This window comes from Diabrotica virgifera, chromosome 8 (assembly GCF_917563875.1).
Source record: "Diabrotica virgifera virgifera chromosome 8, PGI_DIABVI_V3a".
Lineage (NCBI taxonomy): Eukaryota > Metazoa > Arthropoda > Insecta > Coleoptera > Chrysomelidae > Diabrotica > Diabrotica virgifera.
Window position 1 is genome coordinate 225677911 of NC_065450.1, and position 70431 is coordinate 225748341.

At 33.1% G+C, this 70431-nt stretch overlaps 3 protein-coding genes across 4 annotated transcripts; all 3 read right to left on the reverse strand.

Annotated features, from left to right (window-relative positions):
* Positions 1–11: 11 nt before the first annotated feature.
* On the reverse strand, positions 12–3878 carry LOC114336752 (chymotrypsin inhibitor Ani s 6-like). Its single transcript, XM_028287127.2, has 2 exons — positions 3762–3878; positions 12–369 (listed from the first exon to the last, which is right to left on the reverse strand). Exons 1-2 carry the CDS (start codon positions 3823–3825, stop codon positions 167–169), a joined length of 267 nt encoding a protein of 88 aa, XP_028142928.1. The 5' UTR covers positions 3826–3878; the 3' UTR covers positions 12–166.
* A 3492-nt stretch (positions 3879–7370) lies between these two features.
* On the reverse strand, positions 7371–23217 carry LOC114337102 (inducible metalloproteinase inhibitor protein). 2 transcript variants are annotated; one of them, XM_028287490.2, is made up of 3 exons: positions 23104–23217; positions 16936–17151; positions 7371–7729 (listed from the first exon to the last, which is right to left on the reverse strand). In XM_028287490.2, exons 1-3 carry the CDS (start codon positions 23165–23167, stop codon positions 7527–7529), a joined length of 483 nt encoding a protein of 160 aa, XP_028143291.1. In that variant the 5' UTR covers positions 23168–23217; the 3' UTR covers positions 7371–7526. The 2 variants fall into 2 exon arrangements, with proteins under 2 accessions (XP_028143291.1, XP_028143300.1); XM_028287499.2 differs by lacking the exon at positions 7371–7729 and adding an exon at positions 13581–14446 and having other exon boundaries at positions 23104–23216.
* A 12068-nt stretch (positions 23218–35285) lies between these two features.
* On the reverse strand, positions 35286–36896 carry LOC114336761 (chymotrypsin inhibitor Ani s 6-like). Its single transcript, XM_028287139.2, has 2 exons — positions 36759–36896; positions 35286–35561 (listed from the first exon to the last, which is right to left on the reverse strand). Exons 1-2 carry the CDS (start codon positions 36820–36822, stop codon positions 35362–35364), a joined length of 264 nt encoding a protein of 87 aa, XP_028142940.1. The 5' UTR covers positions 36823–36896; the 3' UTR covers positions 35286–35361.
* Between the last annotated feature and the right edge of the window lie 33535 nt (positions 36897–70431).

Consider the following 70431-nt stretch of genomic DNA (forward strand, 5'->3'; position numbering starts at 1 on the left):
AATTATAAAGATTTGTACATAAAAATGATTTTATTGAGACTTGTTTTATATGAGATAAAAATTAATAAAGTTACATAGTTAAAAAAATACTAACAATGCAATTTTAAACAGTCATATTTTAAATGTCAAATTGATGATAAATATTTTATTCTGGTGGTTTTTGTCTTTAATATCCTCTCCTGGGGCAACTTCTTATTGGTACACACTTCTTGGTTTTAGCGTCTCTCAAGAAGCCAGGCTTACATACACAAAACGGAAGACAAACTTGAACACAAACCAAATCTGGACACTTTGGATTTGGAACTTGGCATGTGCGCTCAGGACAAGGACAAGGAACGCAACCGTCTTCCTCGTTCGGACCACAATTACCTAAAAAAAAAGAAATGAAAATGTTTTGAGTAAACTATCATCATCATCATTATCATCATCATCATCATTAATCAGCCACTCGCGTTCACTGCTGGATATATGTCTCCCTCAGTTATTTTTAGTGTTCTCTACACTGGGCTGCTTAAAGGCAGTTGCCTGCTATCCTTTTTAAACGCTTTTATTTACTTCAATAGTTTGCAAGCAAATCTTTAGACGTTAATTTTACTGCCTTTTCCTTGATGCAAATGAATGAAGATTTGCAGACATATGCCTTCGCGGGAACAATACACGAATAGTCAATAAAAAAATTATGCTTATTAATTGTTTAAATAAAAAAAAAAGATTTTAATGGAAAATGTTTAAATTCTCTTGTTTTTTACAATGTAGAAACTTCTTAAAACTTTTACGGATTGTAGCTAATTATATGAACTATGCATAATTTCACTTTTTACCTTAATTGTTTACATTATGTTTCATAAATACACAATGAAGTTTCAAATTTTGAACGCTCATATTTGTTTATATAAAAATCGGCGTTTATTCGTGTCAAATTTCAATACGATATGAAACAAAACTTCAACCAAAACTCGAATTCAAAAAAATCGTGTTTTTATCGTAGTTTTAGAAAAACCATCGGTAGAGACGTTTTGTGCTACAGTTAACATTAGAATTCGTTTTAGCGTATTAATTAAACGCTTTTCTTGAATGCTACGTTAGCAAAAATGCTAGGTCTGGAAGTTAACACAGAAAAAACAAAAATAATGATACAGACGAGAAGAAATATAGTCACACAAAATATTATACATCAAGATGATATTGAGACGGTTGGAAAGTTTGCATACCTGGGAGTTGAACTATATGCCGACGGATCAGAAGATGGAGAAATACGAAAGAGAATAACGCAGGCAAACAGAGCTTATTTTGCCCTCTCCTATTTACACTCATCGACACAAAATTTCGCCACCAAAAGTTTTTGATTAATTTTGAGAATTTATAACTTTATTATTTGTGCTCCGATTTTCAAGATTCTTGCAACAGTTTGTATTGTATTGATATCGTTTGGTATTATTCCGGTAACAAAAAAGTTTGCTTGAATGGCATTATACAGGGGTGAATAGAAGCGTTGTATTTTCTCCTATCTTTAAAAAATGCTGTGGCAAAATGGAATAGCTGATTTTGTTTCTAGTCCTGTCGCCAGGGGGGGTACAACGGCCTCCTTAATTCAGATGGACTTACCCAAGTTTTTTTTATATATTTTGACCCGCAGAATACGAATTTTTTGGGTAACAGTTGATCCGGATGTCGATAAGATTGTTATAGACAAAGAACTTGAGGAATTACATAACAGCGATTTCTCGCAAAACAAAACATCTTTTTGTATTTTTTGGGTCATTTTAAGCAAAAAATATTTCTACAAGTTTTTTCGTAGAATGCATAGTTTTCGAGATAACCGCGGTTGAACTTTCAAAAATCGAAAATTTGTAATTTTTGAAACCGAATAACTTTTGATTAAAAAATAAAGTAGCAATTCTGCTTACCGCATTTGAAAGTTTAAGTCAAATCATATCGGTTTTGATTATCTGCATAGCTAGAAATTTATTATTTTATTGTTAATCAAAGCTCTAAACACCTAGTATGTGAGTGATGTTTTCAATGATTTCTCATTTAAAATCGAACGAGTAGGTAGAGTAGCTACGAGTGCAAGCGAGGCAATTTCTACGTAGCATGCGTTAAAACGCATGTATTAGGCACGGGAAACACTATGTGTTTATAGATTAGTTTAACAATAAAAAAATTAATTTTTAGCAATGCAAATAATCAAAACCGATATAATTTGACTTAAACTTTCAAATGCGGTAAGCAGAATTGCTACTTTATTTTTTAATCAAAAGTTATTCGGGTTCAAAAATTGCAATTTTTCTATTTTTTGAAAGTTCAACCGCGGTTATCTCGAAAACTATGCATTCTACGAAAAAACTTGTAGGAATATTTTTTGCTTAAAATTACCCAAAAAATACAAAAAGATGTTTTGTTTTGCGAGAAATCGCTGTTATGTAATTCCTCAAGTTCTTTGTCTATAACAATCTTATCGACATCCGGATCAACTGTTACCCAAAAAATTCGTATTCTACGGGTCAAAATATATAAAAAAAACTTGGGTAAGTCCATCTGAATTAAGGAGGCCGTTGTACCCCCCCTGGCGACAGGACTATTCATAGTCCTGTCAAAATATCCCGGAGCCATCATTAAAATTTTGTTTTTTGAATTATCCGAATATCTCTTTTCATGTAAGAGCTGTACCATTTTTTGTATATAAAAATACTGATTAATTTATAAAATAGAGGTTGGATTGATAAGATTAGAATGGCCCAAACCAGCCCTCCAATTTTTCCACAGAATTTTTTAAAGATAGGAGAAAAAACAACGCTTTCATTCACCCCCGTATAATGCCATCTAAGCAAAAGTTTTTCATTACCAGAATAATAACAAAAGACATCAATACATGTACCTTCAAATTTATGCAAGAATCTTGAAAATCGGAGTACAAATAGTAAAGTTATAGATTGTCAAACTTAATCAAAAATTTTGGGTGGCGGAATTTTGTGCCGGTGAGTGTATTTCGGTCTAAAAATGTTCACCGAAATACAAAGATGAGAATCTATAAAACCTTAATTCCACCAATAGCATGCTATGGCAGTGAAGCATGGGTCCTGAAAGAAACATCCAAAAACAAACTCGACACATTCGAAAGGAAAGTACTGAGGAGAATACTAGGACCTGTGAGGGAAAACGGAATATTCAGAAGTCGATACAACAACGAGCTTTATCAACTTTATAAGGAAACACCCCTGTCAGACTTCATTAGAATACAAAGACTGCAATGGGCCGGACATGTGATAAGAATGGGAGAGGATAGACTGCCAAAAAGAGCACTGAATGCTAGAATACAGGGAAAGAGACCGGTTGAAAAACCAAGAAAGCGCTGGGAAGACACAGTAAACAGTGACGCACAAGCCCTTTTAGGAGTCCGTGTATGGAGAAGAGCAGCAACAGACAAGCAAGGATGGAGGCAAAAAATAAAGGAGGCCAATACTCAATTTGGGATGTAGTGCCGTAGAAGAAGAAGAATGAAACATTCAGGCAGGTATAACCTTCTACTCTACACCTCGTAATACAAGGCAAGATCTCCGGGAGAAAGGGCCCAGGCCGAAGAAGAACATCCTGGCCTCGAAATCTCCGGAAGTGGTATCAAGAGATATCCGCTAATCAGTTTGGAGCTGCTGTAAACAAAGTTATTATTGCCAATATGATCGCTAAATTTCGATAATAGGATACGGTACTGAAAGAAGAAAGAAGGTCGAATATAATGTATAAAAGTGATTTAGTCATACCTTTTTGTCCATACGCTAAAGCGACTAAAACGCAGAATGTCAAAAATAGTGTTCCAAGCTTCATTTTTAAAAAACTGTTTAGTTTGTTTTGCCTGCTCCTGTTGTATTTATAGTAAATAATTTTATGTATTTTATATTCATATACAGTAACCTAGAAATAACAAAATATATATAAAAATGTATCAGCTTGATAACTTTTTCGTGGAAACAACAATAAATTGTTTTGCAGCATACTAAATTAATTTCATTGTCTGAAATGTTAACGGGTAAATACCGCTAATTATATTTTTTAAATAGTTCTTATATTTTGAACACAAAGTCAAAAATGTGAAATTGGACATATACTTAGATTCAACATCGATTAATACTTAATACTGAATAGTTCTTTACTTAATACAGCTTTGGGAAAAACAAATAGTAAGGCGTAGGCGCAAAAATTCGCATAAACCAATGTGTCTGCATTTATGTTTTTCGAATCCTGAGAAAACTAATAAATATTTTTGAAAAATTTAAACTCATAATGAAAGATTACATTATGACCGAGGGCCGAAAGTCCCTTAGGATAACCAAACAGTTCCTTTTGAATTAGATATGTAAAATAAAAGTCACACTAAATTTTCCCTTTTTTGAAGTTATACTTCTTTAGGCGCGATTGAGATTGAGGGTGAATTTATATTGATCTGCGCACATGCGCACACCGACAGTATGGTATTAGTCGTTATACGGGCGTTGATTGGGTGTTGAAATGATCTGTCAATAATAAATAATTTTATAATAAATAATCAGAAACAAAAAAGTTTATAATTGTAGTGACTTTTAAATAGTTTTTAAAGCAACAGGTACGTAATAATTGTAAATGTATCATAGGTACCTACCTATTTGAACCTACCAAAATACATAGTATGTAATACTTGTATTTACATAATTTTATTACCATCAAAATTTCTATCAATATTCACCTAATATATTGTTTTCTTACTCTATGTTTTGTTGTATTTTTTCAATTCTAAATCATTTCAATTCAAAATCAAAATAATTTGATTTATGTAATTCAAAAATGTCAAAAGTTTAATCCGTTTAGTTAGTCGATCTTCGCACATAATGACACGTTATCTCCGTGGCGAAGTGTTTAATGCGAATGAACCCCAATACAACGCCAATACCAACCGTGCTGATAAGTTGGTTCGAATCCCAATAGAAACTTTTATTTTTTTTATACATTTTATGATTGTAAGTATATTTATTATATAATTTTATTTTCAGAAAATACGTATTTAGTTAAAAAATTTCCGACAATTAATGTTCAGAAATCATTTGTGGCATTTTTAATGTGTTTGTGTGTGTTTTATTCTTTTATTATTTTAATTTTTGACACTGTTTTAATAAAAATGTTTGAGAAGTAGTAAGTATAAATTAGTTTAATATTTAAATAAGATATAAATAAAAAGTATATTAATTTCGTTTATAATCATATAATCATATAATAGAAGTATTACTTCTTACGTGCGTACAAAGTACACGCACATTCTTTTTTTTTTTCACCCCTGTAACTTATTAAAATAAAGATTATAGAAGTTCTCAGGGACTTTCGGCTCTCGTTTATTATTAATAATTAATAATTGTTAAAAATTACCTGGCAGGTCTATACAAGTTAATTTGGGTATGACAGCGTGCATAAAGACAAACCTATGTTTCAGTTTCAGTACTGTTTATTTCGGGCTATACTGTACTTTCGTACTTCTTATTTTGCACACTAAAATATTCGTTGTCGCGATAATCCAAAACAGTCGTATATTCGTGGAATACACCATATTTTAATGTTCTAAAAAAATTAAATTTTGTAATTTTATGCCAACTATTTAGCTTTTAAATGGGGTGCAAAAATCGAAAAAATCGCGATCACTAAATTGTTAATAATTAAAAAACGGACGCGAACTCTAAGCAGGAAACAGGTAGGTTTCCTTCCTATTCTTCTTCTTCTTCTTTTGCCCTTTAATTCGTCCAATTCTGAACATAGGCTTCCCCCAGTTTCCTCCATTCGCTTCTGTTTAGTGCTTTCTGTTTCCAGTGCGTTCCTCCTATCTTTTTAATATCGTCTCCCCATCTCATCTGGGGTCGTCCTCTTGCTCTCTTTCCTGTCCATGGTCTCCATTGTTGTATCGTGCTATTCCACCTATTGTCCGTTTGTCTAGAGTTATGACCTGCGAAGCTCCATTTTAGCCTGGTTATATGTTGACCTGCGTCTTTGACTTTTGTTCTATTTCTGACCCAGTTGTTTTGCTTTTTGTCTGTCAATTTTACTCCTAACATTGCTCTCTCCATGGCTCTTTGTGTCTTTATTATTTTATCCATGTTTGCCTTGGTCAAGGTCCATGTTTGGCATGCGTATGTGAGAATTGGGAGTATGCACTGGTCAAACACTCTTGTTTTTAAGTATTGTTGTATTTTTTTATTCTTTAGGACCCATTTTAATTTTCCAAATCCTGCCCAGGCTAATCTGACCCTTCTTTTTACCTCCGCTGTTTGGTTTTCCTTATTTATTTTACAAATTTCCTTACAAATATATATAATCATTAACCGCTTCTATTGTGGTGTCGTTTAGTATTACGTTTCTATTGTCTTGTGTGTTTGTCATTGTTTTTGTTTTGGAAAAATTCATTTTTAGACCTATTTGTTCGGATTCATTTGCTAGTTCGGTTAGCATGGTTTGTAGTTCTTCAAAACTTGATGCTATGACTACTACATCGTCTGCATATCTTAGGTGGTTTAGTTTCTTTCCATTTATGTTTATTCCCATGTTTGTCCATTCCATTGTTTTGAAAACATCTTCCAGTGCTAATGTAAATAGTTTAGGAGAAATAACATCTCCCTGTCGCACTCCTCTGTTAATTGGTATGGGTTTTGTGGTTTCTTCCAATTGTACTGTCAAAATGACAATGACAGTACAATTCCTTCCTATATGTATACAATAACTAAAAAAGTAGTCAGCTACCTGGATCTTTGAGTGTCCGAACATCGTCTATTTCTAGCTTATTACCCTGGAGTATCTGTGGCTCTGTGCATACCGCTACATGGTCGACAAAATAACCCTTATAAGTGTCGATCAGAACTGATTACGTTATGTGCCTTTCTGTTTCTAAAGTTTTGTTAACTGTTATGTTTTATTGTTAATGTAGTTTTGTTTCAGTTAAAGCACATGTTAATAGTAAAACCACCTATTTTCTTTATTTCTGGAATATATCAGGGACATTCAAAAAGAAAAATATTCACAAACCATAAGACTACAAACTACAATACGATTTCGATATATACCCACACTGCGTATCTTGTCCTCTCTACAGGGTCTTTCAAACTTAACAAAGTTTGAGTAAACCTTTGCCCAATTGTGTAAATAATAAAGAAAAATTTAAAATAACAAGTAATTGAGCTTCGTCCAAAAACCCTCCTCCTTCGGAGTCGGGCTCTTTCGCCAAAATATAAAAATGAACTCTAGTAGTTTTTAGTCAATACGCTTTCAAGCAAACTTATCGATAATTTTGATGCACTTGTGTAATTACCCCCGATAAGTTATACTAAGTGATATGATAAGTGCATAAATAAAAAGGTATATACATAAGAATAATTTTATTGAGACTTCTTTTCGTTGAATTATAAAATAATAATGTCTGTTAAATAGTTAAAAAATAATAACAAAGCCATTTTACATAGTGATATATTTTAAAAACCAAGTAGGTGATAAATATTTTATCCTGGTGGTTTCTGTCTTTAATCTCCTCTCTTAGGACAACTACTTCTCGGTACACACTGCTTGGTTGTGGTGTCTCTCAAGTAGCCAGGGTCACATGCACAAACCCGAACACAAGCTATAGGACATACATACTTTGGACACTTTGGATTTGGAACTTGGCATGTCCTCTCAGGGCAAGGACAAGGACCGCATCCGTAGTGCTCGTTCGGACCACATCCACCTAAAATAAATAAATGAAAATGTGTTATTAGTGAACTGTCGTTATTCAAAGGACACCGCAATTATAGTTCTTATGTAAAACCGGTCCCGGTTAAATTTAATGATAGTTCTCAGTGCGTAGATTAAAAAGTCAATGCGACCTAGGTCTGAAAAACTATTATTCTGAAGTTACAAACTTCGGAAGTTTTTGGATTCAGGTGCTCAGTGTACGTCAAGCACACTAATTCACAGTCAAGTCAACGAAAATATCTATTATGCTGGGGCCACACTGTCACAGTAAGGTCTAATGCCGTTAGTTATCGGATTATTTGACATTAAAGAGATGTGTAGCCACGACTTAGCGCGCTAATTTGTTATTGTCATTATTAATCCCGTTAAACGTTTGGCGATAGATCAAGTGGCGGTTTCTTTCGACACAGCAAAGGAGTTACTTCGTACTTATCGCGTTGTTTTGGCTACACTAGCATTGTTTCAGTTATACGCAATAAGTTCTAGCTTGCAGTGCAGCAGTGTAATTTGTTTTGTGAAATACATAGGTAGGTACTATTCTACGAAAATGGAGTGGTGTAATAAAAATGAAGTGGTGTAAAATAATAGATTCATAAAATAATAATTAGTAGGTACTCATAAAATATAACAGCATAGCAGCTTCGACTTCAGTTCTGAAATTAGTTTATTAAAAACGCGTTTTCTACTGAATACGCGCTAAAATAAGTGTGGCCAGTCACTTTAATGCGCAGTTTAGCCCAACATTTTTGGTGTATAAATTAATACGATAATGAACGTTAAACGTTAACATTGGTGTGGCCCCAGCATTATCGAAAAAACAGAGACTCATTTCCCTCATACATATTTGCCCGCTGAATATGATTCAAAAAGAGATGCATTGTGTTTTAAGTCTTAAGAAAACCGCCGAAAACTGAAGAAGACCTATAATTTTACGTGGCATTCATATTGCTGTGGAGGAAGGGGTATGGGAAGAAGGAGAGTGTCGTGGTTGAAACATTTAAGGGACTAGCCGAGATGCAGTTCAATAGAACTCTTCAGAGCACCGATAGACAATGGCGTAACCAGGATAATCCTAAGGGGGGGGGTTACAACTTCAAAATGGCTTGATTTTTCAACAACACATATTGGTGTTAAGCATATAGAGCTCAAAGTAGAACCCAATGGGGGGTTATAACCCCCAAAACCACCCCCTGATTACGCCTATGCCGGTAGATAGTGATGATGTAATCCACTCTCCGATTTGGAGGAGGCACTTAAAGAAAAGCATTGCATAAAAGTGATATTCATACCTACCTATTTGTCCAAATGCAAACGTGAACAAACACACTGTCAAAAAGAGTGTAACAAACATCATTTTTTTAACTGATAATAAATTGGTTTTTCCAGCCGCTGTTATATTTATACTTAGTAAATAATTTTATATTTAATATTCATATACAGTAACCCAGAAATAAAAGAATTGTAAAAATGTATCAGCTTGATAATGTTTTTCGTGGAATCAACAAAAAATTGTTTTGCAGCATACTAAATTAATTTCATGAAATGATAACTGGTAAATACCTCTAATTATAATTTTTAAATAGTTTTTACATTTTAAACACTAAGTCAATAATGCATATTTTATTATCGTTATCGTAATCAGTAATTTAATGCGAAGTGGATAGCATTATAGTCCAGGGCGGATCTGTTTTGAGATGGACGTTGAGAGGTGACTCAAATTTTTTTGCAGAAATTGCTTGAAAATAAATCAAATAATAATATTTGAGTTATCCTCCCTCTCAAAAAGGTCCGGAACATTGTTTAAATAATCAAAATGTCAAAAATTGAAGGAAAAATTCGATTTTTTTCTTCGTTTTTTGATTATAACTTTAAAAGTATTCATTTTCGAGAAAAGTTGTACTGACATAAAAGTTGCCTATTTAAATTTCCTACAATATAAAATTGGTTAAAAATTTAAAAAATAGTCACACTAGTTGCAAAATAGCGATAATTGCGAAAAAACCATACAAAAACAAGTATTCACATTTTACGTTTTTCAACCATTTATGCTACACTTAGGACCTTTATATTTCAACCAGAAAAACTTTATGATACAGTAAAACAATACTGTAAATTTCTTTAAGATCGGTTTAATAGATTTTGCAAAATAAATTTTGCAATCCAGCTTTCGCAAAAAAAATTAATTTTTTCAAAATGTTACAGGACTGAAAATAAAGCAGATAGCAAGTTAAAATTTTTCATGCTTATAGAAGTGTACTGTACCTTTCATTTGCAATTTTCAAAATTAAAATCAATTAATGACCGCGGCGTCAGAAAATTTTTGAAATAAACAATAATTTTTGGTGCTACGCGCAGGACAGCTGTGTTCGATTCACACAAGTTGATTTCCACCAAAATTTCTTCCCATCTTTATCTAATATATTATTTTCTTACTCTATATTTTGTTGTATTTTAATATTTTAATTCCACAAAAATCAAACTAATTTTATTATTGTTTGTGAAATATTGTTCAAAAAATTGCATATGTTTAAAAATAATAAACTTTTATTATTTTAGTTAAAATATATTAACAAAGAAAGTTTTTTCTAATAAAAGTGTTATTTGAAAGGATAGAGTATGTGTTTTTATTTTGCAATAAACAAATTTATTTATTTATATCGAAATGTAATAAAAATTAAAATGTATCAATCGTTATCAAAGGTCATTGGAATGCCCAATCAGAGCAAATTATCCGCTGTCCTGCGCGTAGCACCAATAATTAATGTTTATTTACAAAAATTCCTGACGCCGTGGTGTTAATCGATTTTAATTTTGCAAAATTGCGAATGAAAGGTACAGTACACTTCTATACGCAAAAAAATTTTCAACTTGCTATCTGCTTTATTTTCAGTCCTGTAACATTTTGAAAAAATGAATTTTTTTTACGAAAGCTGGATTTCAAAATTTATTTTGCAAAATCTATTGAACCGATCTTAATGAAATTTACTGTACTGTTTTACTGTATCATAAAGTTTTTCAGGGTGAAATATGAAGGTCCTAAGTGTAGCATAAATGGTTGAAAAACGTAAAATACTAATACTTGTTTTTGTATGTTTTTTTCACAATTATTGCTATTTTGCAACAAGGGTGACTATTTTTTAAATTTTTAACCAATTCTATATTGTAGCAAATTTATTAACGCAACTTTTATGTTGGTACAACTTTTCTCGGAAATGAATATTTTTAAAGTTATAATTAAAAAGCCAAGAAAAAAATCGAATTTTTCCTTAATTTTTTGACATTTTGATTATTTAAACAATGTTCCGGACCTTTTTGAGAGGGAGGATAACTCAAATATTATTATTTGATTTATTTTCAAGCAATTTCTGCAAAAAAATTTGAGTCACCTCTCAACGTCCAAATGTACTAATATTTTTACAGATGCGCCCTGGTCTATTAATCTAATAACTTATTCCTCATTTTTTTATGGTTTTAAAAACTGGTCATCATCATTTCTTCGTATTCTTCTTCTAAAATCCGGCAAGACTCGTTAGGCCGTCCGCACATGGAGGGACGCTCGAAGTAATCGACTAGATTCTAATCGCGTAGATCTCTCCCCACCACTCAAGTTCCTTCGTTGTGGCATTGAGCTCCGTAGACGAGGCGTTTAGGATTGCAAATCGCCTCGTCTTGTACGACTCTCGTCCCTTGCGATCGGTAGCGCACCAGAAAGTTCGAGTGAGACGCACGTTTCCAAGTTTATTTCATTTGTTTCTTTCGTTTTTATTGGTCTGATGACTGTTTTGTAAATTCTGCCTTTCATTTCATTTCCGATGTTTTTATTTCTTCATATTGTGTCATTCAGGCAACTTGCGGCTTTGTTTGCTCTATTCACTTGATCTTTCACTTCTAATTCGAGCTTTCCGTAGCTAGATAGTTGATGCCTAGTCCTAGTTATTTAAACTCCATTACTTTGTTCTGTTATCTGACCCTCCAGCTCTAATTTACATCTTATTGAATTGTTTCTGTAGAAACAATGAAGTTGACTTTATTAAGTATCAAGACATTTACTCAACACACATACACCACACATTACACTACCTGATGGCGAAATCAACCGTATCATGCCAATGGCCACTAGTTGTTTTATGTTTAATTAAAAAAACAGACCACACATTTTGTTTATTAGATTTTCTTCTTCTTCGTCTTCGTTTTATGTAGACATGACTATATCTGTTTTTGTAATGACAATGTGCCTCCAGTAAGTTGTTATTCCATCTTTTTCGTGGTCTTCCCACTGATCGTCTTCCTATTGGGGAACCGTCTCTCGCCGTCCTTACTACTCTATTTGTTGTCATTCGGCTTATGTGGTCGTTCCATTCTACTCTTCTGCTTTTCACCCAGTTAGTAATGTTGTCCACCTTGCATCTCCTTCGTATATCTGCACTTCTAGCTCTATCCCACAGCGTCTTACCATCGATTTTTCGCAGTGTTTTCATCTCTGCTGTTTCTAGCATTATTTTTGTCCTTTCTGTATCAGGTCGTGTTTCTGTCTCGTATAATATTATTAGTCTGATGATAGTTTTGTAAATTCTACCTTTCACTTCTTTTCCGATATTTTTATTTCGCCATATTTTTTCATTCAGGCAACCTGCGGCTCTGTTTGCTCTATTCACTTGACCTTCCACTTCTGTTTCGAGCTTTCGGTAGCTAGATAGTGTGATGGCTAGATATTTAAACTCCATGACTTGTTCTATTATTTGACCCTCCAGCTCTAAGTTACACCTTAATAGATCTGCTGTTACAACCAGGCATTAGTCTTTTTTGGGGAAATTAACCTGTTAAATTTTCTGGCGACTATGTTGAATTGGTGCAGCATACGTTGTAAATCATCTTCACTTTGAGAGATTAGTATTGCGTCGGCTGCATAGCAGATTATTATTTTAAGTTGTTTTTCTCCCATTTTGTATCCTTTTTTTGTTCTTGCTTTTTTTATTATTTCGTCCATGATGATATTGAACAACAGAGGACTCAGGGAATCTCCCTGTCTTATCTCATTCTCAGCTTCAATTGGAACTATAAAAAGGGAGTAAACCCTGTAGTTGGCTGTATACCTTCAATATAACATGAAGTAAACACTTCTGTTGTATGTAGGCATATATGAATTTACTAAAAAATCCTTAAAATTTATCCACGAAGGAGTGGAAGTACAAAACGTTTTCTGTCAGACTGACCATCATCAGTGTAAACGTCCAGTGTACAAGTAATTGAAACTAGCCACTTCAATAGGTATAAAAACCTCTAAAATACATTATTGTTACATTCTATAATAAAAAGTGGTCGACATTAAGTCGATGTCTTAAGATTTAAAGATCACATGTGAATGTATTTCATCCTTGGTCGAAAGTTGCACAAGGTAAGTACTTGTGTTCAGGTGAGAGGTTACGAACCAACTGGCTCAATTGGGTCAGTTAGTTCTTCATCTACTTTTACTTTTATTGTATTGTATTTATTAGATTTTAAAGTTCTTAACTTTAAAGACTAGACCTACTTACGGTAGGCAATTTATTTCTATTGTCTCCATTAAGGTTTCCTTAGCCATTTACTCTGAATACAAGTTAAAGAGTAGGGGAGAGAGTATAGGTACAGCCTTGCTTCACACCTCTTTTGATACATATTTTTCCAGTATTTCTTGTTCAAGTCTTATAATTGCTAATTGATGCCAGTATAGATTTACAATTAAATATTAGCATTTAACGCTGCGATCCAACTTTAAACTATTTGTAGCATTTTTTATATCCAATATTTTGATTTATATTTCTGCATCGCCCTATTAGTCCTTGGACAAAGCAATTAAACAAGGATTCTCTCGCATTAAATATTTATATTAAAAAATATATGCATAAATAATCTCATACTCAAAACGCCATTTTAATTTAGACGTACCAATATAAAATATAGTATTAACAATAACCATTAGGAAATATATCAATTTAAAGGACACCACACATATCTTATGGAAAATGTAATGCCACTCAAATGTTATAAAATTTACATCAAGAGATTCGTCTGGAAATTACAATCATTTCATATCATTGCGCTAACTCTGAATGTTGATTATAATAACGGCGTAAATTGTAATTAAAGTTTATGTAAATCACATTTTGAAGTCCATAAAACGGTCATAATCATAAATATTATTAGTCTAGTCGCTATCGAAAATAAATTAAGCCAGCGTGAGCTAAGGCAATTAGAGGAACTATCCTGAGTTAATATCTGCAGAAAGATTTATGAACTGCCGATTCAAAAAATCTGTTTTTTCACTCTAACTCACGTACCGACTCATTTGATTTTGTATTTAATTATATCAATTTATACCATCATTAATCAAGATTCAGAGTTGGCGCAATTATATGAATTGATTGTAATTTGGAGACAAATCTGTTCATGTAAATGTAATTGCATTTGAGTGATATTACATTTTCCGTAAGACGTGTGCGGTGTCGTTCTTTTGGATACAATTATATTTCTTATGCTGCTGAAGGACAATTATCTTGAGGTACACACGTTCCAGTTGAATTATCCCTTAAGTATCCTTGTTTACACACACAAAACGGACGACAGTCTTCAGAGCAAATCATGTCTTTACGACAAGATGGTTTAGGATTTTGACAAGTGGCCTCGTGACATAGACATGGAATGCATCTTTTTTCTTCTCCTGGTTTGCATGCTGAAAAGTTAAATAAAATAAGAAGTAATCGTATATTTTTCATATTGAGATTTGTAATGTCTTCTAATGCAAATTAACTGCTTTTATTAGATTCCGTTCCTCCTTATTTCTAGTTCGGTACGTCATAGATTTTTTGCTTTAGTTGTAAATTTAACGAATATAAATAAACTAATAACTGTTGCGTTCAAGAACAAAAATATCCATTTGTTTTGTACACTAAGGAATATCTCAGAGAAGGGGCATATCGCCAGTTTAGTCACTGTGTCAAGAACTTATGCTATCAGTATCAGTATCAGGAATTAAGAAGCAGAAAAATAAACCAAGACAAAATCGCCAAAAAGTAACAACGGCTCGCCTCGATCGTTTTCTTGTCCTAGCAGCTAGAAGAGACTCAACCATATCCCACCTGCAGCCCCAAAGGTAGCGTTGGGGAGCTACAGGTGTAAGTGTTTCAGTTGAAACAATAAGAAAGAGGATTTGTGCCCAATTACTATACAGCAGGAGAGTTACGGGTTCCGAATTTTCCAGGCAACACAAAATTGATCGCCTAAATTGGTGTCTTCAACGCCAAAACTGTAACATTCTAAATAAGCAAAATATGCAATTTTCAGACGAAACTAGGGTTTGTGTATAATCAGACAAGAATAAAAAACCGCTAAACGCCTTAAAAATGAGTGGCGCATACAATATTCCAGCTACAAAAGATCTGATATGAATATTACGTGGCGCGAAAATGTATTTTCATTTTAATGTAAAACAAAATTCTAGTTTTATTTTAAAAGATTTTCCATTATATTTGCTAAATTTGAAGTAAACGCGCCACAAAAGAGTAACTTTGATACAGTTTGAATTTTGAAACTCTTTTGTAGCGCGTTTACTTCAAATTTAGCAAATATTATGGAAAAATATTTTAAAATAAAACTAGAATTTTGTTTTAGCTTTTGTAGCTGGGATATTGAATGCGCCACTCATTTTTAAGGCGTTTAGCGGATTTTTATTCTTGTATCAGGAGTTTTTCAGAGTTATTTATAAATTAAATGTATGAAGTTGAATGCAATGTTCCTCTATTACTCGTTAAGCTTTATAAATGGTTACCTTTGTTGCATTATCTCCCAAATGATCTAGTGTCCATCGAATGTACACTAGATTTTTTTCTATTCGAAATAGATCGCAAAAAAAATATTGAGATGACCGGTAAATGAAGTCGGATTGCCCGTTGCCAGATCAAATTTAGCGTCGTAATCACTACAACTGCATAAACCATTTCGGGAATAATCGTTAATTGGATTATACTTTTGTAGCTTAATAACTTCTGAAAGGCTCAACCGATTTTGATCAGTAGACATGAGTTTGAAACGTATTTACCAGTAGTATCTGATGGATCTAAGGTCAAGTATGATAACTGAAGCTATTACAGGAATTATTGAGCTTGTAAAACCGTTTGTCCCGTAGGAAATAGATTTGATCATAATTATGAAGCCTCTAACTTAAAAATTCGAATTTCCGGATATGAAGTATACACCGTTAGATTCGTCTAGAGTCCTTCTACAAACGCTCAGTTATTGGCGCAATTCGTAGGTTGAAATTTTGAGTAATTGTCGAAAAACCAAAATTTTTTCAAAGTATAGTTTTTCAGTTTTTCGGCTATATTGAGCCGTGTGTATGTCTGATCCTGACGGCTTGGACACCATTTGTAAGCTTAACTCAACGCTATTGATTTGGTGTATTTGCGGTTCTCCTGTCTCTTCTTGATCCGAAGATATATACCTAGCTGGCTTATGGGTGGTCAAAAGTTACAAACTACACCGGTTCTGAATCGGCCCTGATCCCCTCTTCAAACACAGAAAAAAATTCAAAACTTTCAAACGCACATACCACAAACATTTTCCCTTTTTTTAAATAAAAATTGAGTCATACTTCTGAGCTCTGTAACTTTTGAATTGTTTAACCGATTTTTAAAATTAGACTTGCGTTGGAAAGATAATGATCAGTAATATTAGAAGCCGCAAAGGTCGGACTTAAATTTTTTAAGTTTTTGGGAGTTTTGGGGACGAGGACGAAAAACAGACCCTAAATAGAGAGGGCCGTAAAATCCACACCCTTGGACCAAAATGGATGGTTGACATGTAAATGGGTGAGTCTTTTCCTGAACTTTAAGATGGGACTTCGCCCATCTTTCAATTCAGTCAGATTTGGAAAATCGAGAATTTCGTGTATATAGTGTCGCGTGTAGGGGGGTGTTGGTATGCGCCACTGGCGAGAACTGCTGTTCTCTGGTAATGACCGACGGATTCAGGTACTACAGAGGGCAATAAAGACGAGCAAGAACGAAAAGTGCCACATTTTTTTACATTATGATTGGTAAAAAAACTCCTTTAATATTCATCCAACCAACTTTAAAAGCTCGCAGGTATGTTGACTTGGTTCTAGAGTCTGTAATTAAGCTCTGTAGAGGTACAATGTAAGATATAAATAATTGTATTACGAACCTGGAGGGCAGTCTTCTTTCTTGACGCATTTTTGAGTATTTTCATCTAAAATTAGTCCCTGTTTGGCATCGCAAACACAAGCGTGAAGGCAAAGACCTCCGCAAGAAATCAAAGTCTCACGAGTTGCATTTGGATTTTGACAAGTTGGCACTGTTGTACATGGGTTTGTACAAACTAAAGTCTGATCTTTTCGACAAGAAGGTGTAGTAGTCCTATCTAAAAGTAAAAAATATAACATAACTTTAATTTATGTTTCTAACCTAGTAGAAGACTGTTAATATGTCTTAAAACGAATAGGTTGCATAAAGAGTAAACTAGACGTCAACGCCTTAATAGGCTATTGATTATGTATTTTAGAAAGGAACTACAACGTTAACGGGGATTTATTGTTTCATATAGTCAATGGACCTCTAAATATGAAAAACCCGTGGAGTGCTACCATTTAAAGGGGTGCGTTTTTGAGAAAGGGATGAATTAATCCCTAGGCACAGGGCAAATTAGGGTGAGTTCTATGCACTTTTGGTGCAATCACGTCTACAGGAAAATTGTTCCAGATTAATTTACTATCGAAACATCATATTTTAAAGTCAAAAATTTTATTTTTTTACAAAAATATTTTCAAATGAATAGCAAGAAAAAACACGAAAGATAGCAATTCTGTTTTTTGCCCCATAACTTTTTTCTATGGAGATATAGGTATAGGCATTGCTTCGCAGAAAAATAACTTCTATCCTTCCTCTTTAAAACGGCGTTTAGTAGAAGTCTCTATGGTTTATCGTTTCTAACATATTGGCCCATTTTCCTTGTTACTTCTCAAACATTGTTGTGTAACTTTTTTCTACGTAGCTTTAGTTATGTAAAATGTTACATTTAATAGCAAGAAAAGTCAATTACCTTTAAAATCCCTAACAACACAAAACATTCTAGGAATGTACTATCAAAGTTCTATTAATGTTTGAATGTACTGGACATTCAAGGAACATTCGGTAAATATCTGATTAAGTTATTCGTGGAATGTTACCACAAGACATTCTATGAACATACTACCAATGTCCTATATTTTAAGAGAGGCCATTTACTATTCAATTTGCATTCATTTTCAAATTTGCTGCGCGTGTATATGTATTTAGGCAATCCAAACCACGTGACTTCTGGTTCTGGTTGGCATGGCATACAGGTTACAGAGGTTATGTTTGTAATTTGTAATATCATTTCATTTCATCATTTCACTGTTTATCGTCATATTTTGGATTCATTTGGATTTCGTTTGCTGTATTTTGTGAACTTTATAAACTTTACCACACTGCAAAGTGATTATTTAAGGAAATTATTATTGGAGACACCAGATGTTTGAAGAAAGGTAGGGCAAACAATTTTTATCAATGTTCATTTTTCTCTGATATTTATCAATATTGATGAATTTTGCAAGCAATAACATTATATCTTTTATTGTTTTAGATATTTATTGAAGCTGAAAATAATTGGGGATTTAGATCCATATACAATTCAGTCAGAATTGGATTTTACCATAAAGTGCATTCCACCAAATTACTATTATAGATATTATAGATGAAAGCATACAAAAGCCTTCAGGCACATAAATATTTTACAGCTGGATTTGTTTTTAAAGTTGGAGTAAAGTTGGAAGTCACAAGCAACAACTTCGTAAGTACTTACAAGAATATTGAGGAAATCCAGCTCCTGGATACTACTGGGCAAACTAGAAGATTGAAGAGGACAAAGCCTTTTGAACTAGTTTGAGTGATAGTGAAAAGCAGAGCATAATGCTTGTGTGCATGTGTATGTTAGAATAGTGCGGTTAGAAAAGCAGAGCATAGTGCTTGTGTGCCTGTTAGATTAGATAAGAGACGCTATGGGTAAGCTCTTCATTTTAAGGAACAGTAGTAATTTAGGTTAAATTAAAATTACTCATTGGTCAGAGTTATGACCAGATTGTAATTCTAATGAACAATTCAATACAGTGAATCGTCATCGTAGTGATGATTATGGAAAAAAATATATGACAAGATTTTGTGCAATAAAAATGTTTATATTTATCAAGGATGTATTATTTGGTATGGGTACATATACAGACGGAAAAATGAAAGAATACCCATGAATGAACATATAAAACACGCTGTATTTTCCTGTCACCGTGTCACAAAGAAAATTGTCCAGTGCAAGTAACAATAATTATTACATGTACTTGTGCTGACCAGTTTTTTGTGTGACACGGTGACAGGAAAATACAGCGTGTTTTATATGTTCGTTCATGGGTATTCTTTCATTTTTCCTACTGTACTTCTGGTATATCGTCGGTGATGTGACAATACCTCCTATCCGCTTTTTCATGAATTTTGTAGGAGATGAAAAACTTGTTTGGGCCACCTCGTGTTTTCATATATTTTTTGATTTGTTTTGTAGTAAATTCAACTATCTATTTACTACAAAACAAGTAAAAACTTACGTATGAAAACAGAAGGTGACCGTAAAAAATGTTTTTCGTCTCCTGCAAAACTCATGAAAAAACATATAGGAGGTATTGTCACATCACTGACGATATATTTCAGAGAATGTCTAAAAAATATACTTTGAATGTCCTAAGAACATTCATGGAATGTTTCAACAAGACATTCAGTCTAAACAATATACTGTGAATGTTCAAAGAACATTCGTAGACATTCATGGAATGTTCCAACAAGACATTTAAGGAATGTTTAAAATGCTGACACAGCACTTTCCTGGGACTTTCCAGGGACGTTCGTGTGCTTTTGGGGACATTCCAGGAATGTTTTCAATGTCCTGTGTGTACCTTCTAGGAACATTCCTGGAATGTTTTGTGTTATTAGGGATGGTCTATTATAGAAATCTCTATGACTATTTTTAAGCAAGATATGGTTGTTTTCAAAGTATTATACTTTTAAGGATTTTTGATATATTTTATGATTATTTTTAAATTTCTCATTATAACTTTTTATTGTATCTTTGGGGATATACATTGTACAATAAACAAGAAAGCTTATTTTCTCAACTTTAAAATGGCGTATTGTGAAAAATTCTGGGACTATTTTTAAACAAGATATGCTTTTCAAAATGTGACATATAAACATGCAATAGGTCCACTAAATTGGAACCATATTATGGAAAACTTCTTTATTATTAACTTTATCAAAAAAAAATTATTCCTTAAAAAATGCTCTGCATATTCCAAAATATAAGATGCAATCATCACATATAAATTTTTATCAATAGTGTACGAGGTATTTTAAAAAATGTGAATTTCGCTCAAGAGTAAAGTAACTATATATTTCACAATATCGAAAAGTGTTATTAAGAAAAGTTATTTGGAATTAAAAATTATGTTATAAAATGCAATTATAATCTTCTAATTGAAAAAAATAAAAATAATTTGAAATTTTTTTATCCTACGGATATCTTGTTTAAAAATAGTCCTAGAATGTTTTGCAATACACCATTTTAAAGTAAAGAAAATAAGCTTTCTTTTATTCCAAAACGTATATACCTAAATGTACAAAAAAAAACAGGCATAATGAGAAATTTAAAAAATAATCATTAATATTATCAAAAATTATTATAAGTATAAAACCTTGAAAAAGCATAACTTGTTTAAAAAGAGCCGTATAGTCTTATACAATAGACCATTGTATATACCTAGAGATGCGTAGAAAAAAGTTACAGAACATTGTTTGCGAAATAATGGGGAAAATGGCCCAAAAATACTGTGAGTGGCGAACTTTGAAATATCTTATTTCGGAAACTATAAATCCTAGAAACTTTTACTAAACTTCGTTTTAAAGAGGAAGAATGGACGTTAGTTTCGCTGAAGCAATGCCTATACCTATTTCTCCGTGGAAAAAAGTTATGGGGCAAAAAAACAAAATTGCTTTCTTTCATGTTTTTTTTCTTGCTTTTCTTTGGAATATATTTTGTAAAAAAACATATTTTGACTTTAAAATGTTATATTTAGATAGTAAATTTAACCTGGAACAATTTTCCTCTAGACGAGTTTCTACCAAAATTGCATAGAACTCACCCTAATTCACCCTGTGCCTGGGGACTAATTCACCCCTTTCTCAAAAACGCACCCATTTAAATTGTAGCACTCCGCAGTTATTTCAAATCTAGAGGTCCATTGGCCATATGAGACAATAAAATCCCGTTAACGTTGTAGTTCCTTTTAGAAACATAATATATTTTGAACATAATCAATAGCCTATAAATATAATAGCAACTTATGCACCTGATACTAATAGTTATGTTGTATGTTAAAATGAAATTGCAGAATATACCACAAAAATTAAAGAGAAGATCTGCAGGACGACACAACAGAGTATTTATACCAAAAAATAAAAATGCAGAAACACAGCTCACCCAAACCAATGAAGTTGAGGAAATATGGGCAAAAAATAAAGCAAACATCTTAAAGTCAGCTAAAAAGCTCGGGATGCAAGAAACATAAATAAAAGCAAGGGCCTCCTTCGCAAAGCGAAAAATGTACAGAGGTAAAAGAAAAATACTATATGGAAAATAAAAAAGCTTATTTGAAGTAGATGTCAAACAAGACATAACAAGCGTACAAAGATTACAAGAGAATAAGAAGTGAAATACATACATTTGTAAGAAGAATTAACAAAAGGAATTGGGAAAACTTCTCAAAAGAACTGGAGCATGATTTTTATTGTTTACAAAAATAAATACGGCGCTTTATAAGAGGCCAAAAATTGGAGGTGAAGGAATTAGTAGATCCGAAACACATAGAAAAGGATGAATGAATTGACTGTCTAAAGAAGTTATACACAGAGGAGCAATAAATGGTGTTGGAACCACAAACACCAAAGTTATCACAAACGAAGAAGTTCACATAAGCTAGCATGAAGTAGAAAAAAAACTTGAAAATTTAAAGAAGCATCTGAGATTTGGATAAAAAATAGACCTAGCAAAAACATGTAAATATGTAACAAACCAATCTGTTGATATAACACAAATAAGAAAATGAGTATGGCCATCAAATTGAGGTTCGTCGAATGTTATGTTTGGTCACAACTATTATATGGGGTAGAAGCTTGGACTCTAAAAGCCCAATCCGTAAAAAAATTGCAGGCATTCGAAATGTGGCTATGTAGGCTTATTCTGAACATTCTTTGGACTGTAAAAGTCTCAAAGGAAGAAGTGATAAGAAGAATTGGGCATGGCAGAAAGCTGATGAACACAATTAAAATAAGAAGAACATCGCATACCTACGGGCCAAATACTTCGAAACGATAAATACTCTCTGCTACACGTCATCATGCAAGGAAGAGTAGAGGGGCAAAAAGACTTGGGAAGAGAGAAGAAATCTTGGCTGAGGAATATCAGAGATTGGACTAACCTCAGTGTTGAACAAATATTTCACTTTGAAGATAGAGAAGCATTTAAATAAATGATCGCCAACCTTCGTTAGGAGACGGCACAAGAAAAAAAGAAACTGATTACATAATCTGGACCACAATAATATCGAAAATGTTTAATCGTATGCTTGGGCAAAAAATAAAACTATCAAAGCTAAAGGCTGATTTAACTAGAAGATGTTCCTTGGCATGGGCAGCATTTGAAAGATTACAAATGGTATTTAAATAAAACTTACCAAATACTCTAAAGGCAGAACTTTCGATCAGTAAGTATTACCGATTCCGACGGAACTAAAATATAGACAATTAACAACAACATACTCCACAAACTTCAAGTGACTTAGAGAACTACGAACCTTAGATTGCTCAGCATTAAGCTGAGCATTCATCGCACATTCAATGAAGCAATAAGAAAATGATCAAAAGTAACAGATGTAATCTAAAAGATTGCCAAGTTGAAATGTAACTGGGCAGGACACATAAGAAAAATGGAAGACAACAACAAGAAATAAGAGAAGTAGAGGCAGAACTCAAACCAGTTGGACTGATGACATCAAGGGAATGGCTGATGAAATGAATGGACTGGACACCTAACGCTTACATTTTATGATGGATGTAATAGCTGTTGATGATGATGATCATAATGTTAATTGACTGAGACTTGTTTGAGCAAGCTGCCAAAAAACAACACAATCCATAAACATATCGAATTTAAAATAACATTAACAACAAAATCAATCAAATAAATCTTTCTACATACCATTTTGTCCGAAAACCAAAACACAGCTTAAGCATAAGACGAATAGTAAAGCAACCTTTTCCATTTTTACTGATTTCTATTCTCAGGTTAACTACTGTCTTTATACTAATAATTTTCAAATGTAAACATTTTGATAACATAAATTAATAAATTTAAACTGCGTGAAAAACAATAACAAAGAATATTGGATATTTTTTAAGTGTAGATACGGAAATTTGGTTTTTGCAATTTAGGCTCCAAATTTTAAATAAATTATAGATAACATAATATACTCAGCGACATTAGAAGTGTTATTTTTACACCCAGAAGGAATAATTTCTTAAAATTAATTTTTTGGCAACATGGTACATTTACTACAAGAATGAAATGATAACTTGGCAAGATTTTTTATTAACATGTTTTTTTTTATTTAATAAAACTCCAACAGGAATCTTATGATTATTGCTATCTGATCATTACTATGATCAATAAGCAAGTTAGTTCTATATACAAAATATTATAAAAAACTTATCTAAGGTCATATTCAACAATATTCCTTAGGCTCTAATACATTACAGTACTACTAGCTAACGTGTACACTTTAGCCGCACTTTGCTCTGCTTTTTCACTTTCACGCACTTGAACTTATTGCACTAACTCGAACGGCTTCGTTCTCTTAAGTCTTCTTATCTGGTTGGCGTTGTCTAGGAGATTGATGGCCTCGACATTCACATGGTTGGAGAGCCTTTGTTCATGACTCTCGGCAAACTTACTTACTGTCTGGATAACCGTATCCATCTGGAGGTCTCGATGAAGATCACAGTTTCTGAAGTACCATGGAGCTTTGGCGATGTTCCTTAATACTTTATTCTGATATCGTTGTATAATTTGGATGTTACTTTCTTTTGTACAGGCCCATAGCTGTATCCCATATGTCCATATCGGTTTAAGGACTTGCTTATACAATAACAATTTGTTATAAGTAGACAGAGTGGGTTTTTTTCCCATCAACCAGTACATCTTTCTGAACTTGATTTCTAATTCTTCCTTTTTTTCTTAATATGCGCTTTCCAACGTAGCTTGGAATCTAATGTCATACCCAAATATTTTGCCGTATTTGCATAAGGTATTTGGTTTCTATTTATACTAACTGGGATATGTTGTTCTCTTTTGTTAGTAAAATTGACATGAACAGATTTTGTTTCATTTAATTTGATACGCCATCGCCTGGTCCAGATGTTAATTTGTTCAACAGAATTCTGTAGCATGGTTGCTGCTTCCTCGTGGTTTTGTCCGACTGCTAGAATGCATGTGTCGTCCGCAAATGTCGCAATTGTGTTAGGTTCTAATGATGGAATATCACTGGTATAGAGCAGGTATAGCACTGGCCCCAGGACACTTCCTTGTGGAACTCCAGCTTTAATTTCTCTTAATTCTGAATATGCTTCCTCATTTTTAACTCGAAAGTATCTGTCGGATATATATGATTCTAGTAGTTCAGAATATTGTTTTGGTAAGTAGCATCTCATTTTATGATATAATCCGTCATGCCACACTTTGTCAAAAGCCTGCGCTACATCGAGGAAAATTGCAGAACAGACTTTTCCTTCTTCTAAAGCTTTTTCTACTATATCTGTTATTCTATGCACCTGATCTATAGTTGAGTGGTTTTCTCTAAACCCTTTTCTAAAACTCAATTTAGTCCATGTGACGAAACCGCTCCCGTCTGAAAAAATTTCTGATTCGGTTTCTTTGTGGATTCCTATTAAAAAATGTCCCCTTTAAACAAATCTGAAGGGTGCCGGGCTGAATTTTTGGGCAGAAATTGTTTAAACAATTTTTTTAAACAAATACAAAAGATTACGTTTTTTTGCTCTGGAACATATATTTTTAGGTTTTTTAGGTCATTTTAAACAAGAAAGGTATCTTGTAATTTTTCTTAAAAATTGATAGTTTTCGAGTTATAGGTGATTTAAAATCTGAAAAATGCGAAAATACGCATTTTCGAGGCCTAAAAACTCATATTTAAATTAGTATTTTTGAGGTTGCCAGATACTTAAATTGAAGTTTAGACATTCAGCTTCAAGATTCTGAAGAGTGGTTGCGTCTAACCTTAATTTATACCGTTGTTTTTTAATTGTTAAATATGCGTGTGTATCCGATTGTTTGCCGGTGCGGCGAGCTCTATTTCAAAAATCTCCTATTTTCCTCCGAAAAATATTTTTTCTAGATTCATTGGAGTATTCTAAATAAAATACGTTTCTCGACATTTTTCTCAAAAATTAATAGTTTTAAAGTTATAAGCGATTTAATATCCGAAAAAGGCCAAAAATCGCTTATAACTTTAAAACTGTTAACTTTTGAGAAAAATGTCAAGAAAATTATTTTATTTAGAGTATTCCAAAGAAACTAGAAACAATATTTTTCGGGGGAAAATAGGTGATTTTTGAAATAGAGCTCGCCGCACCGGCAAAAAAATCGGATAAACACGCATATTTTACAATTAAAAAACAACGGTATAAATTAAGGTTAGACAATCACTCTTCAGAATCTTGAAGCTGAATGTTCAGTCTTCAATCTAAGTATCTGAAAACCTCAAAAATACTCATTTAAATATGAGTTTTTAGGCCTCGAAAATGCGTATTTTCGCATTTTTCAGATTTTGAATCGCCTATAACTCGAAAACTATCAATTTTTGAGAAAATTTACAAGATACCTTTCTTGTTTAAAATTGCCCACAAAAATTAAAAATATATGTTCTGGAGCCAAAAATATGATCTTTTGTATTTGTTTAAAAAAATTGTTTAAACAATTTCTGCCCAAAAATTCCGCCCGGCACCCTTCAGATTTGTTTAAAGGGGATATTTTTTAATAGGAATCCACAAAGAAACCGAATCAGAAATTTTTCCAGACGGGAGCGGTCTCACCACATGGACTAATTTCAATTGTATTAGAAATCTTGTTAATAGTTTTCCAAAGGGTTACAGAAATAAAAATAGGTACATTGTTAAAATGTTTATTTAAACCTCAAAACTTTATTTCTATTATTTGGAAAAAAACATATTCTCAAAAAAATACCGACTTTAGCATTAGGAACGACAATAAAAAAAACTATAACTTTTATATGACTTTTACCAATACATACAAAAATTTAAACTTTATTGGGCAGTGTGTTTCAAAATAAAATTTGACCTACATATTTTAAAGTCATGCAGCTGTCAAATGTCACTGCATATTACTTAATTTACACATTATCAGAGCTTTATTTTTAAACAAATAATACTTAGATAACCAGAAAACAAAACAGGGCAAAAGATATTCAGATACTAAATGTTTTACAATTATGTTCTTTACAAAAAACTTTGGCTGAAGCTTTTTCCTCGGCTGAAGACGTTGACCAATCGGCTGGGACAACTAAGGGATCTTTCAAAATCTACTCCAACAGTAGCATGGGATTCTACACGCTCAAAAGAAGATACGATGAATTTACAAAACCATTTTATGCGCAGCTGTTTTAAGGAATTTCAACAAATTTCACAACAAAGAATTACGACTGTTTACTCAGGTGTCGCAAACTACGTATAAAATAAATAGATAAGAGAAGCCATGTATACAGGGTGTAACCAAAAACTTCAGCAATATTAAACAAATTTAAAAAAAAGATTTAAATGAATGATATTACCAACACAAAATACAAGGGATAATTATTGTTCATAGGACGGGTTTCAAATATTTTAGTAGATTTTTGTAATGCTACAATATTCCATTGCTTCATTAGATTGCTTAATCAGTATGTTTTGCCAGTGTTGACTTACAGAGCGCAAACGTTGACCATGACAAGGAGAACAGTGTAAAAGATATGTGTGTCTTAAAGGGCGATGGAGCGTGCTATGTTGAGTGTTTCACTACGAGACAAGATCCCAAACCGCCAGCTACGACAAAGAACAGGAGTGGCTCATGCAGTAGAGAGAATATCAACACTGAAATGGAACTGGAAAGGTCACGTGGCTCGAATTATAGATACCAGATAGACAAAGCGGATACTGAAATGGAGACCAAGAGATGACGCCTACCGAAGCAGAGGTCGTCTACCATCACGTTGGACTGATGATCGAAAACGTTATCATAGGAATTGGATGCAAGAGTCACAAGATCGAAATAGATGGAAAATTATGAGGGAGATCTAGGTCCACCAATAAACAAGCGAAGCTTGAATGATGACCTTCATTAGATATGAAAATAAATTGTCCCTCTTCTTTTTGCTCTGTGTTTCCGAGTATAATGTACTTTGATTTTTCTTGGCTTATTTGTAGGTCAAAACATTTTGCCTCCTTTTCTAATATTTTTATAACATTGATTAAATCTTTTTTGTTTTCGTTAGAATAGTAAGGGCTCTATTAGTCTAGGTAACTGGTGGCGCAACTAGTGGCGCAATTAGTGGGCCCACCAAATTGTGAGCACGGGCAACTGGTGGCCGAGAATAGCCACCAGCAAAAATAATAAAATGAATTGGAATTGGAAAAATAATCAAATGCAATTGGAAACTTGTTTGTTATCAATTTTACGAAAAAAAGTTATTCTTCATAAAATGCTCTTAATAGTATAAAAAATAAGATGCAACCATCAGATTCAAATTTTGTGAATTTATACGAGGTATGTCAAAAAAGATGAATTTCGCTCAAGAGTAAAGTATCCTTATATTAAACAATATCGAAAAATGTTTTATAAAAAGTTGTTCGGAATGTTGTTCATTAAATGTTTGAATATGCAATTACATTCTTCTAATTGAAATATTGTGAACTGTAAAGGTACTTTACTCTTGGACGAAATTCATATTTTTGAACATACCTCGTATATAATTGATAAAAGTTTATATATTATGATTGCATCTTAGATTTTAGACCATATAAAGCTTTTTGTAAAAAATAACTCTTTTCGTAAAATTAATAATAAAATACTTATAGATATTTGTAATAAAATGAGGTTGGGTATCCGTAATTTAAATTTTTTTTTCAATTAGAATGATGTAATAAAATTAATGCGTCCCAAAACATAGTTTTTTTAATTCTTAACAACTTTTCATAATAACAATTTTCGATGTTGTGAAATCTAAAGGTACTTTACATACAATTTTTTTGACATACCTCGTATAACATAGACTATGCAGAGCATTTTATAAAGAATTTTTTTTCGTAAAATTGATAAGAAAAAAGTTTCCCATATGGTTCCAAGTTAAGCAGACATACTGTACCTATATATAAAAGCTCATTTTTTTAAAATTTTCCAATTAACGTCACATTCGGATTCAGCATAATTAAAAACAAAATAGAAACATTTTTGATCAAGGTAAAGTGATCAATTCACCGATATTTCTAAAATATAAAAAGAGCTTTTATTTTTTAAACAATGAATAAACAATTAACGGCTAAATCTGCGAGAAGAACTTTTTAATATAGATATTTATAAATCAACAAAAAAGGTTTTAGAAAAATATACGCTTGTTAATAGAAAATATAGAAGTTATTAGTATCGTTCGCGGTAACGATTCCGTACTTGTCCAGGACAACTTCGCATGCGCACTTTAAAAAAGAGCGTTCTCTTTTTTAAAGTGCGCATGCGATTTTTAAAGTGCGCATGCGAAGTTGTCCTGGACAAGTACGGAATTGTTACCGCGAACGATACTAATAGAAAAGAAATACGAAGCACTCGATTACAATACAAATGAACTAGTGGTGGCCGACACCAGTTGCTCAGTCTAATAGGGTCCATATAACATAATGCCCCGGCTTGGTGGCGCCACCAGACCCGGTTACCCGGCTGGTGGACTGGTTCGGCCACCAGATCGACAACAATTTCTGGTGGCGCAACCAGTTGCCGTAGTCTAATAGGTCTCATTTACTTAAATGCCCCGTGACGTCATGAGTCACTGGTGGAGCAACTTGGTGGCGTCACCAGTTGCCTAATATAATAGCGGCCTAAGATCATCAGCGAAGGCCAGACATTGACGTTCATTGTTAAAGATGGTTCCGGTCGTTTTAACTCAGCTATTTTTGATTACTGTTTCACCTATGTCCTCTCTACAAATTCGTGCGATGAGAATCCTATTTATACTAGATGATTTGATGCTATTATAATCCATAGTATCCCATTCTTTGACTGATAGTACCTACTCTAGACTCTTGTGGTGCTCGTGAATGTGTCTGAAAGTAAGTGCTAAATCTTGATGCACTAATCATGGACGGATAAATATTACATCGAATGAATGTGAAAACCTAGGACTTAGGAAGTCCAGTTGCTTGTTAGGACTTGTTTTAGTTAAAATACAAAATAATTTTTATATAGTTAAAACAAGAATCTATCTCAATCAACTTTCATTCGTCGTGGTAGTCAGACGTGCGTAGGAAAGAAGCTTGTTTTTAAAACCGGTGTCTATAAATTAGATATTTAAATAAATATTTTGTGAACTTTAAAAGTAAATTAATTACACCAAATAAAAAAGCGAAATCGGAATAAAAACATTAAAAAGTTATGAGTGCAGTTAGCGGGGGCGACGCCCCCGATAAAAATGTTTTAGAAACCCAAATGGATACAGAACATGCAACATCTTCAAAGGAGGAGCTGTTAGGATTTCAAAATCTTGTTCCAGTTACACAGATAAGTACCACAAAACTTGTTAATAATAAACCCATTATCGATAATGACTTTGCTAATGTACACACTTCAATAACAAATAACATAAACAAAGAAGTAGGAACAAAAAGGGAGGAATTTCTTTACCGACAAAACGACCTAGGACCTTTTTACGCGTATTTAGAAAATAATTCACCCGATTTTAAAGGCAGATTAAACGCGTTAAGGATAGGTGACATATAGTTTTAAAGAAATTGATGAAAAAATTATAAGCATTGACGCAGTAGGAAGAAATAAAATACGTATAAAATTTAAAGATTATAAATCGGCTAACTATATCATATCTAAAAAAAATGAAGCAATATTTATAAAAAATAATCTAGACATATACATTCCTAAGTTTCTTTTAGTTAGACAGGGCGTAATAAAAGATATTTCCACAGAATTTTCAGTAGAGTATGTTAAAAACAGAATAAAAATGTACGATTTACACTGTAAATTTGAAGTCCTTCAAGTCACAAGATTAAATCGAAGGCAAGTAGATGAAAACGGTACTCAATACATTCCAACAAAAACATGCGTAGTTAGTTTTAAGTCACAAGTGCTACCAAAATATATAACAATCAATAAGGTACTAAAGGAAGTCGAACCATACAAACAAAAGGTGCTATTATGCTTTAATTGTCTTCGATTTGGACATACAGGTGGGCAGTGTAAGAGCAAGGCTAGGTGCAATAAATGTCAAGAATCCCACAACTCAAAAGAATGTAAAAAGACCGATCTCACTCCAAAATGTTTTAACTGTTCGGGGGATCATTTTACTACAAATTTAAGCGCGTGTCAAGAATTTCAGCGTCAAAAACTTATTAAAGACGCTATGTCTTCCAATAATATTAGTTATCAAGACGCAAACAAACAGTTCCCCAGAAACTCCTATGCAAAAGTTACATCCATAAATACGGAACAAACTACAAACCTCTCCTGCCTCAAAACTTTCCCTCCATTAAATCCCAATAATTATACACCCACCCAATTCCCATCAAATCCAATTAACAAAATGTCAACGAATAATATATTCTACAATAATAATTCAAATAGTACAAATTCTCGAACATTCAAAAGACAGAGACCAAATAGTCCAGATCCAACATTAATTGTGCATAATGAAATTAAATCTTCCCGTAGATCTCAATTACCTACGGGAGGAATATTAGACAGCATTAACTATAAGGGAAATATTAATAATAATCCAGTTGCATCTCCTTCAGACTTGAGCATGATAAATTCAATATTAGAATTAGTTATAGAAATTGTCACAAAAGTTTTAGTAACAAAAAGTATAAATATAAATAAGGAAGAACTCGAAAACTTAGTCAAATTAACTATAAATGGAAACACGTCATCACATTCTCAGACCTCAACCACGCAATAAATATTCTTCAATGGAACTGCCGTTCGGCAGTTTCTAATAAAAATAACTTAGAATATCTACTAGATAGGGGCAACTACTCCGTTGCACCTTCCAAAAAAAGGTGAATACAAAAAAAATAATAAAAAAAAATAAACCAATTAAAAAAAAACCAATTAAAAAAACAAAAAAAAACAAAAAAAAACAAAAAAAAAAACAAAAAAAAACAAAAAAAAAACAAAAAAAAAACAAAAAAAAAAACAAAAAAAAACAAAAAAAAAAGAAAACAAAAAAAATAAAAACATACACACAAAGAGGGCTAAAACCTCCGCGGCGTTGAACCGGGTTGATGCTCTAGCGCGGAAGGAAAAAAAAATTAAACACCTTACACTTTACTAATGCTACATATTACTAACAAAACAAATGAATACATCATGCTCAAGTTTGATACTATGAAACAATTTACACAAACTATTTCTACAATCTAACATAGTCTGGCTAATTGGTTCTCACCAAAGCCATAAATTCCACAGAAAAAAAAAAGAATCTATCTATCTAATCAACCCTAAATATCGATCCTTGGATATAGGCCTCCTCTTCCTTCTTCCATGCCTCTCTACCTTGGGCAATTTGCATCCATTTTGACCCAGCGTGTTTCTGAAGGTCATCTGACTATCGTATTTGTGGACTTCCCCTTTTGTGTTTGTGGTCTCCAATGTACATCTTAGTACATCTTTAATCCATTTTTCCATATTTTCCGTTGCAAGCGTCCATGTCTGAGAGCCATATATGAGAACAGGAAGGATACATTGATTGATAACTTTTCTATTTAGGTATTGGGGGTATTTTCTATTCTTTATAATGGAAAACAATTTTCCCGATGATGCCCAGGCCAATCTTATTCTTCTCTTTATTTCTTCGGTCTGAATTTCTCTATTAATTTAGTGAGTTGTCCTAGATACTTTTTTACTTGCTCTATTATTGTTTGTGCCACTGTAATAGTTATTAGTTCTTCTTGTCGATTGGTCATGGTTTTTATTTTACTGTAATTCATCGTCAGTTCTATAATTGTCGATTATCTATCTAGTTATTCCATCATTCTTTGCAATTCTTCACTTTTTTCTGTTATTAATACAATATTATCAGCATATCGTAAGTGCTGTTTCACATTATAAGAATTTAAACGTGCGATCGTTAGAACGCACGACAACAGTCCAATGGTTGCGCATGTAATCCTATGGAGCCTTTCTCACTAGACGGTGGTTGGAACGTTCGGTGAAATCGCCGTGTTTAGGCCGTCCCTCGCTTACAACAACAGACGGCAGCCGTGCCGTCTTTACGCACCCAGTAGCATAGGGGACTTATGCATCATTTCATATGATACTGTCGTTCAGTCGCACGAAGGTAGTTTCTTTGGTTGTTTGGTACATTATTTTCATTTACACTTTGTGGCTGTTTGAAGTAGGTGCATATATTTTATATTATGATGTCTCATATTGATAGTGAAATATTAATAACATTAATTGAAGCGAGACCTGTTCATTGGGACAAAACAATAGAAATATATAAAGATAGAAACTTGACGAGAAATGCTTGGAATGGTGTATGCCGTGCACTTAACAGTGCACGAATTAATTTGAATTACTTAATTTGACGAATTAGGTGATAAAGAAAAAAACCGGTTTCTCTTATTTCTCTTTCTTCGACGATAAAGTAAACACAACGCTATAATTTGATTTCGCTCCATATAAAATATACCTTTTATTCTACGAAATTATATTTAGTTTTATAGGGTAAACAACTCGGTGAAAACTGGAGTAGGGCTGCGGTCACTTCTTGTGTGAAATTATCTAAAAACAACATTTAAAACGAGGGTAACAACATTTAAAAATGAATGGATGACAGAGGGTCTTTTAAATTCTATACATGAAAAACATAGATTGTAATGTTGTTCTGAAGCTGTTTCCTTGTGGAATTTTTATAATAAACTAGTCTAAATGGGAAATAAGCCACAATTTAACTAAAAAAAGAATTTTATTAACGTTTCGACGTCCAAATCGGATGTCGAAACGTTAATAAAATAATTTTTTTAGTTCAATTGAGGCTTATTTCCCATTTAGAATGGTTTCTTACATAGATTGTATGAGCTAATTAGATGAGCTAATCCAAGATCCCACAAATAACTTAGTAGAACAAGGATTATAAAAACAAATTAAGGCTTTTAATTAAAAAACATAAGAAATAATAACTGACAAAATAGAAATTGCAAATGAATTAAATACGCATTACAGTACATTAGGACAAAAGTATGGACAAAAAATACCCATGTGTAATGATACATCGTAATGATACATATCAGACATCGTATCATGTACCTACCTTAGCCACAAAGTGTACATAAAAATAATATACCAAACAACACAGCAAAATATCTTCGTGCTACTCAATTCTTATTGTGTGAAAAGGATAGGTGCGTCAAAACTATCGCACGAGAAAACCCTCGCACACTCAAAATTCTTATAATGTGAAAGAGCACTAAGTGATTCAGATATTACCTGTTTATATACCCAATCCATCACTGTAGTTGTTTGAAAACATCTAGCGCTTGGTTGAATAGCAAAATAGTATATTAAGTATGGAGAACGGTAAGGGTTTTATACCGATCGAAGACAATTGTTTGTCTGAGATCGGTTACCCTTAACGTTCGACATGCTTATAACGTTTTTTGCACGATTAATACCATTATAAATTATAAAATTAAACATTTTCGTCATATTGTGCATAACAACAATGGAGAATTGAGTTTTTATTTAGTTGTCAACAATTTTAACCCGGGAGTAGTCGCGCTCACTTCTGTAACGTCGATAGTCGCGTGTAAGATTCTATCTCAAAATACTAATTTAAAACAAATTTTTATTTTGTACTATTTTTATCTACTTTTTATATTGAAAATATATATTTCTTAATTATTAACAATTTTATTAACAAAACCTGAGTTAACGGCCACCTGTCCTAACGGCCAGTTTAAAAATTTCAAAACCAATTATATGTAGACTACAAAAACTGGCAATACCGTCCACCTTTCTATATCGGCCAATAGTTCTTTCATTTTTAGTGGCCGTTACTGACAAATTTTACTGTACAGTAAAACCAGTGTTAACGGCCACCTGCCAATATCGGCCACCTGTATTAACGGCCAGTTTAAAAATTTCCCAAACCAATTATATGTAGACTACAAAAACTGGCAATAGCGGCCACCTTTCTATATCGGCCAATAGTTCTTTCATTTTTAGTGGCCGTTACTGACAGGTTTTACTGTATTACGAAAAAGGATGAAATGTGAGATTCTATCTAACGGCGCGACTACTCGCGGGTTAAAGCTAATTGGCTCTCCCCAAAGCCATAAATTCCACAAAAAGAAGAAGAAGAAAAAAAATTCCTACGCATTACTACACCCTTCCTCGAGGCACTTACGAATTTTTTTCAAAATTGTAAAAATTTTCATCAAGTTATCGCGAAAAAGGATAAAAATTGAGATTCTCTCTCACCGCGCGACTACTCGCGGGTTAAGTACAATTTTGATTATTATAAATTAAAATATGAGCGAAAGTGAATTTGAAGAAATTTAACGTTCATCGACAGTGGCAGAAAGCTATGTAGAAGATTCTCTTCAAAATAAAATAGATTTTGCCGAAAAAATATTGTGCAATACTAGTAATACTACTAATGTATGCGATTCTGCAGGAGTTTCTGTTAGAAGTGAAATCACAGCCCAAACAAGTGGGATTTCATTAAATAATTTAACAAATTGTGCCATCAGTTTCAATATTAATAAATAATTCGTTAGTTTTCTTTATTCTTTCAACAAATAAATTAAAATTAAAAGATTTTTTAACTCGACGGTAAGTGAATTACTTACCGTCGAGTTGGAGTACTTACCGTCGAGTTGGATTACTTACCGTCGAGTTGCTAGTAAATAGAGAGTTATCAAGTAACTCTATGAGAATACGGTAACGTTATAAATAACATGTAAAGTATACAGTAAAATAGCGTTACCGTATTCTCCTAGGGTTACTTGATAACTCTCTAATGTCACCTACTGACGTAAAATCTGTCACGGTAAACAGTCAAAAATGATCAATCGTGCAAAAAAATAATAACAAAGCAATTTTTAGTAGTGATATATTTTAAACGCCAAATTGATGATTAAACATATTTGATTTTGGTATTATTTTTCTTTCTTATCCTCTCTTAGGACAACTACTTTTGGGTACACATTTCTTGGTTACAGCGTCTCTCAAGTAGCCAGGTATACATTCGCAAAACTGGAGACAAACTTTAGGACAATTAAAATGTGGACACAAGGGGTTTGGATCTTGGCATGTTCGCTCAGGGCAAGGGCAAGGCCGGCATCCTTTTTGTTCGTTCGGACCACATTCACCTAAAAATGAAAATGTTTTAATTCAATGGAGAGAAAGTGTTACCTGAAAATGATATTTGGGGATCTGGTTTTCAGAAAATTATAATCAAAAATAGAAATAGGACCAGAATAGAAATAGTAAGAAATTCGTTTGTAAAAATGAAAACAATTCACTGAAATAAAGACCTTAGATTAGAACTGGGGGATATCTTGGTACTGGGGTTGTTACCCCCGATGATGGGGTTGATTTCTTAAAACACTATTTACCAGAATATATTTATTTATAACACTAAATACGACAGTAACTAGTTGGTGGACAGCGTATCTTATCTAACCACGGCGATGTATGAATGATGAATAATCTCTTCTTTACTTTCTCCGTATCTATAAAAAAAAATCGTAATTGTTTTGTTATGATTGACTACACCTGAATGTGACCGTGAAAATACTAATAGGTTTGTTCTAGCAAACAGTCAAACTAGTCAGAAACCGTCAGCAAACAGTTGGTCAGCGAGAAAACATAATACAGTCACCAGTGCTATCCCCTCTACTCGCGCTGGTCCACTATTCGCTGATGGTTTCAAACCGTTTGAAACTGATGCTAGAACAAACCTATTAGTAACATAATTGCTGACTCCGTTGTTTTCAAAACGAGTGGCCTACATTGCAAAAGCAATGTCACCCATTTACGTAATATAAACAACACATGTAGATAATATTTGCTTGAAACTCTACAAATTAAATCAATATGGATTACTCTTATTTTTTGGATGCTAATATAAATCCTATACAACGTGTTTTTGATACTACAATATGGACTTGAAAACTGGATACTGACGCAAGAGCACATAAATAAGCTATAGTCATTTTGAAATGTAGTATTACAGAAAGATGCTTAGAATAACATGGACAATGGACACATAAGAAAACTAACACGGAAGTATTGCGAGGAATGGGCAAAAAATATGAAATAAACACAATAAAAATAAAAAAGTTACAATATCTGGGAAACGTAATGAGGGCTATATGAACTGCTAAGACTGATAATACAGGGAAAGATAAGAGGAGGAAGTAGTGCGGGAAGAAGGTGAGTGTCATGGTTGAAGAATTTAAGGGACCGGTTTAAATGCAGTTCTATAGAAATGTTCAGAGCAGCGGTAGATAGAGGAAAGATAGGCACTTAAAGAATAAGAATGTATAAAAGTGATATAGTCATACCTTTTTGTCCCAATGCGAACGTAACTAACAAGCACACTGTTAAAAATAGTGTTACAAGCTTCATTTTTAAAAGAACTGTTCAGTTTGTTTTTCCTGTGACTGTTGTATTTATATATTTATAATAAATATATATATTTATAATAAATAATGTTATGTCTTATTAACATTCATATACAGTAGATAAGCCAGAAAATAACAGAATTGTAAAAATGTATCTATCAGCTTCATAACTTTTTCGTGGAAACAACAATAAATTGTTTTCCAGCATATTAAGTGAATGTTTATGTACATTTCCTGAAATGTTAACGGGTAAACACCTCTATATTATACTTTTTAAATAGTCTTTACGTTTTAAACAGCAAGTCAATAGTGAATATTTTATTATCGTTATCGTAATCAATAATTTAACGCGAAGTGTATAGCATTAATCTATGTTGTTTGGTCGGTATTAGGTATTATATATATTAAAAAAAAATACCAAGTTTCTTGTAAAAGGTATATATTAAAATACCCTAAATAAGGGTCAAAATACAAAACGTTTTCGGATTAAGGAATCCATCATCAGTGTTTAAAAGCCCTAAAATTAAGTATAACCTAATTAAATGAGATAAAAGTTAAAATTGACAGAGGTTTTCAAGAACAAGAGGTCGTACTTACAAAATTTGCATGCCTGAGCCACCAAAATGTATAGGGTAAAAACCCTTTAAATGTAAATAATAAAGATGTTTTACATATTTATATAAAATTCATCGGATGTAATAGATAAACCTGGATGTTACCCAGGGCAACACAGGACTCTCCCCACGTGGTTGGAACTTTTTTTGGTGAAAACCTCACATATTGGATTTCAATGGCCAACTGACAAGTGAATTAAAGAGCAACCCGAAATGACATCAAGAATTGTCAATGTAACCTAGTTGTAATATTACTTCAGCCACAACGTTAAAGATTAATTTAAATGTTTTAAGATAAAAAACAGTATCAAATTTACAAATAGTAAAAATAAAAGATGTTCACAAAATATGAAAGATTTTTTCCCTAGAAATAATGCATTAATTAAGTATTCAAAATAGGGAAATGAAATGTTTACGTTACAGGAAGTTATGCAGTCAACAATACCAATAGGTGTTGTATTAGTGGTATAAAATTGTCAATACGATTAGACAAATAATGGTAAAGGCCTTATACTAGGAACACAAAATAGTATGTAATGTGTACATATGTGTACGATTTTAAGAGTATTGATGAAATGATAATTGTTTAATGACTGATAACTTTCTTGGTAGTCGACCCAACATAAATTGTATAAAGATAGAAAAAGTGATATGATAATTGTAAAAATACTGTTTTGTTTTTATCTGATATTTATCTGAAAATGAGACTAAAGTAACTTGATGAAACTGAGTCCTCCAGAGACCTGACATCAAATTGGTTAAAAATGAAATGGTTGTAAAATATGGGGGGGGAGTAGGACGGTATGAGAAGTCTGACATAGTATGTTGTGATATTGGACCATGGAAGATGTGTAGTGTGTTGTTATGAAATAAGAGTTATCTAATCTATAAGCTATGAGATGAGGCTAAGAAAAAAGGTGGCTGGAATGAGACTCAATTCTGATGGATGTGGTTGTATATGTGATGTAGGAGCTGAATTTTGGAAAATTAAAGCTAGCTTAGCTTGCAATGCATTCGAATCAGTAGAACTCGACAGTGTCATAGAAGCACTAAACGAGAGCCGCATTGATAGCCGATATTCGAGGCTAATATGTAATATATATAAAAATGCAACAAGCTCTATATAACTACACGCTAACAGCAACCAAATAAAAATCCAAAGAGGTATCCGTCAAGGGGATACGTTGTCACCTAAACTTTTCATATCGGCTCTAGAAAAACCCTCGAATGGGGTGATAAAGGAATAAATGTGGACGGAGAGATGCTACACCACCTAAGCTACGCAGACGATATAGCCCTGATTGCAGACGATTTGGGACAAATAAAGAAAATGTTGGAATAACTTAGTACAGCATGTCATAAAAGAGGCTTAAAAATGAATATAACAAAAACAAAATATATGACGAACATAGTACCAAGTAAACACCTTGAAGTACAAAATGAACAAATAGAACTGGTAGACAAATATATATACCTGGGTCACAAAATTAAGATAGGTAAGGACAATCAAACAACCGAAGTATCCAGAAGAATAATACAAGATGGGCAGCATACGGAGCTCTTAGGAACATTTTTAAGAGTGACATTCCAACTAACATGAAGAAAAAAGTTTTCGACCAATGCGTGCTACCTGTGATGACCTATGATGCAGAAACATTATCGCTCACAAAGAAAAACGCACAAAAACTAAGAGTAGCGCAGAGAAGAATGAAGCGATCAACGATAGGGGCCACTCTGCGTGACAGGATTAGAAACGAAGATCTACGAGCTAAGACCAAAGTCATAGACGTCATTGAAAGAAGCTGTAACTTAAAGTGGAAATGGGCTGGACACGTTGCCAGAATGAAGGACAAAAGATGGACCCGCAAACTAGTTGAATGGAGACCAAGAGCCGATAAACGTAGCTGAGGAAGACCACCAACACGACGGCAAAACGACTTACGAATGACAACAAAAAACTGGATGCAGAAAGCACAAGATAAAACACTTTAGAGACAAACAGGGGAGGCCTATGTCCAGCAGTGGATTAAGAGAGGCTGACGATGATGATGATGATGATGATGATGTCAAACTACAGCCGAGTAAAAACGTCCCGTTTTTATTTGTCTCCTGATCTCAATGTTAAAAAGATTAACTTGATTTGCAAGTGAATGAACCGGAAAGTGTTGTTGATAAAAACTACAAACCTAAAGTAACCTACGATTTTTATCTTAGGTATTTTAAAGCAAATTTTAATTATAGTTTTGGGGCGCCTCGTTCAGACACCTGCAAAAGATGTGGCATATTACACAATAGCCTTCAAGATCCAGCTCTTGATGATACTGAAAAGAAAAATTTACGACTTGAAAAGAAAGTACATGAGGTTAAACAAGTCGTTTTTTTACATACTTAAAAGAAAAGACAAAACTGAGCCAACAGAATAACGATATAGAAATTTTAACGTTTAATTTTCAGCCGAAAATTCCGGCCGGCGAAGCCTTCTACAAACGTCAACTATGAGTCTACAATTTTTGCATACATTCGGGCAAATCCGGCAAAGCTCATTTTTACATTAAAGATGAAACAACCGCTAGAAAATCATCAAATGAAGTTGTTTCTTTTCTTTATCACTACATAAAAATATTCTTCCAAAAAATGTCAGACAACTGTACCTCTTTTTCGATAATGCTGCAGCTCAAAATAAAAATTCAACGATACTACAGTTTCTGCATCTTCTTGTAAGAACCACGTCTTTGGAGAATATTCAACATCGTTTTCCTGAACCAGGGCACAGTTTCCTACCGTGTGACCGTTGTTTTGGTGTTATAGAAAAGTTTTTACGAAAAAAAGATTATATTTTCTCTCCTACACAATACTGTCAGTTTATTCAACAGACATACAAATATTGCATACCCATTATGGTTCATCAAGATGTGATCTTCAACTTTAGCAGTTATTTTGAGAAAAGTTATAATGAATTCTCAGAAACAGAGGTTTAAGCTTTCTCAAAACCGGATTTTTGAATACAGCAAGGACCACATGGATACAGTTAATGTGTCTGTTACAACTGGTATTCCTATTTTTGAATCGTACTACATTTTGAGGGGACAATAAAGATAATCTTTCAGTTGAAACTAACTTGATGGTGTACGAGTCATCAATACCCGTAAAAAAGGCCAAGTACAAAGACGTAATGCACTTAGCTACGTTCCAGCCAACGAAATGGAGTTTTACCAGTTCCTTATGTGATGTCGTTTGTAATACTAATGATAACCATGCTTCCCAGATTTCAGGTACGGATGACGACGACCAAACAGATGAATAGACTGATTTTCTTGAAAAGAACGTACATGAGGTTAAACAAGTCGTTTTTTTACATACTTAAAAGAAAAGACAAAACTGAGCCAACAAAATAACGGCATAGAAATTTTAACGTTTAATTTTCAGCCGAAAATTCCGGCCGGCGAAGCCTTTTACAAACGTCAACTATGATGAGTCTACAATTGTTGCATACATTCGCACAAATCCGGCAAAGCTCATTTTTACATTAAAGATGAAACAACCGCTAGAAAATCACCGAATGAAGTTGTTTCTTTTCTTTATCACTACATAAAAAATATTCTTCCAAAAAATGTCAGACAACTGTACCTCTTTTTCGATAATGTTGCAGCTCAAAATAAAAATTCAACGATACTACAGTTACTGTATCTTCTTGTAAGAACCACGTCTTTGAAGAATACTCAACATCGTTTTCCTGAACCAGGGCACAGTTTTCTACCATGTGACCGTTGTTTTGGTGTTATAGAAAAGTTTTTACGAAAAAAAATTATATTCTATCTCCTACATAGTACTGTCAGTTTATCAACAGACATCCAAACATTTCATAGCCATTATGGTTCATCTTTAGCAGCCATTTTGAGAGCAACTTTAGCAGTCATTTTGAGAACCATTTTAAAAAAATTATATTGAATTCTCAGAAACAGACGTTTCAGATTTCTCAAAACCGGATTTTTGAATACAGCAAGGACTACATGGATACAATTAATGTGTCTGTTACAACTGGTATTGCTATTTTTGAATCGTACTACATTTTGAGGGGACAATAAAGATAATCTTTCAGTTGAAACTAACTTGATGGTGTACGAGTCATCAGTACCCGCAAAAAAGGCCAAATACAAAGACGTAATGCAGTTAGCTACCAGCTACGTTTCAGCCAACCAAATGGAGTTTTACCAGTCCCTTACATGATGTGATGGCGTTTGTAATAGTAATGATAACCATGCTTCCCAGATTTCAGGTACGGATGACGACGACCAAGCAGACGAATAGACTGATTTTCTGTTTGAATATAAAATAAAAAACGTTTTTTTTTTTGTTAATTTTTAATAATAATAAACAGATTTTGCAATAACTTTTTTTTATTTTCCAATAATAACTAAAATGGATATTATTTTTTTTGTAATTTTGATGCAAGAGAGGGGCAGCTCCAAATTTTTTTGCATTTTTTCTGCAAAAAGAAGCTTATATAAATAAAGGAAAAAGTTGGCAGGTGTACCAATCTGTTAACTAAACTGCTTTATTGTAATTAGTACATGAGTAAATTTTTATAAAACATTTTTTCTATTTTCACAAAAGTTATTATAAATGGAGCTGCCCCCTTCTTGCAGCAAGGTCCCCAATTGTATTAAAAACCTGGTGGGCATTTTCTTTTATCCACGCATGTTTGAGTACTTGCATCTAAAATTAGTCCCTGGTTTGCATCGCAAACACATTGAGGAAGGCAAAAACCTGAACAATTCTGGGGAGTTGGATATGGATTTTGACAAGTTGGAACTGGTCTACAAGGATTTGTACAATCGTTGTACTGTTGGCCTGGACCACATTTTGTATACGGTGCATTAGTAGTCGTATCTAAAAGTAAAAATATTGTTACACTTCTTCTTATTGAAAACAGCAAACAGTATACTATTAAAAGTCAAATAGACCGAGCAGTATCGTCGCCCCCGCTAGCGCAATTATTCCGATTCGATTTTTTTGCACAAACTTACTCAAAAAGAGGTCCTTATAACATATCCAAAGGGTGCCGGGCGGTGCCGTTTTCGAAAAAATTTTTAAACAATTTTTTTTAAACAAAGTCACAAAAATAAATTTTTTATTTCCAAATTTTTTTTTTAGATAATTTGGGTCATTCTGAGCAAAAAAGGTATCTTGTCATTTTTCTCTAAAATTGACTGTTGTCGAGTTATACGCGATTAAAAATTTGAAAAATGCGAAAATGGCCATTTTCAAGGCTTCATAACTCGATCAAAAATGATTATTATGAAATTCAAAAAGTGAAAAAATCAAGATTCAAATACCTTCTTCAGCGTTCTGAAGAGATTTTTGTCATTAATTTATTACAAAGCTGTTATTTTTAGTTATTAACAATTAGCGCTATAGTCCAACTGTATCGTCGCCCCCTTTAACGGAACAATTTCGATTAGATTTTTTTGCACAAACTTACTCAAAAAGAGGTCATTATAACATATAGACAGGGTGCCGGGCGGTGTCATGGTCGAAAAATTTTTTAAACAATTTTTTTTAAACAAATTCACAAAAATAATTTTTTTATTTCCAAAATTTTTTTTTAGATAACTTGGGTCATTCTGAGCAAAAAAGGTCTCTTGTCATTTTTCTGTAAAATTGACTGTTGCCGAGTTATACGCGATTAAAAATTTAAAAAATGCGAAAATGGCTATTTTCAGTGCTTATTAACTCGATCAAAAATGATTACTATGAAATTCAAAAAGTGACTAAATCAAGATTTAAATACCTTCTTCAGCATTCTGAAGAGATTTTTGTCATTAATTTATTACAAAGCTGTTATTTATAGTTATTAACAATTAGCGCTATAGTCCAACCGTATCGTCGCCCCCGTTAGCGGAACTATTTCGATTAGATTTTTTTACACAAACTTACTCAAAAATAGGTCCTTATAACATATCCACATAGTGCCGGCCGGTGGTCGAAAAATTGTTTAAACAATTTTTCTGCCAAGGTACCGCCTGGCACCCCGTGGATTTATTATAAGGACCTTTTTTTGAGTAAGTTTGTGCAAAACATTTAATCGAAATAGTTTCGCTAACGGGGCTTTGATACAGCTGGACTATAGCGCTACTTGTGAATAATTAAAAGGAACAGCTTTGTGATAAAATAATGAAAAAAATCTCTTCAGAACCTTGAAGGAATCTTGAAGAACCATAGTGATAATTTTTAATCGAGTTATTAAGCCTTAAAAATAACCAGTATCGCATTGAAGAAGATATTTGAATCTTGATTTTGTCACTTTTTGAATTTCATAATAATAATTTCTAATCGAGTTATGAAGCCTTGAAAATTGCTATTTTCGCATTTTTCAAATTTTTAATCGCTTCTAACTCGAGAACAGTCAAGTTTAGAGAAAAATGACTAGAGACGTTTTTTACTCACAATGACCCAAATTATCTATAAAAAAAATTGTCCGAAATGAAAAAATTATTTTTGTGAATTTGTTTAAAAAAAAATTGTTTAAAACATTTTTCGACCATGACACCGCCCGGCACCCTGTGGATATGTTATAAAGACCTCTTTTTGAGTAAGTTTGTGCAAAAAAATCTAATCGAAATAGTTCCGCTAACGGGGGAGACGATACATTTGGACTATACCGCTAATTGTTAATAACTAAAAATAACAGCTTTGTAATAAAATAATGACAAAAATTTCTTCAGGACGCTGAATAAGGTATTGAATATTGATCTTCTCACTTTTTTAATTTCATAATAATAATTTTTAATCGAGTTATGAAGCCTTGAAAATGGCTATTTTCGCATTTTTCAAATTTTAATCGCGTATAACTCGACAACAGTCAAGTTTAGAGAAAAATGACTAAAGACCTTTTTTACTCACAATGATCCAAATTATCTAAAAAAATTGTGGGAAATGAAAAAATTATTTATGTGAATTTGTTTAAAAAAATTGTTTAAAAAATTTTTCGACCACGGTACCGCCCGGCACCCTGTGGATATGTTATAAAGACCTCTTTTTGAGTAAGTTTGTGCAAAAAAATGGAATCGAAATAGTTCCGCTAACGGGGGCTACGATACAGTTGGACTATACCGCTTATTGTTAATAACTAAAAATAACAGCTTTTTAATAAAATAGTGACAAAAATCTCTTCAGGACTTTGAAGAAGATATTTGAATCTTGATTTTGTCACTTTTTGAATTTCATAATAATCATTTTTAATCAAGTTATGAAGCCTTGAAAATGGCTATTTTCGCATTTTTCAAATTTTTAATCGCGTATAACTCAACAACAGTCAATTTTAGAGAAAAATGACAGGAGACCTTTTTTGCTAAGCATGACCCAAATTATCTAAAAAAAATTGTTGGAAATAAAAAAAATATTTTTGTGAATTTGTTAAAAAAAATTGTCTAAAAAATTTTTCGACCACGACACCGCCCGGCACCCTGTGGATATGTTATAAGGACATCTTTTTGAGTAAGTTTGTGGAAAAAAATCGAATCGGAATAATTGCGCTAGCGAGGGCGACGATACTGCCCGGTCTAAAAGTTTTAAAGTTTTCAACCTAAGAGTGAGTTTCATCATCAGAGAGGCGTAGGTTTGCTGCTCTCTGTCCCAAGTGACGAAACTCCGAGAGCTTATCCCCGCATTGCAACTGACGTTTATAGAGTAGGTGTCTAGCGACATCTGGCAACTGAAAGTTAAAGTTTTCAACCTAATAGAGATATTAAAAATATTGAAAAATATTAAAAACAATTCTAAAATATATTTAATTGAAAACCTCTTGGACCATTTTCCTGGTAATACCTCCATGGCTTCTAAAAAGAAAAAATAAAAGAGAAGAGAAAATTATATAAAAAGTGGCAAGAAACCAGATCCGACACAGATCTTCAAAACTATATGGTGGCGAAAAAAGAAGCGAAAGTAGCAGTAGCAAAAGCCAAAACAGAAGCGTATTCAAACCTATACGATCAAAAGACTCAGTTTTCACACTAATGGCATATAGCATATCCCACCAGAATGAAAACAATGGGAACCTTCTCTGGTTACAACTCCGAGGCTTCTACAATTTGCAAGCCAATTTCTAGAAATTGAAAGTGGTTATTCATTTTTGCTATACGATCAACTTGATACCAGGGAAGGCGAGACGAAGATATATAAAATAGCCAAACAGAGAGCAAAGAAAGCAAAATATTTTAATCAGATTAGATGTATCCGAGATGAAAATAATAAAATACTAGTTCACGAAAGGGATGTCAAAAAGAGATGGAGAAAGTACTTCGACAGCTTATTAAATGAAGAATTTGACAGACAGCCTGTAGAGTCAACGGAGACAGTAGCAGCAATGGTCAAAAAAATAACCAAGGAGGAAGTGGCTCAAGCGCTTCAAAAAATAAAGAAAGGAAAAGCGGTAGGACCAGATGATATTCCTGAGGAAGTATGGAGAGCATTGGGAGAGACAGGAACAAGGTGGCTAGCAGGTCTATTTAATAGAATTATGGAAGTCGGACAAATGCCAGACGAATGGAGAAGCAGTATACTGGTACCTGTTTACAAAAACAAGGGAGATATACAACAATGTACAAACTACAGGGCTATAAAACTGCTTAGCCACACCATGAAAATATGGGAAAGAGTAATTGACAGACGGATACGTGAAGAGACCGAAATATCCGAGAATCAATTTGGCTTTATGCAGGGTAGATCAACAACAGATGCAATTTTCATTATAAGGCAGTTGATGGAAAAATACAGGAGTAAAGAAACAAACGCTCATATGGTATTCATTGATCTTGAGAAAGCATATGATAGAGTTCCTCTAGAGATTCTGTGGTGGGCACTCAATAAGAAAGGAGTCCCTGGTGAATATGTAAAGATTGTGAGGGATATGTACGAGGGAGTAACGACTAGTGTTAGGACAGGTGTGGGAGAGACTGATAAATTTCATGTGAAAGTAGGATTGCACCAAGGATCGGTGCTTAGTCCTTATTTATTCTCATTAGTTTTGGACCAGATAACAGCGAAACTACAGGGTAACATTCCATGGTGCTTAATGTATGCTGATGATGTCGTGTTAGTAGGAAATAGTGAAAGAGACTTAGAACAAAAACTGGAACAGTGGAGACAAGCTCTGGAGGAAAAAGGTTTAAAACTTAGTAGGACAAAAACAGAGTATTTGGAATGTTCATTTAAAGATGGAGCTACTACAAATAAAATGGTATCTTTGGATGGTGAAATGATTGTGAAAAGCAATCGTTTTAAGTACCTAGGGTCGGTATTACAGAGTAATGGAGAAATAGATGGAGATGCATGCAGTAGAATTAGGGCTGGATGGATGAAGTGGAAAGAAGCGAGTGGTATGTTGTGTGACAGAAAAATTCCAATGAAGCTGAAGGGAAAATTCTATAAAATAGCCATAAGACCGGCCATGATGTACGGAACTGAATGTTGGGCAGTGAAAAAGAAAGAGGAATAACGAATGCATGTGGCGGAAATGAGAATTCTTAGATGGATGAGTGGAGTGACAAAGAAGGATAAAATTAGAAATGAGTATATTAGGGGAAGTCTAGGTGTGGCGCCACTTGATGCCAAAATGAGAGAGCATAGGTTAAGATGGTTTGGTCATGTTCAACGTCGACACGTTAATCACCTAATACGAAGAATAGCTGAAGTGCAGATTCCTGGAAGGAGTAGGAGGGGAAGACCAAAGAAGACCTGGGGGAGGCGATAAGGCAGGACATGTTGGTAAAGGGGATTAACATTGATATGACCCAAGATAGAATTGTGTGGAGAAATGCAATTAGGGAAGCCGACCCCTCATAGGGATAAGGCAAAGAGAATGATGATGATGACCTCCATGGCTTCTAAAAATTGCAAGCCAGATGGATGCTGAAGCGAAGAAGACAGGAGGTAATTAATTCAAAAACTTACAATTCACGATCCCGTCTGTTCAGCTGGTAAATTCCTACGGAAAATGGACCTAGTTACTCAAAGGAGTAAAACCCAATATAAAATGAAATAAAAATGTATACCATTTTTATTCAGTTGCAATGCCAAGGCAAAACTGTCTTCTTTTTCACTTAGAACTTTTGAATTCCCTCTTGTCTTCTTCGCTAAGTACATTAAAAAATGCTATTATGAAAAGTTGTTTGAAATTAAAAACTATGTTTAAATATACAATTACATGATTCTAATCGAAATTTTTTTTAAAATTTTTTCTCAAATTACGGATACTCATCATTTTATTACAATTATGATAACTATTTTATTATCACTTTTACGAAAAAAAGTTATTCTTCATAAAATGCACTCCCTGGTTTAAAATCTAAGATACAACCATCAGATAGCAAACTTTTTTAATTTTATACGAGGTATGTAAAAGATATGAATTTTTCTTAAGAGTTAAGTGCCTTTATTATTCACAATATTTTAATTAGAAGGATGTAATTGGACACTAAAACTTTTTTTTAATTCCAATTTTCGATATTGTGAAATGTAAAGGTACTTTACTCTTGAGTGAAATTCATATTTTGTGACATACCTTGTATAAAATAATTAAATTTGATATTTCATGATTTCATCTTAGAGTATACAGAGTATATGATGCAGAGTATTTTATAAAGAATAACTTTTTTTCGTAAAACTGATAATAAAAAAGTTATCAATAGGTTCCAAGTTACGCAGACATACTGTATAAGAGCTACAAAAAAATTTTTTAGCTGAACATTTATTATTGTTGAAGCTTATTATTAAATGTAATTTAGGTAAGTTTTACAGAAAAAAGTTTTGATCACTTTGTATAAACATTTTTTTATCTGGTAACTTTCGAATTTTGTATTACATTTTTGTTATCTTTCTAAATTTTCTCAAAAAGAAATAGTTTATTTCATTTATAAAGTAAAATAGTTTAGTGCATCTTAAAGATTACATCCTAAGCTTTAATAAAGCACTTATAAATCTCTAATAGATTTGTTTAAACTTGAGTAATACCGTCTGAAATTGGTGGTAATTCTATAAAACAAGAAGATTTCAAAAATTACATTTTTTGAGATGTCATATCATTTGAATTAAATTTTTGAGATTTTTTTTGAATGAAACATCATTTAGTAAGATGCTTGAAAGATAAGTTGTACAAAATTTAGAGTTTTATAAGAATAATTGTATTAGTTACACATTTTTAAATCATTTTTAAACAAAATTCATGTAAGGCTCAATTTCCGCCCACACCGTACTTATGCCCATATATTTAATTTCTTTTCATTATAACCATAAGATAGCTTAATTACTCTTCTTTCATGTCCAATTTGTAAAATTTCATTTGGTCCATTAGTTAAAGAATTACATTAAAATAACTCAACCGTGCACTTCGCCGTACGCTAGTTTACAGTGCGCCAATGTTTGTGAGAAGGGTGACTTTAGCGTTATAAATAAAAAATTGTAGAAGATACAGATTTAATTTTAGAAAATTCTTTACATAATGTTTTTTTTGTAAAATTTTCTGAATTTTTCAATGGTCAAGTCAGTTTTTTTCTCAAATTTATACTTTCGGAGTTATTTAAAGAACATCTAATTTCGTAATTCATTTGTTTAATAAAAACTGAAGCAGCCACTTCTCGAGTAGAACTTTTTGATATGTTGTTTATTAAACATTTCTTAATGAAATTACAAAAATTTCTATCTTGTTTGATTTTTTCCGAAGTGAAAATCTGTATGCACTCCCCTAAAGGAGCATAAGTCAATTATAATTATTGAAGTTGTCACCTAATTTAATCACTGTATACATAAAGGAGAAATACCCGACGAATGGAGTAGCATAAAGTCTTACAATCCTGCTATTTAAAAAAGGCGACAGAAAGGACATCAGAAATTACAGACCCATCTCACTGCTGTCGCAAACGTATAAACTGTTCATGAGGATTATCAACAACAGGCTAACACACAAATTGGACTCATATCAACCAGTATCTTCTAACAATTAGGACACTAATAGAGAAAGCTAACGAATACCATATAGATCTGCACTTAGCGTTCGTTTACTACGAAAAAGCATTTGACAGCGTGGAAATGTGGGCAATAGAAAAAGCTATAAACAACTTTAGAATAGATTGCAGATACAGAATGCTAATACATAATATATTGTTATATTTCTATTTGATATAAAAATTAAAATTTGATAATTATAAACAAAAGTCACTTTAATATAAAATATTTTTAATTTTCTCAACCACGGGCATATAAATTTAGAACAACCTGTATACAACAAATTGTTATATTTAATTTTAAGAAGTGATTAAAACGATACTCGGAACAATGCGCTTAAAATAAAACTAAAGTGAAATCGAAAATAGGTCATTATCGTTGTTCGCGGAAGGTTCAATCATTAGCCGATGCTAAAGAAGACTTAGTGAAAGTAGATAATAGATCATTAAATTTTGTAATTAGTAGAAAGTAATTTTTAGAATGGGAATTAACTATTTTCTTTGAAATCCATTAAGCATATTTAGAAAGTTTAAAAATTGGTTTTGAGGAATACTGCGAATGAGAGTTGGTGGTGGAATTTTGATTTGTGAATCTGGAAGGGATATTTAGAAAGGAGGGGAATGAATGACAAATAGAGATCAGAATGTTTAGGAGCTGTCGAGAAGTGAAGTCGAGTAGTAGACGGTAGTGTTCGAGGAGTGAGAAAGTCGGTGTAGTTCCGTGAGTGTGGAGTATCTATCGTAGAACGAGAGGTAGGCCAAGTTGAGAGTAAAAGAACCTCCTTGAGCCAAGAGTTCCCGGTAGCTGATTGCAGTTTCGAAAAAGGTAGAAGACAGCATCACAACAGAAGCAGGAAACGAGAGCTATACGAGTTAGTTTCAGAGGAGAACATTACTGGAAGCCAGGACGAGGTTTGATTGCAGCCAAGGACAGCAGGAAACGGGTCTTATGTGAAGACATTCTCAGTGCACCAAAAAAAAAGGTCAGTCTCATTTGTTTGGACATGAATGTATGGGTTTTTTCGTAGTAAATACCACATTTAAAATTGAGGAAACATAATCAATAATATCAGAAAAGCTTCATCAAACTTAAATAGAATTGTTGCTGATAAATCATAATAGTTAAATGTTAATAAAAACTTTCAATTGGAAATCAAAAGGAAATAAGATTCCCATGTATAAATGTTATGTTTAAGAATAATAAGATATAGCAAATATTAAGCAGTGATTGCCATTTAAATAAAATAAACAATATTTTGATTACAATTGTAACCCATATGTGTTATTATTCTACTCTTTTCTTTCCTATCCCGATTAGGAACCATTAAGAAATACTTAGAAGCCACGTATGTAAGTAATTAATTTTATAAAAAAGCCCTGAGATTGAAAACATATTGATATGTGATCTGGTAAATTAATTAGATTATTATTAAAGCATTGATTAAATTAAATGACATATAAAATTATTATCTCATATCAATAATCAAGATCACAATAACTGGCGCCCAACGTGGGGCATTTATAAAGTATTTCTAGTGGCAAATTTGAAGGATAGAAAGAGTAAAGCCGGTATTTGAAAATTTATATGCCTGTGGTAAAAAGTGAGATACTTACATTTGATAACATAAAATTTTAGATCTCTTTAGGTACAAATTTTACATAACTGATTTAATATTTTATTTTTACGATATTACATTTGATATATTTATTGACAATTTATAATATTTGGGTGAGAAAAAGTCGTCTTGGTAACATACTAGTAAAATTTCATATTTGGCGGGGACAGTACTTCTTGAAAACAAATGTCTGTGACAAGAAGCCAAAGCAAAGACAACAAAAAACAAAAAGAACATTCAAATCAAGAGAATAATTCAGACCAAGAAGACATTTTAGACACGACAATCATGGCATCAGAACAGCAAGAATTATCAGGAATAGATAAAATATTACGAATGATGCAACTCCAGTCACAAAGAATGGAACAAAAACTGGATGAAAATCAACGTGAAACGAAACAAGCCATGGAAGAAACATCAAAGAAAATGGATAAAAATCAGGAAGAAACATCAAAGAAAATGGATAAAGTGGAGCAAAAAATGGATGACAATCAACAGGAAACAAAACAAGCCATAGAAGAAAACAACAGAAATATAGAGAGTATTAAGAAGGAAATGGTTAAAAAAATAGAAGAGATTGCAGAAAAGAGCGAGAAACAGGAGTTAGAGATTAAAGAAATCAAAATCAAAATAAAGGAGATAACGAATTGCCAGAAAAAAGAAATGGAAAGTTTGGAAAACAAGTTGCAAAACGCTATTCAAGCAGACATAGAAGAAGTGGAAAGAAAGATTGCGGAAATCAATACTCAACAAAATGTCGGAGAAAGAAGAGAAATGGTTATACATAGCACAGATGACGTGAAGATAAGGTTTGGCGGGGACGTAAGAAGATTACACCCAGTGCCGTTCATAAATAGCCTGAAAAAGAAAATACAGCACATCGGAAATTTCGAAACAGCAAAAGAAACTATCAGAAACCATCTCAAATATGAAGCAAGCCTATGGTTCGATAGTAAAGAAGAAGAATTCGGCAATTGGCAACAATTTGAACAAAAATTTTTGAATTATTTCTGGGGAAAAGTCCAACAATTGGAAATTAACAAGGAATTGCAAAATGGGAGATACAATGATAGGATGGGTGTATCAGAAAGGACATATGCTTTGCAAATTTACAATAATGCAAAACATTTACAATATAATTACTCATCGGAACAATTAGTCGAACTGATTGCAAGACATTTCGAGGAAACGCTGGAAGACCATATCACATTGCAAAATTACAAAGACATAGATAGTTTATGCCAATTCCTACAAATAAGAGAATCACGTCTAAGAGAAAGAAAATCAAGAAGGTCGCGAGAAGATTACAGGCCCCGAGAAACACAAGATTACAGAGATAGAAATCAAAATAGGAGGGACTATACAAGACGAGATTTTAATCCCAGAAGGGAAAACGAAAATAGAGACAACGGAAGAGGAAATTATGAACAAAGAAATAGGCAATGGAATGAGGACAAAAATCGAGAATACCAGAATAGAAACACCACACGCTCAAATCAAGAAAACAGAAATAATGGTAGACAAAATGAACAGGGATATCGAGAAAACCGAAACAGATCCGACAGACCAAGAGAAAATAGAAGAGAAGTAAATAATACCCAGACAGATGAATATGACGGAGAGAGACATTATGACGAAAATATAAACAACGATGAGCAACCGGCGTCTTTTCACGACGGCGCTCACTAAAAACCAAAAATCAAACAGGAATCTTTTGTCACCCCAAGGAGTTTATTAAATTGGCAGGAAACAACGAAAAGAAAAATGGAGTTAATTTAAAATTTGTGGATGGATTTATCAACGAGAAACCAATTAAAATTATGATAGACACTGGATCTGAAATAACATTGGTCAACAGAAAACTAATAGAAGAAGTTAACTTAACGAATTTAATTTATAAAATACCTAGGGTAAATTTAGTGGGCGCAAACAAACGGACATTGGCAACTATAAATGAAGGCATACGAGTAATGGTACGACTGGGCAAGAAAATGTATGCACTACAATGTGTAATAATGCCAAACATGTCACATGACATGATAGTAGGAGTGGACGAATTGGCAGAAAAACATGTAGTGATAGATTTTAAAAATAATACGATGAAACTAACAGAAGAAAAAGAAAAAGAACAGGACAAGGAACATGAGAAACAAAATACGGACGAATCAGGTAAAGAACAAACAGTGGAAATGAATTTGGCAGCGAAGCAAGGACAAAGAAGAAAAAGGAGAAAAGGTCAGAAAAAGATAAAAGAAAATGAAACCTGTGGCTCCTCAAAAGAAGCGTTGAGCCCAGAAGAAGAAAATTTGAGAGTATCAGAAACAAAGGAAACCTGGGATTCCTCAAAAGAAGAGACGGGCTCAGGAGAAGAAGAAATAAAGCTAAAAAATGAAAGTGAAAAGAATATGATTGAAACAGTGGTATTTGAAGAGGAGGTATATGCAAACGAGGATGCAGAATGCACGGTAAACATGTGTGAAGAATCTGAGAAAAAAGACAGAAAATTGATATGTGGAGAAGGGAAAGAAAAAGAATTGCGGTTGATGTTACGAAACTACGAAAATTTGATCAATGAGGAAAACAGAGTGGCTAAAAAGTACGAACATTCATTTGAGGTGAAAAACTTGGGAAATTTTCGATCAAAGACTTACCCGATTCCATACAAGTATCGACAAGAGGTGAAAGAAGAAATAAATAAAATGTTGGAAGATCAAATCATCGAAAGATGTGATTCACCATATGTTAACCCGATTGTGATAGTAAAGAAAAGCAGTGGAGAATTGAGATTATGTTTAGATGCCAGGAATATCAACCAGCACACTGTATCACAATATGAATCACCTCTAAACATCGAGGCCATTTTTGGAAGAATCACCGGGTCACACATATTTTCGAAAATTGACTTAAAACACAGTTTTTGGTTGATACCGTTAGCTGAAAAGTGTAGAAACTACACCGCTTTTTCTATTGATGGTATTGTCTACCGGTTTAAGGTAGTGCCGTTTGGATTGCAGAGTGCTTGTGCTGCACTCGTCCGAGCTCTACATACCATTTTGAATCGCCACGAAGATTTCATAGTTCATTATATCGATGATTTATTAATTTTTTCACAAGATACTCAGAGTCATCTGAAACACATAGAAATAATTCTGGAAGAATTGGACACAGCGGGATTGAAATTAAACATTGAAAAATGTCAATTTTTTCAAAAAGAAGTCATTTATTTGGGTTTTCAATTGGACACCAAAACAGTAAGATTATCCGAAGACAGAGTCAAGCTCATAGATGAATTCCCAAGACCAACGAATTTGAAAACATTGAGAGGTTTTCTTGGCACGATTAATTATTTTAAAAAACTGATTCCCGATTTGAGCCAAAAGGAAATCCCTCTGATAAAGTTGCTTAAAAAAGGAATAAAATGGAATTGGAAAGAAGAACAGGAGGAAGCTTTCGAAACATTAAAACGAGAATTCGCAAAAGGAACGAAAATATACCACCCCATTTACAATTTACCTTTTATACTCCGAACTGATGCGTCCATACAAAAATTTGCAGGAGTTCTGTCTCAAATACAAAACGACCAAGAAGTGCCGATATGTTTTATATCGCGAGTGACTAAAACACATGAGAGAAAATATAGTGTTACAGAATTGGAGTTTGCCAGTGTACTATATTGCGTAAACAAATTGAGGTTTTACTTATTGGGAGCAAAATTCACAATCGAAACAGACCATGCAGCTTTAGTACATATCATGAAGAATAGATTAGTAAATAATAGAATACATAGAGGCATTCTATTATTACAGGAGTATGATTTTGAGTTCCGATATATAAAAGGAAAAGACAACATAATAGCCGACGCTCTAACACGGGATGAGGACACCGGAAAAAAGGAAACAATTACTCTACAGGTGGGACTAAATAGATTAATACAAGAAGAAGGGATATATTCGTTAAATGAGATAAGGACAAACCAAGAAGACCTAGAGGAAAGAGAGAAAAGAAGAGCGGAAATAGAAAATGACATATATTTTAAGAGAATAGACGGAAAGGAACTATATTTAGTGACACAGACATTGGCCGAAAAGATAATAAAGAAATTACATGAGGACAATGGGCATATCGGTAGCAGAAAAGTTTGGCTCGTTTTTAGGGAAAATTACATCAGCCGACAGGATTACCGCATTGCAAAGGAAATTACCCAGAAGTGCGATGTATGTCAAAAATATAAGAGTCGGAATTTCAAAAACGAAAATGTTGCCAAAAATATTGAAGCCCGAAACAAACTAGACATTGTAGCAATAGATATGTTAAGCGATCTAATTATGACCACTAAAAGGAACAAACATATTCTGGTAATGGTGGATGTGTTTTCAAAATACGTAAAATTATATAGTTGCCGCACCACAAAGGGGGAGGAAATATTAAGAAAAATCGACAATTTTATAGCCATAGTAGGAACACCAAAAAAGATTCTACTGGACAATGCAACGTATTTCCGAAATGATCGTTTCAAGGGACAACTTCGAGAACGAGGAATAGAGACAAATTTTGTCAGCATCAGGCATCCACAGAGTAATCCTTCGGAACGATTCATACAGGAAGTGACGAAATTTCTTCGCATTGCAACAGATGGTCAACATCGCCACTGGGACAGGAAAATGGCGGAAATAGAAAGGTATCTAAATACAATTCCGAGCACAGTAACAAAAGAGACCCCAGAATACATCATGAAGGGTGTACTGCCGATAAGGCCATGGGAAGACCAAGAGCCAAAAGAATATCAACAGGTGATTGAAACCGTACAGAGAAGATTACGGCGAAGCAACGAAAAATATATCCAAAGACAGGAACAAAATAGAAAAAGAAGACCAGTGACTTTCCAAAAGGGTGAAAAAGTACTCGTGAGGGCATTACGAGTATCAAATCTTCCTGGGGGCATTTGCGCAAAGTTGATGCCTGTTTTCGAAGGCCCGTACATCGTGAATAATGAAAATGGGATAAATAGTTATGAGTTGAGGCACAGGAACTCGGAAAAGATCCGAGGAATTTATAATATTCACGATGTATACAAATATCACGAATGAAAGACAGAATTACATGAAGTAGATAGTAAGTTAGGATATAAGACGTAGATTAAAGTAAGGAAATATACAGGGAGTTGGTTTTGCCTCGAGAAAATTTATTTAAAAATGCAGATAAATTTTATCGAATACAAGGCGGGGATTTGTTATATTTCTATTTGATATAAAAATTAAAATTTGATAATTATAAACAAAAGTCACTTTAATATAAAATATTTTTAATTTTCTCAACCACGGGCATATAAATTTAGAACAACCTGTATACAACAAATTGTTATATTTAATTTTAAGAAGTGATTAAAACGATACTCGGAACAATGCGCTTAAAATAAAACTAAAGTGAAATCGAAAATAGGTCATTATCGTTGTTCGCGGAAGGTTCAATCATTAGCCGATGCTAAAGAAGACTTAGTGAAAGTAGATAATAGATCATTAAATTTTGTAATTAGTAGAAAGTAATTTTTAGAATGGGAATTAACTATTTTCTTTGAAATCCATTAAGCATATTTAGAAAGTTTAAAAATTGGTTTTGAGGAATACTGCGAATGAGAGTTGGTGGTGGAATTTTGATTTGTGAATCTGGAAGGGATATTTAGAAAGGAGGGGAATGAATGACAAATAGAGATCAGAATGTTTAGGAGCTGTCGAGAAGTGAAGTCGAGTAGTAGACGGTAGTGTTCGAGGAGTGAGAAAGTCGGTGTAGTTCCGTGAGTGTGGAGTATCTATCGTAGAACGAGAGGTAGGCCAAGTTGAGAGTAAAAGAACCTCCTTGAGCCAAGAGTTCCCGGTAGCTGATTGCAGTTTCGAAAAAGGTAGAAGACAGCATCACAACAGAAGCAGGAAACGAGAGCTATACGAGTTAGTTTCAGAGGAGAACATTACTGGAAGCCAGGACGAGGTTTGATTGCAGCCAAGGACAGCAGGAAACGGGTCTTATGTGAAGACATTCTCAGTGCACCAAAAAAAAAGGTCAGTCTCATTTGTTTGGACATGAATGTATGGGTTTTTTCGTAGTAAATACCACATTTAAAATTGAGGAAACATAATCAATAATATCAGAAAAGCTTCATCAAACTTAAATAGAATTGTTGCTGATAAATCATAATAGTTAAATGTTAATAAAAACTTTCAATTGGAAATCAAAAGGAAATAAGATTCCCATGTATAAATGTTATGTTTAAGAATAATAAGATATAGCAAATATTAAGCAGTGATTGCCATTTAAATAAAATAAACAATATTTTGATTACAATTGTAACCCATATGTGTTATTATTCTACTCTTTTCTTTCCTATCCCGATTAGGAACCATTAAGAAATACTTAGAAGCCACGTATGTAAGTAATTAATTTTATAAAAAAGCCCTGAGATTGAAAACATATTGATATGTGATCTGGTAAATTAATTAGATTATTATTAAAGCATTGATTAAATTAAATGACATATAAAATTATTATCTCATATCAATAATCAAGATCACAATAATATATAAGAAAGCAACAATGACAGTACAATTGGAAGAAACCACAAAACCCATACCAATTAACAGAGGAGTGCGACAGGGAGATGTTATTTCTCCTAAACTATTTACATTATCACTGGAAGATGATTTCAAAACAATGGAATGGACAAACATGGGAATAAACATAAATGGAAAGAAACTAAACCACCTAAGATATGCAGACGATGTAGTAGTAATAGCATCAAGTTTTGAAGAACTACAAACCGTGCTAAATGAACTAGCAAATGAATCCGAACAAATAGGTCTAAAAATGAATTTTGTCAAAACAAAAACAATGAAATCACACAAGATAATAGAAACGTAATACTAAACGACACCACAATAGAAGCGGTTAATGATTATATATATTTGGGATAGATAATAAAAATAAATAAGGAAAACCAAACAGCGGAGGTAAAAAGAAGGGTCAGATTAGCCTGGGCAGGATCTGGGAAATTAAAATGGGTTCTAAAGAATAAAAAATACAACAATACTTAAAAACAAGAGTGTTTGACCAGTGCATACTATACTCCCAATTCTCCCATACGCATGCCAAACATGGACCTTGACCAAGGCAAACATAGATAAAATAATGAAGACACAACGAGCCATGGAGAGAGCAATATTAGGAGTAAAATTAACAAAAAAAAGCAAAACAACTGGGTAAGAAATAGAACAAAAGTCAAAGACGCAGGACAACATATAGCCAGGCTAAAATGGAGCTTCGCAGGTCATAACGCTAGACAAATGGACAATAGGTGGAATACCACGATACAACAATGGAGACCATGGGCAGGAAAGAGAGCAAGAGGACGACCCCAAATGAGATGGGGAGACGACATTAAAAAGATAGGAGGAACGCACTGGAAACAGAAAGCACTAAACAGAAGCGAATGGAGCAAACTGGGGGAAGCCTATGTTCAAAATTGTACAAATTAAAGGGCAGAAGAAAAAGAAGTCACCTAACTTTATCTGCTAAAATCCGAATGCCACCTCTCACATCCACCTCAAAACAGATCCGCCCTGGTCTATTAACTGACGTCTAATAAAGGTCATTTTATTTTTTAATAAGGGAAGTGAAAAAAATTCGTATTTTAAAGTATGTAAAGGTATTTTATTTTCCCTGGCTAAGCGCTTTCGACAAAAATGTCATCTTTGGAGCTGTCATCGTGTTAAACATTGGATATTGGATGATAAAAATGCATTACAATATTTAGATCTAATGTTTCAATTGTCTGGTGTGCAATTTCGGATGATGAAAAATTAATAAATACATGTAAAACAGCCACTTAAACAGTACCAACACATAAAATTTTGTTCATGGTATGCGTATTTTTTCACCCAAACCATTACAGTTGAAGAGCAGTAGTTGACTGACTGGGTAGTTGACATTTTTGTAGAAAGCGGTTAACTAGGGAAAATAAAACACCTTTACACACTTTAATATACGAATTCTTTTCACTTCCTTCATTCATTCAAGGGTGTACAAAATTTCAAGTGTGTACAGATATGTAGATGATACAACATTAACAACTGCATCCGAAGAAGAAATGTCCAGCCTGCTGCAGCTAGTGGAAGCCGACAGCAATAGATGTGGTCTCAAGATCAATAAACAAAAAACAAAAATTATGATAGTAGATTATTCAAATTCACTTCAGACAACAGGAGCCTTAGACCAGTTTGAAGTGGTTAACGAATTCAATTATCTAGGATTCTATATTAGTAATACAGGATCTTGTGAAACAGAAATACGTAGGAGAATAGGCATGGCCAAAAACGCTATGAGTCGATTATCGAAAATCTGGAAAGATCGCTCCTGTCGAAGAACACCAAAATAAGAGTAGTACGTGCCTTAATTTTTCCCATATTTAATTACGGATCCGAAACATGGACAATGAAATCGGACGACAGAAAAAGGATTGACGCCTTTGAAATGTGGTGCTGAAGAACAGAAAACAAATCACTCAATCCTTTAAGAGCTTAACCCGGCACCTGCCACGTGGGGTGCTAGCAGCACCCCATAACACATTTTTGTCAAATATTTGGCATTTCAAGTTTGGTAACCAATCTGTGCGTCATAGTAGCTTTCTATAATATTATATAGCATATATGTGTTAGTGTTTGAAGTGGTTATTTAGTGTCATTCTGAACTTATAGCGCTCTAAAGTCGAATTGGGGTGTCATCATCTGGCACTTTAAGTTTTAAATTTTTTTTGTATTTTTGATAAACAGGTTAAATTTACATTTTTTATTGAAATAACTGATTTAAATTATTAATATAGACTCTATACTCACTAAATCTTAATTTTTTTTAGATATTTTACTTGACTTCATTTATTATGGCTTGGTACTTGCTAATTTGCTTATAACACCTTTTTCATTTTATTTTTCAACTTTTATAACATATTAGTGGCTAATAAGTTAATAAAACATGTTTATTTATATTCTTGTGTTACTCAACACATTATTTTGTTTTTTAAACAAGTAGATCACAGAAAATTGTTAAGGGGTGCTGTGAGCACCCCACGTAGCAGTTGGCGTCTTGCAAAGCCACGTGGCAGGTGCCGGGTTAATATTCAGACTCGACTTTCCTCTATTTGCCTCTCCACCGTCTTAAAATTTTTCAACCATATTGCAAGAAGAAGTGATGATAATCTTGAGAGACTTATAATTTCGGGAAACGTTGAAGGGCGCAGAAGTAGAGGTCGCTCACTTACTCGATGGACGGATCAAGTACAGAAAACCAGTGGAAAAACATTCTCTGAATACATGAGGGAAGCTCAGGACAGAAGCCGATGGAAAGAGATAGTTGCTCGCATTATAGGGAATCACGACACTCAGCAATGAGGAAACGACTGAGGAGGAGTGTACAAAATTTATAACTCAAAAATGAATTATTTTCAATTTCATGAAGAGAAGTATCCATTCTTAAATGCGGTCTCAAGGTAAGGAAGTACAAAACTCAAAGAGGTACCACAAAAAGTGTATATTAATAAAAGGTCATAAAAGGACGCGTTTCGGCTCTTCATGAGCCATCATCAGCTTTAAAATACAGGAGCAAAAACGAAAACTGTCCTACAATATAAAATGGAAATTTTAAGCATGTGGTGATAACGCCCACCTCAGCAAAAGAACTTACCAGACCAGGAAGGAGGAAAAATCTACTAGATTACATTATTTAAGGTTCTATAGGCTTCATTATTTAAAGTTCTAAGTACTGTATTAGACATTAAGTTATATATGAATATAAAAATTCATTAGAAAGATTTTTATGACTTCCACGTTGGGAGGAACCATCTTGCGAACAGATCAGGTGCAAGGAACTTTTCGGTGAAATGTCAAATTACTGTCAAAGATGACCGATGACATGTAGTACTCAAGGATGAATTTGTCGTTAGGTGGTAAATTTTGTAACTAGAAGACCCCACAGACTAGGAAAAGAAAAAAGAAGAAGATAAAACGTCAGATTCAAATTTGTAAGGTGAATGAACCAATGAACTGTCAACACTGATGGAATGGCCCCGTGGGCCCCGTCCCATTCCAACAGTGAAGCGAGATAGGCGCCAACATACAAGAGAGAGGTTCTAGCACTTCTAGAGAGACAGAGAATTTGTCAGGTAAAATTTGCTACAACTACCTTCTACAACGTACCTGACTAGCACTGTCCGATTATCTTCCCTCCTTTACCTGATTATCTTCTATCTCATCCTGACGCCATTAACTTCGTTTTATGGCGATTCCATCAGTGTTGACAGTTCGTTGGAATGAACGGAGGAAAAATAAATATGACAATATTAATTGTGTACGGTATTAAAACGACGAGGAAAAGCTTAAAAACAATGAAGAATAGCAATAACCGATAATATTTGATAAGTAATTACTGAGGTGGACAAGACCACTCAAAGTTTAAAAAGAAGTAGGACAGTTTAAGAAAAAATAAAAAGATTCAATCAGGACAAAACATTTTAAGGTAGCTCCATAAAAAATACATTAAAAAGTCAAGTATCACAGTCGAGTTATGTCAATGTAACATATAAATTAGATAAATAACAGTTTTTTCAGTTTCAATGAAAAGTTAAACAAAACCCTACCAACACCTAGCTCACTCAGAAGTTTTTAAAGTAGTAGAGTGTATAAACTCAGTGTATAAAGTTATTAGGTTAGATTATTGGTGTTACCACGGTTCTGCTGCAAGATGTTATAATAATAATGAAGACCTACAATGATAACAGTGACAAAATTATTATTAAAAATTAAAAGGTATATTTGAATGTGTTACCTGGCAGTGACATCATGAGAAGTATGTAAAATAATAAAGAATTAATGTTGAAATGTAGTGTTTGATTGAAAAGTATAAAGTAATTTTTAACTATATTATGACATAATATTATATTTATTATAATATGGGAAATGAAGGCAAGTAGAAAAGGTGGCAATGCTATTGTAAAAAATTATTAATCATAGAGAACGTTAAACACAGGTCATAACGACAACAGCAGCTCAACCCCAAGTAGACACCACCAATCATTCTAAGTGTTAAATAAAAGTCAAGAAAGAACTAAATACCTCCAACCGAGTTATCAAAAGTACACTTATATTTATAGAAGGAAAGAGGAAGAGGAAAATTAGGAAAACCAAAAGAGCTGTCGAGTAGAAAGGAAGAGGTAACGATTAGGTTCAATAAACAGAGGGGATGTATAAAGACCTATGTGATGGGTAATATTGACCTTTAATTAATTGATTGGTAATATTGAGTTAAGGTGGTTGGTGTAAAGGAATATTAAGAAAAAAGTTCAATGGAGGAAGCATCTTGAAAATCAGTTGGTTGAATGTTAACAAAAGAATGACCATGTTAGTGCCACATGAGGAATAGTTAACAAGAATATAAGGAAGATCAAAATTATTGGTTGACTGAAAATTATTGTTTATTTTTATTTCAAAACATTAAATTAAGACAAATATAAGGTTCAGTTGGTAGGAGTTGTTCATTTTCAATTTCGTTGCAACACGAAACTACAGCCGCATCATTATTCCAGTTCAATCAGAAAGTGCAGCAAGCACCTCTACCGGTTTCGAAACTTATTAGTCTCTCATCAGGAGGCACATATGCTGTTCTCTCTGACCCAACTAGGACAAACCCCGGCGTACAGTCACGGATTGCAACGATCGAAATAGCGGCAACTGCTCCCAAAAAAAACTAAGTTTTCAATATAATAGCACGTAAAACAACATCCAAAAATGTTACTCTACATCCTACCAGATTGAAAACAATGGGAACCTTCTCTGGTAAGATCTCCGAGGCTTCTAAAAATTTATAACATTTTCGTGATATAAGTAAATAATTCTATTACGAACCTGATGGGCATTTTCCTTTCTCCACGCATTTTTGAGTACTTGCATCTAAAATTAGTCCCTGGTTTGCATTGCAAACACATTGAGGAAGGCAAAAACCTGAACAATTCTGAAGAGTTGGATTTGGATTTTGACAAGTTGGAACTGGTGTACAAGGGTTTGAACAATTGTCGTAATGTTGGCCTGGACCACATATTATATACGGTGCATTTGTAGTCGTACCTAAAAGTTAAAATATTATTACACTTTTTTATAATCACTCTTATTGAAAACAGCAAACAATCTAATATTATAAAAGCCTAATGCTACAAGTCACACAGTGTGTCCGGGATAATAGTCGATATCAGGGTGTCCCGAAAAGATTGGTCATAAATTATACCGCACATTCTGGGGTCAAAATAGTTCGGTTAAACCTAACTTACCTAAGTACAAATGTGCTCATAAAAAAAGTTACAGTCCTTTGAACTTACAAAATGAAAATCAATTTTTTCAATATATCTAAAACTATTAGAGATTTTTATTGAAAAAGGACATGTATCATTCTTGTGGCTGGAACATCTTAAAACAAAATTATAGTGAAATTTGTCCACTCGATAAAATTTTATGGTTTGAGTTTTGTTCCCTTAAACCCCCCCAAACTTTTGTGTACCTTCCAAGTAATTCATTATTGTGATACCATTAGTTAAACACAACGTTTCTAAAACTTTTTTGCCTCTTAATATTTTTTCTTTAAGCCAGTTTTTATCGAGATGCGGCTTCTTTTTTAATATATTTACATAAAAATTTTATGGGGGTTTTGCTCCTTTAAACCCCCCAAATGTTTGCGTACGTTCCAATTAAACTATAATTGTGGTACCATTAGTTAAACACAGTGTTTTTAAAACTTTTTTGCCTTAGTCTTTTTTTGATAAGGCACCTTTTATAGAGATGTGTCTTCTTTTTCAAAATATACCTAAAAATGTAAGTTATAAATAAATTTTCAGATTATTAACAAGTGTCTATACAGGGTGTTTGGTAAAGAATGGGCCAAAGCCTAACCTTAGATTCCTGAGGTTAAAATATGTCGATTTAAGCTAACTTACCTTAGTACGAAAGTTGATAATAACCGAAATACAGGGTGGAAAAGTTAAACTTTTATTTTATTTATTCTTGAATATTTCCTGACCGGCATGGAATAACAACACGAAATTTGGTAAGCAGGAGTTTTTTGAGATGGGAAATCTAAATTCGCCACCAAAAATTATGTAGGCGAGGGCGCCACATACGCCTTTCAGCGCTCATTTAATAGGTTCAATTTTTTATTACTCACTCTATATACTTTTTGGATAAAAACTTTTATTCTCTTAATATTTTTACTTAAGAAAGGTATACTAGATTCATCTCGCTAAACTCAACGGTTTTCGAGATAAACACAATTTAAGTCTACGACGCAACATAATTTTTCGCATAATATCATTGTAGCCAAAAAATAACTTAAAACCATAATAATTGTGCCAGGTCTCATATTTACGTCATTGCATCGCAAATTCCATTTAAAGAAATTTGCGATACATTTTTGGAAATTTTTATGGTTTTAAGTTATGTTTCGGGTGTAACTACAATGATATTGTGTAAAAAATGATGTTGCCTCGCAGACTAAAAATGCGTTTATCTCGAAAACGGTTGAGTTTATCGAGATCAATCTAGTATACCTTTTATAAGTAAAAATATTAAGAGAATAAAAGTTTTTATTCAAAAAGTATATAGCGTGAGTAATAAAAAAATGGAACCTATTAAATGAGAGCTGAAAGATGTATGTGGCGCCCTCTGGATAATAAATCATTTTTGGTGGCGAATTTTGATTTTTTGTCCCAAAAAACCTCCGCTTACCAAACGTGTTATTATCCTGTACCTGTTAGGAAATGTTCAAGAATAAATAAAATAAAGTCTAACTTTGACAATCTCAAAAACATTGGGTCCTCTGCTGTTGCTTATCTTTATAAATGACATCACTAATTTAAAAAACGATGGAAAAATTTTTCTTTTTGCTGATGATACCAGTATCACTTGGAGCAACTTAACTATTGTATCTCTTCATGCAATTATAACTGCTGATTTGCTTACGATAAAAACCTGGTCCGACTCTAATTTACTCTCTTTTAACGTGGACAAGACAGTAGCATTATCCTATAAAAGTGCTCTTCAACCCCTGCTTGTTAATAACAGCCAGATCTCTACCGTTCATTCTGTAAAATTTCTTGGTATTTTTTTACCAAGCAACCTCAAATGGTCCCTTCATATCGATTTGTTAAGTAAGAAACTCGCCTCAGCCTGCTATGCTATAAGATCTGTTTCGAAAGAACTCAATCTAGCGTCTTCTAAACTAACATATTTTTCCTTGTTCGAGTCTCATCTTCGATATGGTCTTCCTTTTTGGGGTTCTAGTACAGCTGCCTAATTAGATGTTATTTTTAAATTACAAAAAAGAGCAATAAGGTATCTGTTTGGCCTAAGAAGAACAACACATTGCAGAAATTACTTCAAAGATAACGGAATTTTAACCCTTCCATCTTTATATATTTTAGAAACTGTTTGCTTAATTTGTAAACACATGCATGTCTTTCCAGCAAGGCCTCACCACTACTACTCCACCAGAAATTCAACTTTTGATGTCTATTTACCGATCCGGTCCTCTGAGTTAGTAAAGAAATCTATATTAAATTCCGCAAAAAAACTATACAACCATCTTCCTTTACAACTCAAATCTGCAACATCTTTCCCCAAGTTCCGTAAAATGACAATAAATGCTCATCTATCTAAAAGACCATATTATTCAATAGAAGAGTTTCTTAATGACTAAGAAATTACAGTAATGTACAAGTAACCAAACTTATCTATATTTGGGGATCACATGCAGCAGCTTAAACTTATTAGTTCCATGTCTATAGTTTACTTTGTTGTATGTTTACTTTGCAATTTCTATTAATTGTTGCAATATATCGGGTTTGTTTTTTTTTTCTTTACTTTATTAACTTATATTTTGTATTTTTGTATTTTTTTATATTGACGATTTATCAAATTTCAGAAAATTGTATTTTTTATTGTTATTGTTATGATTTATTTATTCTTTCTGACTTTATATTAAGCTTTGTTCATAAAATTTATATAATTTTCGGTGACAATAATGCATAGTTCTATTCTGTATAACAGCTCCCGAATGACTGAATGAATTTGGTTAATTTCAATTTTAAAACTTGGGCAATTGTTAATATACTTCTTTTCATGAGCATTTTTCAGTGCGCCACAAATGATAGAAAAAAAGGTAAGTCCGTGATAATATACATTTTAGTGAAATGACGTTTTAGTTAAATCTGACAGTTGTCAAATTTTATTTGCAATTTGGCATAAAAACAGAATTGTGTTTATTGCATCTATAAAATGGTATTTTCTTTGATTTGTATAGTCTTATAAATTGTACAGATTATAATATTCGTAGATATATTATATAATTCGTAAATAATTTTTTTTTCGATTATAGTGCCATCTATTGACAACTAGAATAAATGTTATAAATGTCACCGATGAAATGTAATCTAATGCGTTAGAATGAAATCGAAAAACTGTGACGCACTGAAAGATGCTCATGAGAAAAAGCTTACCTTAAGCAACAATAGAGTTCATGACCGATATACAAAAACCAGTAAGAATATTAGGTATGTGACAATGCAATATCGCAACTAAAAACAGAGGCAAAAACAGAAAGGATAAAACTACAGAGATGGTTTAGACAAGGAGATTCTATCCCTCCCAGGCTATTTACTTTAGCTCTAGAAGATATGGTTCGAATATTCGAATGGACAAATAAAGGAGTGCCGATAGATGGCGAAAATCTGAACTATCTGAGATTTGTATATGATGTTGCATTAATAGCAAAAGAGAGAGAAGAATTGCAAGAATTAAATTATAAAATTAGGATTAAAAATAAACCTGCCAAAAACTAAATATCTAATAAACGAATATCTATGCCAACCCAGAGCAAATTAGAGAAGTAGACAGTAGAGGCAGACGTCAAACCAAATGGATTGACGCCATCAAGCAAATGGCTGATGAAATGAATGGACACACCTAAGGAAGGCTTACATCTTATATCCGACGATGGATATAGTAGCTATTGATGATGATCATAGTATCTAACAATAAAACACTGAAGACGTTTGTTTTCTATACCTCCACAAAATTTATTACAACTATGTGACTACAGCTGTTTCGGCAGAGTGCCTTTCTCAAGTGATTTAGATTACTATAGGTTTGCCTTTTTAAAGTCTTTAACTGAAGAGGTTGAGGAGTGGGGAGCTGTTTGTCTCGAGTTGGTCATTCAGAATTATATTTGTATTTTTCAAATTCTTAATCGCCATAAATTCTAATAAATATAGCTTAAGGCCTTTATTTTGAATATGCAGAATTTGAAACTGTTCATTAAAATAATGATTATGATCTAGAAGGTGAAGTGCGTATGTAGAAGTGTCTGTTTTTCTATTGTTGAAAGACCTTTTGTGTTCTGCTATCCCTTTATCATAGGTTCTGAAAGCTGATTTGACATCCTAGATTCTAACGTAAGAACTGAAGTAGATAATATAATAGACAAAAAATTTAATACACAGTGTAAAAAACTAAATAATCTAATTTGCAATAGTAAAAAACTTAATACTCATTATACAAAAAAAAATTCAAATCATAGTTTTTTCAATAGATTTATAAACTTAACAGATACTGATTTCAATAATAGCGAGATAGAACTTTTAGAGAAAGGATTCAAACACAACTTGCCTGAACATAATAATCAAAAAAAAATTAGAATATTTACGTGTAGAATGTGAAGCAGCGTTAAACAAAACTGCCAAGAACATAGAAAAAAGCATAATTGCAAAATCTATTACCGATATTTGTAGTGAAACTAATAATTCCTGTTACAAAGAGACCAAATAGCCGTTTCAATTAAAAATAAATCAATAAAACGTGATATAATATTTACAAAATCATACAAAGGTAACACTACTATTGCTATAGATAAAAGAGACTATAATAATAAAACAATAGAATTTTTCAATAACCAAAATAGTATAACACTAAACAATGACCCCACAGAAAAATACCGAAAACAAATTAAACTAGCCATTGAAAATTTAAAATCAATATTAAGTCCAATAGAACAGAAATACCTTAATATTATGAACCCACAACCTCCTAAATTATACTCTTTTATTACACTACACAAACCTGGCCACCCAATAAGGCCTGTAGTTTCTTTTTGTACAGCTCCATCATATAAACTTTCAAAAAAAACTGTCAGATATTATTACAGAATACACTAAATTTTCACCCCAATTCACCGTAAAAAATACATTCATCATAGTCATTAACATCTTAGTAGATGTGTTGTGGTTCATAATTGGGCTTCAGCAGCTCGGACAGTTTGATTGATAATATTTCTCCACTGGTCGCGGTCATCAGTTACATGTATTGCCTCAGTATACTGTTTGTTGAGAAGCTTTTTAGTAATGTCCGCCCATCGCTGTGGAGATCTTCCGCGTTGGCGTTGAGTCTGAGGCCTTCCTTGGACCACCAACCGCTCCATTTTGTGATCACTCCGATGGATATGACCAAAGAATTTTAAAATTCTAGAGTAAACGGTACTGGAGAGACGCTGATCCGGTTTAATTTCATCCAGAACCGAGACATTTGTACGGCGAGCCGTCCATGGAATTCGAAGCAGGCGTCTCCATGTCCACATTTCAAAGGCGTCTATACGTCGTCTATCTGATTCTTTGACTGTCCATGTCTCGCATGCATAGTAAAATATGGAAAAGACCAGAGTTGAAACGAGTCTCTTTTTGTTTGTCATAGTAATGTGACGATCACGCCAGACCCCGTTTAGTTCACTCATTGCTGCTCTTGCTAGTTGAATGCGTCTTCTAATTTCGGGTTCACAACTGCCTGTGTTGTTAACTAGAGCTCCAAGATATATCATAGATGAGACTACCTCGCATCCCGCAATAGTTTAAGTTTCAGGAAACTGTTGTTGGCGATCAATAACCATGATTTTGGTTTTGTTGTAGTTAACCATGAGTCCAAATTTAGCACTTTCTTCCTCGAGTTTTTTTAATAATTCAATAATTTCTTCTGGAAAAAATACATTAGAACTAGTTAATAAAATAACATATTCAATTTCAATTACCCAACAACTCCAGACTAATCTCATTTGACGTAAAAAAAATTTTTCCTAGTGTTCGTCCTACAGAAACTTTTGTTTTAGTTAAAAATTTTTTGGATCATAATAGTACAAATCCGATCATTGCATCTGAAATTTTACACCTTCTTGAAATTTGCATAAATCAAGACTACAGGGTGATTGATTAGTAGGGTAAAGTTCAATAGCTCCGCTATAGTAATCATCATCATCATCATCATCATTGGCTCGACAGCCCTTTCTGGGTCTTGGCCTGTTCCAGGATTCTTCTCCACTCTGATCTGTTTTGTGCTTTTTTTCTCCAGTTTTTTATTTTTAAGGTTTTTATATCATTTTCTATTTGTTCTAAATATCTCAGCTTCGGTCTTCCTCTTGTTATTTTTCCTACTCCGCTATAGTAATAGATAGCAATAAAAGTAAATAACAAAAATTTTAGCCACCTTTGAGCTTCACATTACAAAATTAGTTAGAAGGTTACAGGGCGTTCGATAACACAGTGGCAGACCAAACTTATGTTTTAATAATGGAACACCCTATATTTTATTTTATACTCGAAATCCTGTTAACTTCTCCATCACAAAAATATAAAGGTTTGTTATGTTATACAGGGTATTTACAAAGTTATAACCAATTTTATATGAAAATCGTAACAAGTTCAACTTCCTGTATAAATAAAAATAAGCAAAACAACAATGGTTTATTAATGACATATTTTTTACATATTGTCAAAATTTTTGAAGAATGGTCGATATTGCTAATTTTCTTTATATCAAATACAGGTTGTGTCAAAACGCAAGTACATTATTTTCTCAGTAACTTTAAATGGAACACCCTGTATTTTATATCACTATTGAAAAGTACCATTACCGTACTTTAATTTTTAGATAACATTCCCTATGTCTAAATTTGTTAGTTTTCGAGATATTATACTGATAAATTATGTTTCGTTCTTTATTTGTTACATTGTTACATTTACATACAAAAGTAGTGTTTAATTGTCTTCACAAAATATTGTATTTTTGTGTGTTTTTTTTGTAAAATTTATTACTAATTTTCTTTGTTTATTTGTTGTATTTACATAAAAAGATAGTTTTTAATTGTTTCAAAAATGTTACATGAAGTGGTTGTGTTTTTGTTTGTAAAATGTATTACTAATAAATTATTTTTATTGTTTATTTGCTACAGTGTTACATTGATTACCGGATTGATAATCGTAAATCCT

Bases quoted from the DNA above. Each gene is read 5' to 3' on its own strand.
- LOC114336761 (XM_028287139.2), bottom strand. From the start codon at position 36,822: ATGAAGCTTGTAACACTATTTTTAACAGTGTGCTTGTTAGTTACGTTC. The intron at 35,562-36,758 runs GTATGACTATAT...TTTCATTTTTAG, and splicing joins GTTCGCATTGGGACAAAAAG to GTGAATGTGGTCCGAACGAA.
- LOC114337102 (XM_028287490.2), bottom strand. From the start codon at position 23,167: ATGGAAAAGGTTGCTTTACTATTCGTCTTATGCTTAAGCTGTGTTTTG. The intron at 17,152-23,103 runs GTATGTAGAAAG...TTTTACTTTTAG, and splicing joins TTTGGTTTTCGGACAAAATG to ATAGGACTACTACACCTTCT. The intron at 7,730-16,935 runs GTTCGTAATACA...TATTTATTTTAG, and splicing joins GAAAGAAGACTGCCCTCCAG to GTGGATGTGGTCCGAACGAG.
- LOC114336752 (XM_028287127.2), bottom strand. From the start codon at position 3,825: ATGAAGCTTGGAACACTATTTTTGACATTCTGCGTTTTAGTCGCTTTA. The intron at 370-3,761 runs GTATGACTAAAT...CTTTTTTTTTAG, and splicing joins TTTAGCGTATGGACAAAAAG to GTAATTGTGGTCCGAACGAG.